Source organism: Platichthys flesus, chromosome 13 (genome assembly GCF_949316205.1).
Source record: "Platichthys flesus chromosome 13, fPlaFle2.1, whole genome shotgun sequence".
NCBI lineage: Eukaryota > Metazoa > Chordata > Actinopteri > Pleuronectiformes > Pleuronectidae > Platichthys > Platichthys flesus.
The window spans coordinates 13,395,548-13,465,752 of NC_084957.1; the positions used below are offsets into that span (position 1 = coordinate 13,395,548).

At 42.7% G+C, this 70,205-nt stretch overlaps 5 protein-coding genes across 8 annotated transcripts; 1 reads left to right on the forward strand and 4 right to left on the reverse strand.

Moving 5' to 3' along the window:
* Positions 1-683: 683 nt before the first annotated feature.
* Positions 684-2,756, reverse strand: cldn10c (claudin 10c). Its single transcript, XM_062402749.1, has 5 exons — positions 2,428-2,756; positions 2,176-2,337; positions 2,005-2,086; positions 1,792-1,899; positions 684-1,688 (listed from the first exon to the last, which is right to left on the reverse strand). Exons 1-5 carry the CDS (start codon positions 2,657-2,659, stop codon positions 1,457-1,459), a joined length of 816 nt encoding a protein of 271 aa, XP_062258733.1. The 5' UTR covers positions 2,660-2,756; the 3' UTR covers positions 684-1,456.
* A 900-nt stretch (positions 2,757-3,656) lies between these two features.
* On the reverse strand, positions 3,657-5,537 carry LOC133967383 (claudin-10-like). Its single transcript, XM_062402801.1, has 5 exons — positions 5,188-5,537; positions 4,760-4,921; positions 4,586-4,667; positions 4,396-4,500; positions 3,657-4,256 (listed from the first exon to the last, which is right to left on the reverse strand). Exons 1-5 carry the CDS (start codon positions 5,405-5,407, stop codon positions 4,217-4,219), a joined length of 609 nt encoding a protein of 202 aa, XP_062258785.1. The 5' UTR covers positions 5,408-5,537; the 3' UTR covers positions 3,657-4,216.
* Positions 5,538-6,960: 1,423 nt separating this feature from the next.
* cldn10l2 (claudin 10-like 2) lies at positions 6,961-9,094 on the reverse strand. The gene is made up of 5 exons (XM_062402750.1): positions 8,729-9,094; positions 7,931-8,092; positions 7,747-7,834; positions 7,564-7,671; positions 6,961-7,481 (listed from the first exon to the last, which is right to left on the reverse strand). The coding sequence occupies exons 1-5, from the start codon at positions 8,958-8,960 to the stop codon at positions 7,286-7,288; spliced, it is 786 nt and encodes a 261-aa protein (XP_062258734.1). The 5' UTR covers positions 8,961-9,094; the 3' UTR covers positions 6,961-7,285.
* A 377-nt stretch (positions 9,095-9,471) lies between these two features.
* Positions 9,472-14,894, reverse strand: cldn10b (claudin 10b). Of its 3 annotated transcripts, XM_062402748.1 has the most exons (6): positions 14,729-14,894; positions 13,827-14,047; positions 10,824-10,985; positions 10,660-10,741; positions 10,468-10,572; positions 9,472-10,347 (listed from the first exon to the last, which is right to left on the reverse strand). In XM_062402748.1, exons 2-6 carry the CDS (start codon positions 14,038-14,040, stop codon positions 10,191-10,193), a joined length of 720 nt encoding a protein of 239 aa, XP_062258732.1. In that variant the 5' UTR covers positions 14,041-14,047; positions 14,729-14,894; the 3' UTR covers positions 9,472-10,190. The 3 variants fall into 3 exon arrangements, with proteins under 3 accessions (XP_062258732.1, XP_062258730.1, XP_062258731.1); XM_062402746.1 differs by lacking the exon at positions 14,729-14,894 and having other exon boundaries at positions 13,827-14,669; XM_062402747.1 differs by lacking the exons at positions 13,827-14,047; positions 14,729-14,894 and adding an exon at positions 11,622-12,645.
* Positions 14,895-17,158: 2,264 nt separating this feature from the next.
* On the forward strand, positions 17,159-55,960 carry LOC133967338 (ATP-binding cassette sub-family C member 4-like). 2 transcript variants are annotated; one of them, XM_062402742.1, is made up of 31 exons: positions 17,165-17,845; positions 18,617-18,727; positions 20,849-20,969; positions 21,058-21,282; positions 21,351-21,440; positions 21,532-21,695; positions 21,953-22,078; positions 22,244-22,493; positions 22,588-22,695; positions 22,887-22,976; positions 24,325-24,516; positions 24,676-24,770; positions 24,858-24,944; positions 25,029-25,125; positions 25,979-26,212; positions 26,443-26,574; positions 26,704-26,741; positions 27,050-27,144; positions 27,552-27,698; positions 33,158-33,237; positions 40,418-40,568; positions 41,167-41,286; positions 41,386-41,496; positions 41,595-41,695; positions 42,202-42,393; positions 45,937-46,092; positions 50,146-50,235; positions 50,694-50,866; positions 51,581-51,686; positions 53,389-53,523; positions 54,988-55,960. In XM_062402742.1, the coding sequence occupies exons 1-31, from the start codon at positions 17,772-17,774 to the stop codon at positions 55,063-55,065; spliced, it is 3,969 nt and encodes a 1,322-aa protein (XP_062258726.1). In that variant the 5' UTR covers positions 17,165-17,771; the 3' UTR covers positions 55,066-55,960. The 2 variants fall into 2 exon arrangements, with proteins under 2 accessions (XP_062258727.1, XP_062258726.1); XM_062402743.1 differs by lacking the exon at positions 54,988-55,960 and having other exon boundaries at positions 17,159-17,845; positions 53,002-53,519.
* The last annotated feature ends 14,245 nt before the right edge of the window (positions 55,961-70,205 follow it).

Below are 70,205 nucleotides of genomic sequence, written 5' to 3' on the forward strand. Positions count from 1 at the left end.
AAGCACACAAACAGTAACACACACCAATCAAATGACTCCTAAACAAGACTCTAATGCTTTGCCACAAAGTACAGATGTATTGAGCTTTCTGCACAACAGCGCTATCTGGATGTGGTGGGGCAGTGCCCCAGCTGCCCCTTATGTAGAAACGCCACTGATCCTATCTCTGTGTGCTCCACATTGTTGCTATGCTTCGGGTGATTATGTGTATGAGTCCACAGATAAGTCAAGTCTTATCTCCGTCATAACGTCAGATCGGTGAAGATATTAACTACATCATGTTCGTACATTTTCAGTCCATGCTCCTCCTCGCTCATACAGACCTGAGCACATTATGGCATTGTGAGTATCAACGTGCATGAATGCACTCTTGTATTTTAAATACCCCGAGATTACAAAAGTGCAAACTGTTTCCAGGCATCCAGTGAATATTCTGAACTCTTACAGGAACACTTCTTGAAGTGGGGGAAGAACTGTCCCTAGAGTGTCACTGTACTTCATAAATATTTGATTTCTTCAAAACAGGAACAGTTCCAACATAAATTCAGCATTTTTTAATTGTAAGTAGAAATGCAATACATTTTGCAAATTTTATTGCAGATTCCAACTTTTCAGGAAGTTTTGCAACATAAGAAAGAAAAATTCAGCAGGAACTCTAATCCTGCAAATGCTTACTTGCCCCAAACACACACATACATCCTGGTAGTCTTTTTCTTTGTAGGGACTGGTTCAAAAGGGGGCATAATGGGAAAGTGGGGACCTTTTGGATGGTCCTCACAATGTAAGCGGACTGTATGAGAATTAAGACTCGGTTAGGTTTAGGTTACAATTAGGTTTATTTTAATTTTAAATGCGGGTTAGGGTTAGACAATATGTCAGTGCTTAGATTTGAAAGACTCCAATAAATCTTTTTTTTAAGTCACTGGATTCAGTCATTCAGCTGCATTTCCACTTATCGCCATGAATATTCCATGCTCACAACAAGCAAGTTTTATTTATGAATCAATATCAAAGTTTTGTTTTATTTTACATTTTAAAATATCTTACAACATCTAACAATGTCTCATGACAGCATTCTTTGTTCAAGCATGATGTTGCAGAGTTTATTTCTACTCCTAAAATAAACAATGATTTTTAACATAACAATGATGAAACTATATTACATATTATGAATGTCATCACACTGAACCATTATTCTGAACATTTGCATAGCGCAGGGGAGAAAACAGATCTTCTACAAAGCACACATTTTTTGATACAGTTAAAAGTTGTGAATATTAAAATGTTTATTTAGAACAATTAGTTAGGTGTTTTTTTCTTGTTATTGTGCTTCTTCTCCAATGAAAAGTCCAAATGTCAGTTATGAACAGGCCAACATTTGGAAAGCTACCATTAAAGCTCAAGGGTGGACTTACTAATGTTGATTTATTTTTAAAAATAAATTCACCCGCTGTTTTTACACGTACACGTTGCTTGCTGTCGTCTTGGTGGTACTGCTGACCCCGGATGCATTACTCAATGTCCTCTTGGTGAAATTGGAGCCGCGAGAGATACTGCTGACTCCACTTACACTGGTTTTCCTGGATTTCCTGGTGTCGCTCATCTCTGTGCGGGCCAATGACGCTGTGGCCCTTTTCGGGACGACTGCGTAGGCCTCAGGGAACTGTAATGGTGGGTAGCGTTCGGAGCTGTGGAGAGGAAATCCAAGAGATGTATGGTTATATATGTTTGTTTTTCCTCTGGTTGAAAGGTGCATGGAACCACACATTGGATCTTGCTGGAACATTTTACCTTGATTGACATCCTTCCCTCCCGGCAAAGATACTGTAAATAAGGCCTCCAACAACAAGTAAGGTGGAGCCTCCCCAGCCGATATAGACACCAACACCTATTTCAAACCTGCATTAAATAAAATAAGAAATCGTTAAGGTTCAGTTTGTCCCCTCATAGATTATTGTAATGATTGTTGATTAATTTTTCGATTTTATTTTCAATTGTACTTACTTCTGAGCTTTGTAATTTGGGTTTTGAAATTCAGAAATAATTTTTTTTCCATAATAAGAGAAAGCGACCATAGAACACATCCCTGAAACAACACAAGTTCTTATTAATGATTAATCGCACAGTGATTCATCATTTTTTTTTTTATTATTATCCTCAGGGGTAACACTTTACCTCCGATGAAGTAGTTCATCCCCCCAGCAAAGGTTACTCTTGCATTAGCAATCTCCGATCCCCCAATCTTAGTGCACTTCATCCCCACTAAGACCAGGACTGATCCAAAGAAAGACAGAATGATGGAGATGATGATGAGAGCTCTGCACATGTGAATGTCCCCTGTCAAGAAGCAGCACACACAATGTTTAGTAAGCATACTATAAAATGCTATTTAGAATGCTGCATTAAATCAATCATTGTTTTACTCACAGTTGAGTGCCAGCATTGATGGAATTCCCTTGCAGTCCGATACTCCAGTCGAATCAGATACACAATCCTTCCACAGGTTGGAGAAATAGTTGGAAGTGGTCAGGACGATGCTGTCCACCTCAGACCACGTCCAGATTTCTGTTGGCATCGTTGAACACACCAGGATCCAGCCGGTCACACAGGCGACAAAGCAGCCGATCTCCATGTACATCAGCACGGTCCTGTAACCCATTTTTGTATCGACGTTTAATTTAACCAGAGAAAAGACAATTCACAGCCTCGACACCAGCTCCTGAGCACAAACTGTGGGACACGTGTCGTCACCATCGCCCACACAGGGCAAACGAGTTCTGTATACATCATCACATGTTTTGCCTTGGACTTCTTCCCAGTCTTTTTGTGAAGGTCACTTTGAGGATGTGTTTGTTGTCGGTACCCAGGAGCCTGCCAGCATGGCTTCAGCTGTGGTCAACACTGATGCATGTCACATAAATATGAATGGTATAAAATTTGAACATCTCCCTTATACAATATATATGGTAGATACTAGATCCTACCTGAATATTTAAATAATACATATATAACAAATTTGTCTTGTGCTATTATGAAATTAAAGGTGGCTGTTTTTACATTTAAAGCTAAACGATATGCAGTGGCCTACTATGGATAAAAACAAATTCCACTTCTCTGGCAAAAAAGGTTTACTGCTGAGATCCTGTTGATGTATAAGCAGGTGAAGGCAATATCCCAGATTGCATATTGTTTATTCCTAGAAATAATGAGGGCCAAAAAGTTCTCTTTGTATGTTCTCAAAATGAAACACTGAAAACTGTTAATGAGAATGTTGTCCTTTGTTATAGCATCACACATCCTCCAATTAGATAATAAATCTAAATATCAGGTCAGGTCTACCCTCCCTCCCTCCACGACTCCTGAACAGTGGTGAGCAATAGAGCTGTGGACATTTCTTGATTCTGCATCGATGCAGTGACAGAATGTAATCGATCATGTTGTTTTTAGTGATGACCCACCACTGAATAATCATAACCATCGCTGCTCCAGGATCAGGACAGACGGTCATTAAAGGTCCGTTCTGTGTCAGAGTCTCTATCGGAGTCTGTTTCCTCCTCGCTCCTCCTCTGGCTTGTGCTCACTTTGAACTTTAACAATAAACACCATCACTCGTCACGGGTTAATAGGACACATACAGGACTGACATTTATCTTGTGTTTATTTGATTCTCTAGAGTTTATGAGAAATGTTTAAACCTGCCACACACCACCAGACGTAATGTGACCAACATTAATATTCAGTTTGAAGCATTGTTTTTAGCCATAACAGATAAGAAAGTGAAGCTGCACATTATTTACTGCACACTTTTTTAAACACAAAGACAAGCTGCAGCTGTTTTTTTTATCTTTAACTTTACTTATTACAAAATGGTAGATGATGGTCGAATAATAACAAACAAGAAATCTGTGTCCGACACAGTTTACATATTTTTTACAGTTAAAGATACAACCAACAGAACAATTGTTGCAATTTACAGATGATACAATAGAATCAATTTAAATGTATTCAAGACCGAAACCACCAATATTAATTTATCTTTCTGTGTATTACGGAAGTAGTACATCTTTTAGCACCTGTCAGTGGCGTCAACTAAAAGTCTTTTTCGTCCACATTCCTCAGATGTAAAAGGCACATTCTTATCAAAGTGCTGAATCCAGCAGGTTTGCAGGTTTACATTGCTTGCCCGCTCTCTTGGGTTGGAGGAGATATGAAAACGTCAGGCTGCACCATTGTAGATAGAGTTTTCCTTACTGTGACTGTGAGGAGAAAAAAAAGACCGATTTACAGTTTCCTCACAAATCGGCCCACCACAGTATGCGACTCATCAAAATTGATAAACACAGCAGCACAGTCTTCTATAAAAATGTTAACATAGCATGTTTTACTCACACAAACCTTTTTGTGAAGGAATTTGTGATGGAGAAACAGAGCATGCTGCCTCCAATGATACAGAGGACTGAGCCTCCGAATCCAATATATAGAGCAGCTCCCAGTTCATACCTATACAGACAAAGGGCAAAGCAGCAATGTCACTGAATTATTTTTAATACTTTATGGATATACTATATTGTCACAATGTTCTTACTTTTGACCAAAAAACTTTGGGTCAAAAAACTCTGACGTGATCTGATTTGCGTAAATGGAGAACGCTGACAGTGAGCAGAGGCCTGAGATCAACAAGAAGAAGTCAAAGTAGAATAAATCAAATGAATATAAAATGCCATTACATAAATAATTCCACCAGCCCACTTGTACTCACCACTTAGAATGAAATCAACACCAGCAACGCAGGTGATCCTCGCGTTGGTTCTTTCACTTCCTCCGATTTTGGTGCATTTCATTCCAAACAGGGCAAATGCAGAACCAAAGAAACCCAAACAGACGGCAGTGATTATCAGTCCTCTGCATGTGTGGATGTAACCTGCGAACATAAAACAGAGCTCAGTGCACGAGCAGTTAAAAATAACTATGTCTTCTGTTTGTGTTTTGTGGTGTTGATTTCTATCCCACATATGCAATGAGTTCAAGGGATTTTGACTGATTTACACATCAGGCAGAGAAAAACAATTAACGCCAAATATTTCCACATGCTCCTTTGCTAAGAAACAAACACTGATGAAGTGCACAGTTAAAAAAGTCAAACCAAACGTTCACCCAAGCATTCAATCAACATGAAAAAGAGCCGACCGTCCAGTGCCAGCAAGGAGGGAAAGCCTTTGCAGTCGGAGACTCCTGTCAAATCGGTGACACATGTCTTCCACAGATTGGACCAGTAGGTAGCAGTGGCTAAAACTACTCCATCTAGTGAGTAGACCTTCCAGTAGTCCGTCGGCAAGGTGGAGCACACCAGCACCCACCCAGAAATGTTTAATATGAAGGCCACGATCTCCACATAAAGGTTGCTCATGCTGCACAGAGGAGTTCTCCACACAACAGACGCTGGCTCCTATGTTGATCGTTGGCCTCAAAATTGAGCAATGGTTCCCTGGCTGGTAAAGTTTGTAAAATTAGGCTCGGCACAGCACGAGCAAGTTCAATGAAAATCCTATTATTTATAGTTACTGGGCTGTGGACTGTCATATGAACTTGGGAGGAGTTTCTTGCATCGTCAACCTCAGCCAATGGTCTATTAAAGTGTCTTCCAACCCCTCACAAAGTTCAAACTACTGTGAAACACAAATAATAATAACAACAACAATACTACTACTACTACTACTACTACTACTAATAATAATAATAATAATAATAATACTTTGTTTGTCATTGTTATCATTTTTGTTAGCATTATTATGGTTATATATCTACTAATAATATACATTATTTTATGGTACCTTTCAATACCAGTTTCAAAGTAAAGAACCACATTAAAAAGTTCAATATAAGTTTTAGTAATATGTAATTTAAAAAAAAATACTTCAATGCACATATGAACAAATCTTTGAGAAGTTAAACCAACAAATGATCAAGGTGTATTTAATTGGTATATTTGTGGATTGGCCAATGGTAGATTGTATTATTTGTATTATTTTAATATTTAATATTCTGAGAATGGAACCTGCACCTTTTAGACAGTCAATGACGTACAGTGAATATGTGACAATCTCCCTGTCACCCTGCCCTGGTGTGTCTGGTTAATACACAACAGGAGAGCATTACTTTATTCGTTCTATAACAGAGCTTTGGTATTTTTTTTTGCAACTATGAGAAACATCCCCCCAGCAGATGTTACTGGTCCATTCGCAATCTCTGATCCCTCAACATCCCCACTTAGACCGAGCTGATTCCAAAGAAAGCCAAGCTGATGAGAGATGATGATACGAGTTTAGCACCATTGTCCTCTGTCCAAAAACAGCAAAACACACACAACCAAATGCAGGTACATTCATTTACTCATCATGCCTTGTGCTGAAATAGATTTACTTACTGCAAGCATTGATGGAAAGCCACCGGCGGTCACATACTCCAATTAACATGTGTCAGGCACTGTTGGCTTGAACGAGCCTCCTCAGGTGATTGATGCATATGGAAACACACACTTACACAGACATACAAGCATGTATGTACCCACAAACAGAGACACACACACACACACACACACACACACAGAAACACGCACACAGACAGGTAAAACAGGGTTTGTGTACATCATCACATGATAAGCTGTGTTTAGTGAAGGTCCCTGTGATGATGTGTTTGTTGTTGGTATTCAGGAGTCTGCCGGCATGGACTCAGTCTTATCTAACCTTTTAGTTTTTAATTGCAAGTGCCATGTTCCAATATAACAACGACGCTGATATCATTTTTATTTAATATACAATGCAGAGTGATGAGAGTTCTGTCTCTCATGAAATAACTTACTAAGAATTTCTTCAAAAACTGAGGGTCTACTGGTTTAACATAGGTTCTGCCATGAGCAATATCTTTACTTAATACAGTTCATTTTAATCAAAGGAATAATTGCAAAGGCTCATTGTTAGGTGCAAAGTTGATTTTTAATTACATATTAATGCATAGCGATCCCTGTAATGTTCCCAGTTGTACATGCTGTTGATTAAAGTTAATGAATGCAGAGTAAACACAGTTTATTTACCACAGAATGGGATCAGCTTTATGAAAACAAACATCACAAGTGAATAACAACAACACAAACTTAAAAAATGTACATATGCTGCTCTGAAGATAAGGCTGAAGGAAATGAATCCACAATATGCTCATTGTCAATCAGCACTGCTGCTTTGCGCTCGTCTCTTGGATAAAATATACACAACAAAATAGATTGGAGATATTAAACAAATGCATCTCTTTCTGAGATGTTGGAGGTCGGTGTTGTCTGAGAGAGCTTTGAGATCTTGGTGCTGCTGGACCGTCCTGAGCCAAGGTAAGATCCGTACTGCAACGAGGGTCTGTAGTATCCAGTGTACGTTTGTCCTCTGGAGCGAGGGACCATGTATGTGCCTCCTTGATAGGAATAAGCCCCTTTACTGTAAAACATCGACAAATGTAGTTAGGCACTATGACCTTTAAAGTTACAGAATAAAGGATAAAGGTGGATGGTGTAGATACCTTTTTGGCCATATTGCTCTGCAGACTGTCACAGCATAAAAGATTGCACCCAACAGGATTAAGAAACATCCCACCAATCCAAGAAATATGGGAGGTCCTAGGTCATACCTGGAGGGCACAACAAAGTCCTGTGAAGTTCAAAGTTAACAATAGAAAAAATATTGCGGAAGTGTAGAAAAGTACCGTAAGACTCCTGGTCCTATAGTGTCAGCAAAGGTTGTTCTGGCGACCCTGATGATGTACAGGCAGTAGGCAGCAAGACCCGCTAGACCTGTGCAGAGGTTTCGTGGAAATCAAGAAACAATGAGTGTAAAAAGTTTCCATCATTCACAAAGACAAACTCACACACGCAATGATCTGTGCTCACTTCCGACCGCGTGGAATACTGCACCGGCGAAAACCATTTTGTCCTTGGTTTTATCAGCTCCACCGATAAAAGTGCACTCCATCCCGAGAAAGCAAAGCAATACAGCAAAGAATCCAAACGTTAACCCGAACATCAGCAATCCTCGAACTCCCTGGACGAAGGCTGAGGGAAACAGGAAGAGTTTAGGCTGTGTCTTGCCAACCGATGGAGGAAAATCTGTGTATTTGCAATGTTGCTCTTTCTGTTACAATCCAGACCTCATGACCGGAGGTAAAGTTCGATCAACCGCCTTTCGGCTTACAGTAGATCCTACTCTCTTCAACAGTCTGGCACAGCACCTGAATGTTCTAAACCTCTCTTCACCCGTGTGTCCAATACATATGGCCGAGATCAGATGATACCACCACAAAGTCGTATGTTGTTAATACCGTGTCTGAACAGGGTCTGAGAGCATGTTTTTACCTAAAAACCTTAATAACAGGGCAAGTGATTGAAACTGAAGCCATTATTCTGAAGTTATGAAGTATAATATTTCCATAGATTAATTTACATAGACTCTCTCAAATTGGCATGTTAGATTATCATAGTTAAAATAGTATTTAAACCAATATCATTTTGAGAAAATGTGAATGTTTTCCTTGCCCATTGTGAATTTGTCAAAGGCTTAAACGATAACCACACGTATTACTCTGTCATGACATTTTATTTTGCCAGATATTGCAGATCAAAATCTTTGTCAAACTGAAACAGAATTGGAAGAACATGTTGTGAGGTATATCAAACACACGGAGCACTTACGGGTGACGGTCCAGAGCACAGGGAAGTCCCTGCAGTTGCTGACGGCGGTGGAATCAGTGAAACAATCCTTCCACAGGTTGGACCAGTACCAGGCCACTCTGATGATGAAGGAGCCCCCTTGTCCTCCCAACTGTGTGATCCTCCAGTAGTCCATGGCCATAGTGCACAACACAAAAAACCATCCCATGGAGGAAATCAGGAAGCCAAGTATTTGAACCAATCGTTTCTTCATGTCTGGAGTCGCTCAGTTACAGCAGGTAGCGTCCACTGAGCTGGGTGATTACGCTTTTTCACATAAGTGCAATGCAGAAAGTGCATTAAGGTTTAATCTCCTGCTGAGCGGTCAGAAGAGGCAGGAGGTAAGATGAGGCTGGAGTGAGGTGTGGAGGGTGAGGCGGTGTGCTGTTAGTGTTGATGAGGGCGCTGCGCCACTGTGTGAGATGTTTACTGTAAACTCCCTGGAGTGTGCCTCCTTCTTTGGATATTTCAAATCACTTTTCAGGTTTACATCCCTTTTACACTGTGGTACGAAGCAACAACAAATTTAATATCCATTTATAGTAAAAATAGGCATATAGGCTTGAACCCTCTTATCCATGTTTGATCATTCTTATTTACCACCTTTACACATTAAAGTAAAGAAACTCTGATTGAGCACCCATAAAGTGTAAACATTGACGAGCAGGTGAAACATCATCTGTTGACAAAACAAGTGAGACACAAAGTCAACTCCGCTGCATTACTCATTTTAATCAGTTTTATTCCTTTTTCTTTAAGACTGCTCATAATTCTCTACACACTTCTGAACTCAAAGAAACAATAACTTTACTTAATATAAAATCATACAAAAAACAATTTTGCATACACAGATCATTTACAGCTACAAGGTCCAACCACCAAAGGAAATGTCGTACAAAACTACCACAATAGAAAATGATGCAGGCGTTACAAGTGCTTTGGATTCTTTGCCGGCTAATTATAAGACACATTTTTATTTTTTATCTCTGCCAAGGAAGTTGTTTATCGGTTTGTTTGAATGTTACGAGGATTGCGCGAGAACTACTGAACGCATTTACTGTACAATTTTATGTTTTGAGGCGTATCCAGGGATTGCAAAAATAGGCATTTTTAATTAATGTGGCTTAACTAAAAATGTATTTAGTGTACAGCAATATGTAGAACTGGTAAAAACAGAAATGCAGAAACGTTATGGAAAATAGCAAATTCCCAGCAAAGTAAAATATCATATACCTTTAAACTAATATACACCTGGAAGAAACACAAATGTGTTTAACTTTATTCCTGCTGAGTCATAGATGAATATCAGTAAATGTTGCTGATGGTAGACAAACCATCAACTTTCGTTCATGTCTCAAGGACTTGGAATACACATATATATATATATATATTTATATTCGACTAACCAGTGGCTTCAACTAATAGTGTTTCATATTCACATTCTTCAAACATATGCATTCTTATCAAAGTGCTGACTCCCAGGGGGGCTGCTGTAGTCTGGAGGCAGCCTCTGGTTTACAGAGGTGGCATGCCCTCTTGGGTGAGATGAGATATGTGAGTGTGAGGGTGCATCTCTGTAGATATATTTCACCTGACTGCGGCTGTGGAGAGAGAGAGAGAGAGAGAGAGAGAACACAGATTCATCTTCATCAGACAGAATATATGAGACATATGAAAACATTCACTCAGGAGGTTACTTATAACATATGTCTCATACAAACCTTTTGCTGCAGGAATCTGCGATGGAGAAACAGAGAACGCTGCCTCCAAGGATACAGAGGATTGAACCTGCCCAGCCGATAAAGAGAGCAGCTCCCAGTTCATACCTGGACACAAAGAGAGATGCAGTCATGTCACTGAGTTGGTTGAGTTACATTTAAACATCATGGATACACAGATACACGATGGCTTACTTCTGTGCAATATACATTGGGTCGAAAAACTCTGATGTTATCCGATGTGCGTAAAGGGAACACGCCGACAACGAGCAGAGGCCTGAAACGAATATGAAAAAGTGAAATTAGATTGACAGAAAAATGCTATTACACAAATAATTCTACAGGACTGCTGTACTTACCACTAAGAATGAAAGTAACTCCAGCAAAGCAGGCGATCTTGGCTTTGACTTTGTCCGTTCCTCCAATTTTGGTGCACTTCATTCCAACGAGGGCAAATATGGAACCGAAGAAACCCAGACAGATTGCAGCGATCATCAGTCCCCTGCAGGCCTGGATGAAACCTGCAAGCACGAAACAGAACTCAGTATACGTGCTGAATTACTCTCTGTGCTTGTGCTCTCTGGTGTCCCTCACTTTCTCCCACAACAAGGTCATGAGTCATTGACCTTCTGACCGTTTTACACATTAAGCAAGAAACACAATTTGTCACGAGTGACCATAATTATCTTTAAGCACTCCTGCTGATGTGGTGACTGCCCTTGTCTGAAATGTCCCATTCAGATGTGATGTTGGGGTAAATATTACCTCGGCGGTTAACCTGCTAAAACCATTCAGCCGTGGAAGAAACTGCCTCAGATTCCCAGTAAATCTCCTTCATAGCTTTCAGGCTAAACATTGACGCATTTGGAGGTAAATGAGCCGTTCCTCTGGGACTTGAATTCAACTTTAGGATATATTATTGGCTTGCAATAAGCTCTAACCTGAATTTTTCTAGAACATTTTAGAGAACCAGGGATAAAACAGAAAAGAATGATAAATGAAAGATTACAATATCAGATATTACCATGTGCTCTTCAGCTGCAAATAAACAGAAGCTTAAGTCAACACGATCGATCGAAGCCATTCAAAACTTGAAGAAATGAGCTGAGTCACAGGCAGGAAAAAGAAGCATTCAACAAACATGAAAAAGAGCTGACCATCCAGAGCCAGCAAGGAGGGAAAGTCTTTGCAGTTGGAGACTCCTGTTGAATCTGTGACACAAGCCTTCCACAGATTGGACCAGTAGGTAGCAGTGGTAATGACTGTTCCATCAAGTGAAGACACCTTCCAGTAGTCCGTCGGCAGGGTGGAGGAAACCAGCACCCACCCTGAGGTGCTGACTATAAAGCCCACGATCTCCTGGAGCATGTTGCTCATACCGCAAAGAGGGTTTCTGCAGGCCAGTTGCTGTTGGACTTAGAATTGATCAGCGGTTCCCCTGGCTGGTACAGCTTGTTGAAAACGTGGCTCGGCTCCGCACAAGCAAATTCAATGGGGAGGCTGTGATTGATGGTTAATGTGTTGTGAAGAGTTGAATTCTGCAGGGAGGAGTTTGGTCCGAAACTTCAACAAGTAGCCAATAGCGTATCGCGACTTCCCCCCCCCCCCCTCAACCAGTACACGTGACACACAGGGAGATGATTGGGACTGAAGCCACACGGAAAAGTATTGTTGTGGTGACATCGTGTCCAGTACTATTACAATAATTTGATTAATATGTGACAATAATATAATAATGGGAAAGTACTTAAGTAATTTTAGCTTTTGTAATATTTTTAAATTGTCTATATCGTCTGAAAGCTAGTGCAACAGGCCAAAACTAATTAGCAAGGCATTCAGAATGAATACACAATGTATATTAGAGCTTCGCACTTACCTATAATGAGAATTAAATAACTAAACTATTCTACATTTCATTTTTCTATATATTAAATTATAATTCTACACTTATTTCTGCATAATTATGGACACCATTAAAATAGATTCTCAGCTCTATCTGATGGGGGCAGTCGTGTGATCATAGGAGCTACAGTGTGTACTGTGGAGGATTTAAACATTAACATATACATGCACCGAATAAGATAAATGTAGAGATGAATAAACAACTCAATAGAATGAATAAAATTAACCTTAAATTATATTTTACTCCTTATTCATTGATGCAGGTGTGTTTACAAATTAAGATGACAACAACAATAACCCTGAGGTTTAATGATTTTGATAAATTTCTAAAACTATTATCAGATTATTTTAACTTTTAGTTGAGATTTATCCTCTGTACCGAAAGATTCATACACAAAAACAAAACATTTTAAATGCAATGAAAACAAAATCGAAACTGAATGGACAACGTAATGTCGAACTGATCAACTGAATTGATAAACTGCTAAATAAGAAAGTAAATTAATACAATAACAATAGGAAAATCATGAACAAAAATGCCAATAGAAAAATTTAGTTTAGTACTGCAATGACAAAACAAAACAAAAAAAAACATTTGATAACACATGTCATTAAATACGCTCATCTGTCTTTGAGTTAGTACAACTTTGTCTCTTGCTGACCCAATACTGTGGTTTTCTTCCTGTTTACCTGACCTCTGCTGAACCTTCTGTGACTAAGACACTCTCAGTTGGACATTTCCGAGAAAAGATTACACATTTACACACAAACTCAATGAGGGCAATCATCTGGAACATAGGTTACATTAACAAATGCTTTGATGTTTTCTTTTTTCAGTTTACTTTTACAAAGTGAGTTATCAGAATATGGCTGGACCATTTACCCTTTTTAGGACAAAGACAATTTAAGTCTGTTGCTGACAATACACTATCAGACAGACTCCTATAATAGAGAAATTTATGGAAGAACAATAAGCTTTCTTTGCAAGACAGACATAACTCGGCCAATAATCTTCAAGAGTCATAATAAATTATGCATTAAATCCATATTCAAAGTGGTAATATGTATTGTAGAGAAAGATGTTTAAATGTCTTCTACATCAAAATATGCTGTGAATTAACCCTTCAAATTTTAAGTTTTGAAAGAATTGGCAGCAGTTTAATTACTTTACACATTATCAATTAGCTTTACGAAACCAGTTGATTCCTGTCTTTTTGTAGCGAATAGTTTTAAGCGCCTTATTCTGAAAACTATTCAAAACTATAAGGGATATTTCATAAAGCATCTCCCCTGAATGTACACAGTGTTACCGAAACTTTATATGTATGTTCACACACTAGACACGTAACATAATTTACTCATCAAGGTATTTAACGATGAATGTTTTCAGGAACGACTGAACAGATTGTGTGTGTGTGTGTGTGTGTGTGTGCGTAGCAGTCGAAACACTCTGAACTTACCCTCCAGCTGAAAGATGGTGTGATGTGGTCTGCAATGCAGAGCTCCAATTGCATTTCCAGCACAGTTGTTCCAAAGACCCTGAAGTATCCAGGTCGCCGTGATGACCGAGGACGCCCGGCTGGTGGCCCTCCATTCATTGGACACTGTGGCACCAATGGTGGCCCCCAGCCCGGCAAGGCCGCTGAGGAAAGCAACGATCTGCAAACCTGCCATGTGGCGGCTTAAAATGTGTATAACGGTCTTTTAGTAGATTCAAGTAAAAAAAGAGAGGAAATAAAATCACCCCAGGCAGGGAAATTACACAGTGGACATGTGTTTCACTGAGATGATTTACAGACATATATCAACATATCTTGTCTTCATCTCTAGTGGTGAGGGAGAGACACAGGTCTCTGAGAGTGATGAGGCATAGAACACATGAGCTTGCGGTTAGTCATTACGTTTTGGGCGAGAAGTGTTTGAAAGGCTTCCTTTGTGTGCCTGTGTGATAGAGTGAAAAAGAGACCAGGTATCACATTAACATAAAAAATAATAAAGGAGAAATGAGTAATCCTAAAAAAAAGAGGCAACGTGACAAAGTCCGGGTACTAGTTCATCTATTTGGGCGAATGACTAACGATTGCCAGATCATACGTGAACATATATGTTGTTTTTCATGACCACTATTCTTATCCATTGGGATTTTCAATCGAAAAGATAAACAGAGTCCCTTATAATGCTTGGATACTGAATCAGGCCACTGCGCAACTGACCATTACTCTTAAATGCTGAGTCAGGTATGCTTCAGATGAAACCACTTCCCAAAGGTCGTCACAGATGACTTGGGTGATAATCAATGGAGTTGAATTATATGGGACACCGTATCCAGACAGTCATATCCTATGACAGATTCTGATCCTACCATCTGCAGCCTCAGCAGAAATCCAGATCATCCGGCCGGGCTGCATTTAATTCAGTCTTCATCTGTCCAGGTTTTGTGAGCCTGTGTCCACGGCAGCCTCGGATTTCTGGTCTCGAACCTGAGGGCTAGTGTAGCTCGTTCACCTCAGGCTCCTATGTGTCATTCTTTCTTGCTCACCACAGTAAAGAAGTGGCTATCTGAGTTGGCCCTTCTGTCATCTCGAACAGGGTCCGGCCATTCCTCTCCTGACGTTCAGTTACTTGACAGACTCACTGTCCTGTGTGAAAATCTCAGGAGATCAGCAGTTTCAGAAATACTCAAACCATTCATGGTCAAAGTCACTGAGATCCCATCTTCCCCCCCATTCTCAGTGTTGATGTGAACATTAACTGCGGCTCCTGACCCGTATCTGTAAGGTTTCCTTCATTGCACATGATTAAAAACTGCAGATATAAGTAGGTGTACAGGTTTCTAATAGAGTGCTTGGTGAGTATATAACATGTAAACCACAGCAAGTACCCAACACATATATAACTGAAACAACAGGACTCACGATTGAGTAAACAAAGCCTCATGTTACTGTTGGACATAAATCCAGAAAACATTAAAGATCTAAAATAACTACTTAGGAATTTATAATTTTTTTCAGAATCAGTAAAGGTTGAAAAAAAATATTAAATTTACCATATATATATGAATCTTCTTGATTTCTTAAAATATTATTTCACTCTCATTCACTGAGTCTCACCTGAAAATGTCTGGAACCACTCTGAACAACCGGCCGATAATCATGGATGTGTTATTAGAACCTTCTGTCTGTATGTGTACTTATAGTAACCTTATATATTATACCTTATATTATTTTATACTTATAAAGCATGTTTTACCTTAGATTACATGTTATAAAACATAAGACATAAATCATTATTAAATATAATTGTTGGATATTATGTTTGAATATATGATACTTTTGTATTAAGATGAATGAAAATTAGTTTTCTCATTTACATTCCTGTTGTTTTAGTTTCCAGCTGCTTTTTTTTCCACACATAACCACACCTGTGACCACGCCTACTCATCGTTCTGCCAATGAGATTGTGCCCTGCTCTGGACTGGCCCCGCCTTTCTGACTGTAAATATGGAAGAGTCAAACTCGTGATAGCGCCTCCCTCTGGAGAGGAGTGTGTCTCGTTGATCATCTGTTCCAGTAGCAGTGACACCTGCAGGTTTGTTTCTGAACCAACACTGGAACTCAGGCTCCTCTCTCCTGAGAGTATGAAGACATGAGGTCAGACCTGCACACTCTCAGCTTCTCACTCTCCTCATGGGACATCTTCTGTGGATTTGTTCGGTTAACTAACGGAGGAAAAGCTGAACTGAAACATTCACAGATCCTTTATTGTTTGTTCATCCCATGTTTGGTTGTTGATCTCTGAAGTCTTGACTTGCACGAAAGGGACTTTTTCTTTACTCACTGCTTTATATAGCAATGCCCTGTTTCTGCAGAGAGAAAAAGTTGCTCTGTGGTTGAAGTTAATTCAAGATCAAATACACTTTCATGTTTATTTAAAGGTTTCTCCAACAGTCAAAATTTACATTTTTGAAATAAAAACCACTGAATCCTTATTGGTCATGTTTTGAAGGGTCTTTGATCCCTATTGTCTCAGTAGCCTACTTTCATCCTAAAGATTTTTAAATTCGACGGGCATATGTTACAACCACTGTTGGAGAGGGGACATGTGTGTTTTACATAAAGCACTATTTCAGTGTGATGCATTTAGCTTCTCTGGATTTAGATGAATAAAAAAAAAATTTGAAGAAAAGAGGAAGTGAATTTTGGAGGCAAACTGCAAAGGGGAGAAGAGTTCGGATTCGATAAGATAAGATGAGAATTTTCACATTCTGTCACAAACACAAAGTTCTGTTAAATACAACCACAGTAAATGTATTATGTACTGGACAGATGCTAATTTAAGGTGAATCAAATGTTGTAATTGAGCAAGCAAAGTAATGGTAGGATGGTATTCACTCACTGTTTAATATACAGTATTTCTCCTTTTATATGTTTGATATTTTAAGGCACATCTAAAGATCTTTTTAGTTGCTGTTTGTTAATCTTCGTCTTTCACCTTTCCAAATGAAAACAAGCTCTTTTTATACATTTATGGGATTAGGAAAAATGTAATATATTAATGTCAAAATCAACTAAAATGTCATCTGTGGACTCGTAGGGTAATGAATGAATCAGTGCAGATCCAGGGAGATTAAATTACTGATTGAATGAATGAAAATCTTGTGTTTATTCATTGAATAACATGATATCCTGTCTCCATGTGCTTATTCTGCAGGTGCGACGCAGATGTTGCCTGATCCAGACCTGACCCTAAATTGTGGTTTACATACGCTGATAAGAAGAAGAGTCACTCACTTCTTAGGTGTTTTGACTTCGAGTCTAGCAACTGTATGACATCAAATAAGACCTCAAGCCTCTTTTACTTTTACTTAGGTGTGCTGTCCATCTTATTGATTAAATACTCATTATTAAGTTATTGATACAGTTTCTGGATTTCCTTGCCCAACTTTCCTCTCGGGTGTGATAAAGGAAACATTTTCAAGTCTTTTAATTTGAATTGTAAAAGTATTTGCAGGGTGTGACTTGCTTTCCATTTAAGCATCCCTCTACTTTCACCACGGGTCCAAAGGTCTTCTAGTCTGTGTGCAAATCCAAAACAAATCCACCAGCGTTTCCCTAAAAGAAGAAAAACTAAATACGATTGGATAAAAACGGGATGAAGTCTACGTGGTGGGAAATGATGGACACTCGTGTCGGCCAATCCAGAGGCGGTGGGCGGGATTTACGCAGCACCGCGCTCACTAGTGGAATAATCCCTGAGTCCTGAGAGGTGAAGTACCGACAGACTGTTGGAGTTTACAGACGCTTCTCTATCACTGTTTTCTTCTCTCGAGCCTTGAGTCGGTATCCCTCCTGCCACACAGCCTGCAGACTGACTCCTCAGGCTGGGTTCTTGAGCTCCTGGTGCGCATGGAACCTCCGCGGAAGGAGGCGAAGGATAATCCGTCGGCCTCAGCTAATCTTCTCTCCAAGATTTTCTTCTGGTAAGAAAAGGTGTCAGCCGTGTTTGACACGAGTTGAATGGAGAGAGCTCTCCTGTGTGACGGGCTGTGGAGAGGCTGTCCCCCGGGTGTGAAGTGGCAGGAAGCCGCGGAGCATCCGTCCATGCGTGAAAAACATCATGACCCACACCGGAGAGGAGAGAGCTCAGGCTGCGCTGTGGCTTGAATTAAGTCCAGCAGTTTCATAGCAGAGCAGGAGAAACTGTGTGCACGTCGGTCACAAAGAGCTGGAAGAAGACGTGTCCTTCTCCAAGCATTTGTCTTTATTCATCACATGCACAATGAAACTCAACTGTGTCAATACAGTTCATGGTCTTTCAATGTGGCAGGCAGCGTGTTCAGGTGATTCGTTTAGAAAGTTTCTGATATTTTATATATCCTGTATATCTATTTGTGTAATGACGGTATATAATATGCAGAATTTAGTAATCAGGATTTACTTCTGAATTAGGGCTCGGGACACATGACACACAAATTCTGTTGATACATTTTTTGAATGACAAACACTTTGAAACATGTAACAGCTTTCCTAACTATGCCTCTTCACTGTGGTTGCAGATGAATAAGCACTATATCATTAAATGTCATATTGTCGATTGTTGTTGATTCAAATTTGAATGTGACAAGAATAGATATTGTTTTGCTGCCCATGCTGCAATAAAAAGTACTTCAATACTGAAAAATCTACTTACTACCCATGAATGTCTGTCATTTCAGTAATTATTTTCACTACTATATGTTCTTTTTTTCCAGTTGGCTGAATCCCTTGTTCAGAATCGGCTACAAGAGGACATTGGAGGAAGATGACATGTATAAAGTTCTCCCCGAGGATGCGTCCCATAGACTTGGGGAGGAACTACAGTGGTATGACATTATATACTTTAGTTTTTTTGCTATTTACATGTATTTCAGTGTCATCTAAATGTATTGAGATGCACATTTCCAGCTTTATTCTTTGACAGGATATAGACACCACGGTAATCTTCATTTTACAGAAAGTCGCCCTTAGATATCAAGCCGTATAATCTAGTGTTCAAACGCGGTCAGGAGCTAAAATGCTTGTCTTCTCTATTCAACTCCCACAATGAAAATATGGGCTTTGTGACTCCTGCACAAGCAGGTTTGCGGCCTGCCAGTACCAGCCAAGCCCTTAAGACCTGGTTACCATGACAGCAGCGCTCCCCCCCACTTCCCCGGTTTTCAGGAGGACATGCAAAAATACCGACTGACCTTTCTCAGTATCAACTTTCATGATGGAGGGTCTACCTCAGGACATTTTATGGTACCAGAAACTGAACCAATCACCTCCGTAGTAACACTTTCTTCAGTATTACCTGCACAATAGTGCTCGGGCAGAATTCTTCTGTCAGAACTCGCCTGAACCCGAGACAAAGATTCTTTGTTGGTTAAAGGTTGATCACATTAACTTAAGGTCACACTTTGCTTTTCCTTCAGTCGCACAGAATTAACCGACCCTGACTGGCCGGGCAGGTTTTCTGAGTAAGAACAGAGCCAGAGCCTGATGCAGTTGATATGAGCTCCACTGTGTAATCCTGTCCCTGACACATATGGTTACAAGTTTTCCTAGATTATCGAAATGTAAAAAAGCACGGTCAAAGTGTCTGATCCAAGCTCAAGTATAATTTCAAATGATTTGTCCAAACCCGTTGTGGCCTGTCGGGTCCCGACTGGCCCGGGTCGGGTAGCCACACATATTGTGGATGTCGACTAACAACACAGGACTCGGGTTAAGATGAGGGAGGCCTCTCTTGACATCCACCCATCAAGGTTTCTAGTCATCAACAATTACTTACAGTGCCACCGAAGGAAAATAGTAAGAAGAAAGCTCTGGCATTCGCACCCATATATAAACCACACAAATAATTTATAAATCTTAAAATGACCACTTCTCCTTAAGGAGACTATAGAATTGTAGCCAACCAGATACTCTAGTGACTTCACCACTTCCTGACTCTCCTCAGCCTGGACCCTCCCTAAATAGCAGAGTGACCACGACCTGTTACTCGGACTTGTTGGTCTGTGTGGGGAGGAACCTACTTACTGTTTATATAAATAGTACTTTCCCACCTGTCACATGAGAGGGGGCTCTTCCCCCACACTGACCTTGACTCGGGAGAAGCCATATGCTGCTTTAAATATGTGTGTGAACACAATGTGAGTCCAGCAGGAGCCCTACGAGTTGAGAGCTTAATTGTGGCTGTAAGTGCAGTTTGCTCGTAGCAGATACAGTTTTCTTACTGAAATATAAACATTATTAAACACTATACTAAACAGCTATATTTACAACTTGGTGTGTCTTCACCAAAATGTAGGAACAGAAACCTTATGATTGACCGCTAGATGGATGATAGCATTTGCCAAATATAAATATGCTGGCTCCACTAATATAAATCTTGTATTGTATAAAATTAACTAATTATTAATTAGTGAATGGAATGATTTTTTTTTTAAATGACATGATTTCGAATAACCAACTAATTTGATTAACTTTATCAATCAATTTCATTTTATTTGTATAGCTCATATTCACAAATTACCATGTCTCATAGGGCTTAACAAAGTGTGACTCCCTCTGTTCTTAAACCTCAACAAAGGACATTTTAACAAATTAATTACTTTAAAATTCAATAATAAAGTTTTGATAATATTTTTTCTTTATGTTGCTCTCAGAAATATTGAACTACATGAGTAAATACTTATTTGCGTAGCAGCATGAATGTAAAAAAACACATATTTAATATTAAATTGTTGTACTAGTACTGATCCTATGCCGGTAATATCCTCACCAGCTGTATATTGACGGTTATGCTACTTAAAATATGTACAAGCGATTCCTTATGAGAAGCTTTCAGTAGCATTGTTTTCAGGGGAATAACCTGCATTGTGTTAATTTGACTAAGTATGCTTTGTTAAAGACTCGTGACCAAATGTAACTGTGGCTTTTCTTGTCACTTCTTTTCATAGGTACTGGAATCACGAAGTTCAACAGGCGGCGAAAGAAATGCGCCCGCCGAAACTTTCCAAAGTTCTTGTTCGGTGCTACTGGAAATCCTACTCGCTAATAGGAATATTCATCTTCATAGAGGTCCAGTGTTGTCACCAAGTGAAACCAAACAACGATACGTGTTTTAATGCAGCACATTGATGTCTTTTTTCTTCCCACTCTCTATCAGGAAGTGATCAAGGTCATTCAGCCGATGCTCCTCGGGAAGCTGATCGAATACTTTGAGAGGAATGAGCCGATCGACACAGCAGCAGTCCACGAGGCCTACATGTGTGCTGCAGGCATCTCCCTGTCAGCCATGGTCCTGGCTGTGCTCCATCATCTCTACTTCTACCATGTCCAGCGAGCAGGCATGAAGATCCGTGTGGCCATGTGTCACATGATCTATCGGAAGGTCCGTCACTGTGTATAAATAATTCCCATTGTTTATACAACTTGATATAACTCTTTTGTTCTGCACAGGCTCTGCATCTTAACAACAAGGCATTTGCCAAAACTACAACCGGACAAATTGTCAACCTTGTTTCCAATGACGTCAACAAATTTGATGAGGTGATTATCGTAAATTTTACATTTGACTTAATAGTTCAATATTCCAGATCTTACATTAACATTTACATATATGATTTATTTTATTTTACAGGTAACCTTGTACTTGCATTTTTTGTGGGTTGCCCCCCTACAAGCAGCTACTGTGGTATGGCTGTTGATGTATACGATCGGCCCATCATGCCTTGCGGGAATGGCCGTCTTCATCTTCCTGATGCCGGTACAAACCATGTTCGGACGTCTGTTCTCTAGACTAAGGTCTGTAGTCATTCACCCGATTAATCCGACATTTTCCTGCTTTCTAAAGTTGTATTCATTTAATTGAGTAAATTCAAGTAAATGAACCAAATTGGATTGACAATGACATTTTATTGTGCTATTTAAATAAATAGATTTAATTGAAATAAATACCCCATTAAGTAGAAATAATTCACTTTTTTATTTATTTTTCCTGATATCGTAAGTTGCTGTTGCACTGGCGCCATCACCACTAATGTTCTCTGTTGCTGTTGCAGGGCTGAAACCGCAGTGTTAACAGACGAGAGAATACGCACGATGAATGAAGTCGTCACTGGGGTCCGTGTGATAAAGATGTACGGTTGGGAGAAGCCTTTCGTTGCATTGGTGGATGAGATCAGAAGGTAATCAATGATATATTCTGTCGTTTATTCAGGGAAATTACTAAAGACAAAAGTAGCAAATCTCTCTTATAACCAAACAAACTAGTCGCATATAATGCGAAAAATAAACAATACCAATATACATAAAAGAGCACTTTCTGATGGACGTGTCTTGTCATTGCACAGAATGGAAATATCCAAGATTATGAAAAGCTCCTACCTGCGTGGCCTGAACATGGCGTCTTTCTTCGTCGCCAGCAAGATCATCATCTTCAACACCGTGTGCGTTTACGTACTCACAGGGAACACGCTGTCCTCCAGCAGAGTTTTCATGGCTGTTTCCCTCTACGGGGCCGTGCGGCTCACCATCACACTCTTCTTCCCCTTCGCCATAGAGAAGGTCTCGGAGTCTCTCATCAGCATCCGAAGGATTCAGGTAAATGCACCACGTCAGGAGACAGAGTTACGTAAAGTGCGTGTTAGTTGTCGTCTGTGAAAACTGAAGCTCAGATTGTGACTCTTCCTCAAAGACTTTTCTGCTGCTGGATGAAGTAGCTCCTCAACATCTGGGACTTCCTGGGGTGGAGAAGAAGGACTGTGTGGTGAAGATTCAGGATTTAATATGCTACTGGGATAAAGTAAGGAGCAATATTGAAAAATGGGTCTCACTGTTTTAGCTTACATATGTATCACATGAAATATGATGATCTAAGCTTAGATGGTGTCACATGCTACACAGATTGTTAAATCCATGGGAAAACCAGACTACACCGTATTGCATAGTCAGGACATGGCCGTGTCTAAGTTCATTTGCTTTTTCTTTTTACAGATGATAGAGAATCCAACTTTACAGAATGTGTCTTTCACTGTGAGGCCCGAGCAGCTCTTGGCAGTAATAGGACCTGTCGGTGCTGGAAAGGTCAGGTCTGTTCCCTAGTCACAGGTTTATTCTCATCCACACACGTGTTTTTAAACCTGAGAAGGATTGTCTGAACTGTTCATATTGTAAAATCAACCTTATTTACCATGAATGACATGAGCGTTCTTGGCTTAAATGCCATATAAAATGCAGATAAGACAAAGTTGACTAATACAAAGAGACATTCAACATTTTTCATGAATTCAAATTACATAACACAATGTTTACCTGACTCTTTTATTCAAAGGGACTTACAATAAGTGCATTAAAAAGTGTATTAACTGAATAAGAAATTATACTAATTCTACTGGGAGACGATGCTTAGTGAGCAGTTATTGGTTTTCTGTGATGTATGTGTTTGATGGGAGAAGTTTCAGGAAACCCCAGTTGACCTAATATCTGGAGGGCTTTTGTCTCCCCCTTCTGGCCGTGAGAGTAATAACAGTCATCATGACCTCACCTCGTACTTCTATTTTAGTCTGTAATCTTGACTCTTCGAGTTTATTCGATCTTTTAGCATCAGAAACTTTTCTTGGACCTTTTCACAGCTTTTATTCCATCACCGCCACCACCACGCTGTCGGTCGCTATGGTTACTTCCTACTACTCTACCACCAGTGTGTTGACACAGACATGTCGCCACGGAAACCAAATTTCAAACATCTGTGTATAACTAAATAAAAAGAGGATAAGGGGTGGTGGTTGGCCTCACCAGAGTTGCCTGAACCAGATGTCCACATGAGGTTATTCTTCATGGGACCACATGACACCCATACCCGTGAAGCAATATTTAACCTTATTCGTACTGTATATTCTCAAATCCTCTCCTGTTCGGAGCAGCACTGTGTCACTCATTGACCCTGAGCCAGTTTGTTAAGTCTGTTTACCTCCTCCACTGGACACTCTTGGAACTGTGGCTGTTATGGCAACTGCCAGCAGATATAGGACAGCTGAAGGTGAGCATAGCTTCAGTCCAGGCCGGTCAATCGTAGCCCCGATCAGCTGACGGCAGCAGATCCTTGTGCCTGCTCACATCAGCTGACGGATCAGCTGATCTCCTCCTATTTCATTACATTGGTAAAGCTCACACTGCGCCTTGTAGTTAAGCTGCTTTAGCTTCCTTCTCTTCCTGGAAGTGTGTTCACCCTAACTTGGGATTTTCATGGAAGAGCAGAGGGATCCCAGAACTTGTTGCGATTCTTTAAATCCAATACATTGGTACATTAAAAACTGGTTCTGACTGAAGGGCAGTTTTTATAAAGTGATATAGGCGTCAACCTGTTCTGAAACGTTGCTTCAATACCGTCAAAGACACTAATGATGTGCCTTTGTTTGTTGGTACATGTCAGTCCTCACTTCTCAGTGCCATCCTGGGAGAACTGAGTCAGGAGAGCGGTGTGGTCAAAGTCAAAGGAGAGCTCAGCTACACTTCTCAGCAGCCCTGGATTTTACCCGGAACGATTCGAAGCAACATCCTTTTTGGGAAAAAATTCAACCCCAAGAAGTATGATCGAGTTCTGAGAGCCTGCGCCCTCAAGAGAGTGAGAATCACTTTGAGTCATGTTCCCAAATAATCCCATTTCCCGTTGTACTTTCACGCTATGCCGGCCACTTATCTGCACAGTTTTAGCACGTGTAACCTGCAGTGACCTCGGTGTGAATGTGAATAACTGGTAAAGTTGCACTTGGACCCTGCTCAGGACATAGACCTGTTGCCAGGTGGTGACCTGGCGATGGTCGGGGACAGAGGGGCCAACCTCAGCGGAGGACAGAAGGCCAGGATTAGTTTAGCCAGGTGTGTTGAATAACTTTACAGTCATTTTTATCTGTGGTGTGTCTGACCAAGCTAACCTTCGTGTGTGTGTGTGTGCGTGTGTTCCAGAGCAGTGTATCAGGATGCAGATATCTACCTGCTGGACGACCCACTCAGTGCTGTGGATGCTGAGGTGGGCCGGCACCTCTTTGAAGAGTAAGTCTGGTTCAACGAGTTTCCCCCATTGTTTTCATCCACGGTATCCTTTCCTTTCTTCTCAAAAGGACTTGTTTTACTCAGGTGCATCTGTGGAATGCTGAGGAAGAAGCCTCGCATCTTGGTGACGCACCAACTGCAGTATCTGAAGGCTGCAGATCACATAGTGGTCTTAAAGGAGGTATGTTCCTAATTGTGTTTGTATCAAGTAAACATTTCATGTCCAAGGGAATTGTTCACAAGGACACTAGGAATGAAAAAATTACTAAGACACAGGCGCAATAAGCAATGTGCAGTTGTAGTACAAAACACAGTGGAAGGAGTGACGGGCAGTGTCAGAAATAAAGATTTATTTAAATCGACTAAGGGGACAATGTCTGAACTTTTCTCTAATTTGCTGTCTATAGTTAGATACAAACTATTCCTCCTTTTAATGTTGCACATTTTATATGGTCCTTCATGTTATTTTATTTCTAAGGCATTTTTGTTTTGACAATGTAACACAGTTTAAAAATATCTTGACAATACTGATGCGACGCTTTAAGTACTCAAAGTATTTTCTATTAAAAATATTGTAAACACAGCACACTTTAGTATTGTTTGATTCCACTGTATAGTCTGTGCCTCATATCATGACAATCACACATTCTCTCTCGGAGACTTGAAGTTTTTTCTAAAAGGTTGATAGTTACCTGAGTTCTGCAGCTGCAGTCAGAATAGTAAATAATAGCTATATCAGATTTTACAGATCTGATCAATGCGCCTCCACATCACCCTGATTATCAGTAAATAATAAAAGGAAAAAAAACTAATTGCCGCTACAATTCCGTGATGGATTTTAGCCTCGTACTTAATTAATATATATAAATTATCTATAAAGATTATATAAATTTGTTATTTTAATTACTAATAGAAGACCCTCTATGAGGACATCAGGTTATGAGATGAGTGTAAATCGATAGCATCAGTACTGGCAGCGACACATGTTCTTCAGTTTGGATATCACGTCAGGTTCTCTTCTCTGTCGTTGACAGGGCCAGATGGTGGCACAAGGAACCTACAGGGAGCTGCAGAGCTTTGGAATGGACTTCACCTCCCTGCTTAAGGAGGAGGAGGAGAACCAGGAGGAGGAAAGACGAGGAACAACTCCCATCCCGGGGACTGCCTCCCGCTTCCCCCACACACTGTCTGACAACTCCATGTCCTCCATGTCCTCCCTCTCCTCCTCTCGTCACTCCCTGATCGAAGGAGGAGAGCCACCTTCAGCGGTTAGTACATTCCAGACCTTTGAGTAATTCATTTAATGGCATGGTTTTGAGTTTGAGCAGCTCAAATCAGTTGTCATCTGTATTTTTAAGCATCCCGTGGTGGAGGGGAAAAGGCCAGTTGTGCTTCAGTTCGACCACTAGAGAGCATAAGATACTCACATTTCCCTGTCGGTTGTAGCTTGATGTTGTGCGGTGCTGAGTGACTGGTTGACACGAGCATCTATCTGCAGGTCGTGTGCCCGACAGAGGAGGAGACGCGCTCAGAGGGAAACGTCGGCCTGCGTCTGTATGTGCAATATTTCCTGGCAGGTGCTAACATCCTGGTCCTCTTTGTGCTCCTGTTACTCAATGCCTTAGCACATGTGAGTTTTTCCTCATTTGATTTCCATCACTAGTTGATATAATACGGAATAATCGCCAAGATAAGACGTTTAATGTGATTTTATTTGTGTTTTTCTCTGTTGTGGACATTTTTTGTCATTTTCGTGTAGATCACATTCGTGCTGCAGGACTGGTGGCTTGCTTGCTGGTGAGATTTTGTTTCTTTTACACCCTGGACCAAAATAAATGAAAAAAAAAAAGATGGATAACAGGTCCTGTGAGCCAAACTGACATTTTCCCACAGACTGAAAGTGGTTGATATTTTGATTGAAGACAACTGAACAAAAACGGTTTTTCTTGGCATTATCTGTCACTTGTTGAAACTGACCTTGTACTTTAGGATGGGAGAAATGTGCTTTGTCTCCTTCGCCTTCATGTTGCAGCTTTATTTTGTTCCTTGTGTTTACTTGTCCTTGTGGATTTTTTGTTGTTGTTTCTTTTGTGGCCGACTCGCAGGGCCTCTGAACAGAAGCACATCAATGTGACGGAGCACCTCAATGGCAGCTTCCCTCGGCAGCTGGACCTTGACCTGTACCTAGGTGTTTACGCAGGTGAAGCCCACGAAGCGCACATACCTTTTTATGTACTGTGAGGCTCTCAATTCACCGTCATTCAATGAACAGACCCACAGTTCTTTGGCTGTGGCCCAAGGCCTTCAAGGCCCAGTGTATGTGTACATGGGCCTCAGCTGTACGGGGAGATAGCGGCGCCTTTCTTGTTTGCTGCTGTTGGATTGCTCCGATTATCTTCCTTGTGTGACTCCCACCCTTTACCCTCGTTCAGCCTTTGTATCCACAGTGATGGATCAGCATTCAAGTCAAAAATCCTGATTGAGAGACCCCCGAAGTGGAATACATATGTTTTTGCTTAATAATGTCATCTTAATAGCTAATATTGGAACAGGCGCATGTGTAGCATTGTGGTGCGCTGATGCATTATCTCCCTTTGCTTTCCTCAGGGTTAACAGCCTCTTCAGTTGTTTTCGGCTTCCTCCGCAGCTTGGTTTTCTTTAATGTCCTGGTGAGCTCGTCCCAAACGCTGCACAACAGCATGTTCACCGCCATCTTGCGGACCCCGGTGCACTTCTTCGACATCAATCCAATCGGTAAGCCGCCCTCCGCCTCATCAGCTATTCATCTGAATAACTGATAACCGTTTTCCCGGCATTTGTCAGGGTTGTATGAGCGATGAGCCGATTGTGACGCCTAGTTTGCACTTGTTGTGGAAGTTATTGTTTTGACGTCTCACCACTAGAGAGCAGACTGTTCCTTGATTTTGTGGCGTCGTGATCCACTTAACAAACATCCGTGTGGCTGCCCTTAAACTCCAGTGTTTGTCATTTCTATCAAGTTGTGTATCCTACAACAAGAAATGACACATTAAAATGTAAAATTCACGTACATTGCTAGATATTTTTTTAGATTATGCACTTTTGAAAATTGTATAAATATAATAAAATGTTGATTTTAATTTAATTATCTAATATATAATGATATTAATTTTTTTTTATTTTGGCTTAATGCTTATCTCAGGTTTTAAATCTAATTGTTAATGAAATAGCATCATATAAGTTGCATTTGGGAAGTAAAGCATTGTTTGTCGAAAACAAAAACACTTGTTACGTGACTTTATACTACCCATAATGATCTCTAAATTGAGCAGAGGGAGTGTTATCGTCCTTGTTAAGAGCCCATACAAATAAAGCAAACAGTCATGCAGAATAAATACTGTTTGCAGTAGATCTTGGACAGTGTTGTGTTTGGATAAGAGAGCCGTGCAAATACCGACGTATTTGTCTTGTGCACTGTATCAGAAATCTTTGATTATTTCATTAGCTTTGCAGGCCGTAGCCGCCCGCTCAATGGAGTGGACAGATGGACACGATATTAAAAGCAAACACTCCAAATATGTCGGTCTTTACTCAGGGAGGACTGCTGTTTATTTATTTTTTTTGTTCTGCAGGTGTGTTTTCACGTCACCTTCAATAACAAGCGATTAAAACTGCGAGAATAATTCAAGTTAAGTTTGAATCCTTTGTGAAGCCTTCTGCTCCTCTTGATTTAACACGATTTTCTCGGTATTAATTAAAAAAAACGCTCTTTTAATCAGGTGAAATCATGTCAGCGCTGTCTGTCGCTCGTATCCACAGTCAACTGTCGAGTGGCCCACTTTGATAACTTGAATTTTTCTGCAGCATTGTTCACCTGTCAACAGACAATTACTCAGCCTAATCTTTTCATAGTGGAGGTGCATGTACGACACAATCAGCTCGGGTGGGAATTCTCAGCAGGTAGGGAACCTGAGTCTGTATAATGACTCATAATAAGCTGGTAACACAAGTCTAAATATGATTTGTGGGTGTTGAGGAGCTTGCGGTTTCCACTGGCATTAGCAGTGGGTGTAGCAACAAAGCTTTCCTTTGCGAAGCAGTGTTTGGTGCAAACACCACAGGTCTTAATCTTTGGGCTTTTGTTTTTACTGCCGCCGTTGTGTTGCGTATTTGACTACCTGGCAGCTTATCTGGGTGTGCCCCGGCCCGGTAATCTACACACAGGAGGAGAACAAACACTTTGAATAATGTAATAATCTGTTTAATAGTGCAGCAAAGGAGAGGCTTAACAGACACTGCTATCTGATTGCTGTTGTGCCACTATCAGTAACTATTGTATGACCAGTCCAGTCATTACAGCTCGGCCTCTAGGCTGGCAACAGCACGGTGTGTCTGACTGGATTTATAGACAACTGCCCCGCACACCGTTTCTTTTATCCTGTCAACAGTAGATTAAGAATGAACCTGACCTCTTTCTTTTAAGGACTTTCACTGAATTGTGTTCCTTTATTCTCTCACTCTGTATTTTTGGGTGATTCATTTACTTTATCAAACCTCCAGATAGAGACAGCTGTTGTCAACTCTTCCGTTTTCTCTTCTTTCCTCCTCGTATTATTTTCTCCCTTCTGTCTAAAGTACTTTTATTCTCCCTTTAAAAAAAAAAAAAAACCTGTCACCACCTTGTCACTGCTGCTTCCACGTCCACTCCATTCCTACTGTGTGCCGATGTGCTGTTAAGTATTTGACAAATGTTTACATGTGTCAGTCATGTGTGTGCTGCCGCTGAATGGGCCCCAGTGTGTGTGTGTGTGTGTATGTGTGTGTGTGTGTGTGTGAAAGCTGTCCTCAGAGTTAAAGGTTACCATTTCAGGCCTCGCTGCACAAAGGTCTTATTTGTTATTCTGTGAATGTGGTTTGTAACAATAGAGTACAGCAGCGGTGAATTATGATTGACGGAGAGCCACTGTAGCTCCTCTGTATCAGCCGCTGAATGCCTCTGTGCCGTTTGAATCCTGTTTCTGTGTTATCTTTTGTGCTGTGTGGAGATAGTTGATTTCCAAGTTGGGCCTTTTTGGTGATTAAAACCTTTTATATGTTGCAACAATACTATTCGATAAGTTGTATGATAGTAGGAAGCCTGTCGATCCCAATGCGAGACTGAAATTGCCTCGATTATGTGGATTTGCCCAACTTAATATATTCGCGTTGCTCAATTTTGCTAATAAGTACAGTCTTATTACAGCTGTTCATCCAAATTTGATCCAGTTAGAGCAGCACAGACAGCGGCGGATGTGTTGAGCTGATGTTGATCCCTGTAATTTAGTGTCATTGAGTGGGCTAATCCCCTCAGAGACTGCAGGCCAGGGCTTCAGCTCATCAGCACAGTGAAGGAGTGGAGTTTCAGACAACACACACACACACACACACGCCTCTACCATCCCTCCGTTCACGTCGGCATAGTGGGACCATCTCAGCGCCTGGTGTCACTCAGCTGCCGTCGACACAGGGAACTTTAGATTTTCTGTCGCCGCTGATGTGAGATTCTAATTGTGTTTACGGAGGCAGTGTTTTTAATGTCTGTATTTCAGCTCCGGCTGGTGTCGAGAGTAAAGTGGAGGGAGTAGTGCAGAGAGGATGATGATATCGAAGTGTGTAAATTGAATGTGGAGATGGAGCCGTGTGTGTGTGTGCAGTGTGGCTGATAGGGCTCCCCCTCGCTCGGCACTTCCACTATTTAATTGCATGAAAGGGAAGGAGAGGAGATTGCAGCAGCCTGGCGGTGTGAGCGGAGAGAATGGATTTAGGATGTATTAGTATTGGCAGCAAGGCGCCGGCGGTGGGAGGCTGCCCCGGGCTGCGGGCCCTTCATGGAAGTGCAGGTGAGCTGTGCCACCTCCAGCCTTGGCAGCCCCCTCCCCTGTCTTCCTTCATTATCGTGCTCGCTTCACTGAAAGGCCCCTCCAACTGCACCGGGGCCCACACATGGAGCGGCTCTGAGTTGTCCCCTTATCTTGATGTTTACAGGGAACAGCGATTTGCCACACGCCCCGCTCTAGCCGGACCCCACTGTTCCACTTCTTTAGGTGTGATTGGGGGCCCCTGCTCGACTAATATCTCCAACTGAAGGGGCCACCTTAGTTGGGAGGGCTTGATATTTCCCAATCTGAAAAAAGTGGTGCAAATCACCCCTGGAGTCTTAAACCATGAGAAATTGTTTGATACTAATGCTGCTGATATCCTGAAACGTCTATACCCCTCTCTGCACAATAGGTGATATTGTTGACAACCACCCATGGTGATTGAAGCCATTGTCCCACACCGATCTTACCTCATAGGCATTGCCATGCAGTGAATGTCTTTGTGTAACTGCATCACTGTAATGTATCCCCTCTATAGTCCTTGCAGGATGGAGAAAGGCCTTTACTTCATCCCCTCTGATACTCTCTGTTAACTGAGCCGCTTGTCAAACAGCTGATAGCTGAGTGATGTGCTCTGCTCCAACACCCTCCAACCATGGTATGATGTAACCCGCAGAAACCTAGCCTCTTCTTATTGGCATTGTTTGCCAAATATGCATGGATTTGGGTCATCTATGGCTTAGACAGTGAAATTACATAAAATATTATTGGATCTTGCACAAAGACAGTTTGACAAGCACTCCCCCCATTCCCCAGACTAAAGAAGAGATATTCTTCTCTCGTACAGCAGCAGCTCTGCCCCCTTGCTTGAACCTTCCCCTCAGGATGTCTGTATGCTAAAGGGGCACTCACACTGTGAATAAGATTAGTCTGCCTCCAAGTGTACAACATGCTTATGCCACTTGACTTTGAATCAGCGCTGATTTGGAGCATTGCTAGGTTGTTGTTGGGAATAATGCTCTGGCTGGGTTTATGCAATGGATGTTATGGGGAGCCCGGCCTCGTCTGCATGCATGTTTTTAGGCGGGTGCAACATTTTGGATAAAGCTGTAAGCTGCTTACGGCCGTGGAGAGAGGTGATTACAGGGCCCACCTCCGTAGGACTGAGCAGGAGGCTGGGAGGCAACTTTTAGGTCAGTGATGCTATGGCTGCACAACGCCTCGAGTGTGAAATACCGTCACGTTGTGCCAACGTGCCTCTCCGCCATCCCGCCCTGTTTCATGGCCTTTTCTGTGAGCCTGGATAAACTCTTCGACATGCTTGTTTGGTTTCACTTAATCGAGGCTATACCCTAAATATGCTGCTTTATCTACACTATCTTCTGACAGATATTATTGTCTGCTTGGCAATATGTCACTGTGAGAAACAATTGGTTTATTTAGTACATTATGAAACGGGACGCCATTTTGTAGTAACGTTGACACAGATAAACACCTAACACAAGCAGCTTCTTGTCTTTTAACTGAAGATGTATCACTGCTGCAACGGTTCTGGTACTTTTGTGACTCCGAGAGTCTGGAGGCTTCCTTCCCAGACCGAGATAGAAAAATCCTTTCTCTCTTGCCTCTCCCTTGCTCGTTGTCTTGTAAGTGGATTGGCTATCACTGACCCTGCAGTAAATAGTGTGTGAACCCAGCCAGGATGTAATCTTATGTGCTGTGGGATCCAAAATAGAGGGAGGGGGGGCAAAGTTACCAAAGGAGTGACAATAGAGAGCCGCCACAGCACCTGCCGAGCCACTATCCAAAATAATGAACACCTGAGCAGATTGGAGGCAACTCAATTAACGTCACTGACACTGGCAGTCGGAAAATAAAGGCAGGTACGCGGCTTCTGTTGCCCTTTTGTTCCCGCACAAAAGGTTCCCTTACGTATTCAGCCGAGCAGGGCAGTCTCTATGAAACGCTAGATAAATAATGATTCATTGTTTAATCTAGATTGGCATGTGTTTTTCTTCTGTTATCACAATCTGTGTATAAGCTCCGTTCTAATAAGGCAAAAGGTACTCTGGTAACACTTGCTCAATTGTTAATTAAAGCAAATACACTTGTTTTTATAGGTTGTGGAGAAGCTAAAGAATATAAAGCTTTCTAAATCTTTATTTGATTTCGATTTTTATCATATAATAAATACCCCATGTGTTCTCTCACACTGAACAATTATACGTCACCTTTTTCATCTGTTTTTCCTGCATCAATTCTAATAGTGCACTTGGTATCCAATAGAAAATCTGCTGTGTAATATTTGCTTCTATCATGCACAGATCCACTCTGATCTCATCTGATCTGCTCATTTGTGTCTGTGTTGTTTCCCAGGAAGAATCCTCAACAGGTTTTCAAAGGACATCGGTTACCTGGACTCTCTGCTCCCGTGGACGTTTGTGGACTTTATCCAGGTGAGTCTCACCTCGGCAGGTTTGGTCGCTGGCGCTGCGGCATGGGGAGGCCATTTCATGCCTGGCTAAACCTGCTTTGTGGTCTGGGCCCCCTAATCTGGAAACAATTACTGTAGGATTACCCGGCAGCGCGGCCCAGCGCCTGCACAGATTTAATAAAAGTGTGCACATGGGCTGAGGGCGTGGCTCCCTCAATGTGACACAACAGAAACGGCATCTTCTGAGAACACGTATGGAGACTACGGAGCAAGTGATTGGGAAGAAAGAAAAAGGAGCCAAGGAGGAAAATGAAGGCCACGGGATGATGGGTCAGATGTGGAGGAAAACAGTGGGGAGGAGGAGCAGCGGGCGGGGGGTGACAAGGATGATGTGTTGAGTGTCAAAGAGAAAAAGTGTGATCAGCTGGCGTACAGCAGTGGAGCTCAGTGCGTGGTGGTGGTGGAGGGGGAAGGGGACGGGTCAGGTGGATCACATCCAGAGTGGGACCTGCCTACTCCTGGCGCAATTCACCTCTAAGGTTCTACGGTCTTACAGGCCCAGTAGCCAAGGGCCACCCTGGTGCGTAACCAGGTTAGGTTACCAAATGCCACCCTGCCACTGTGACAGCCATCTCCCACGAAAGCCTGCGGAGATGAGCCAGCTCATGCACCTATAGCGCCACAAAGAAGGGAATGTTCACTGCACAATTCGAGGTAGAGGAGCAGGCGTGGCTCCTTGGTTCGGGCCAAAGAATAGAACAAAGGCGCGCTGAAAAAGAATCCCCCCCTCACAATGCCTGAGTGATGTTTGTGGCAGATACCCATCTCACGCTAGACAAAAGCCATCTTAAATGCTGAAAGCACAAAAGATCATTCGCACAAAAGCTTTTTGTCTGCTATAGTTCCCCTCATTTTGATAATAAGGGGAATAATGGCTGGAGTAAAATAATAACTTTGTAGACGGCCCATAAGGTCCAACAAAACACAGGGAAAGTAAAATAGGTCATGACTGGAAACAGACTTGTGTGTCACATACTGTACTTCATACATGACGTATAATCCAACATATTAATACATACTGGGTCTTCTATTTACTGATTACAAAGCTTATGATAAAGTCCATATTATGGGCACTCAGTGTTAAAATAAGACTAAATGTTTCCTGTGGATGTTGTTTCTGGGTGTTTCGCTGCACTAGAAAGTGGGAGGTGATTGTGATGGTGGACAAAGGTGGCATCTTTTTGGACAAAACACTTTTGTTTGCGCTCTTTTCTTGCTCTTGTTTGCAGGTGTCTTTCACAGGGCAGCCCTTTAATGCTTTCAGGAAGGAAGATTTTCCCCCTTTTTATTCTATCCAAGTATCATAAAGGCAGAAAAGCCACTGATCCCGACCATTGTTGCTCACTCGCGGAGGGACATTTTCCTATAGTCATTGTTTAAATGGTTGTCAGTGGGGGAATAAAGTGAAACTTCATAAACAATTGCCCTAACTGGTTTATCTCTCCCTATGGGGAGAGGCTGCCTCTGTGTGGGGATTTGCACCGGAGCTTCCTCCTTTATGGTGGAGTAAGCACTTCACAGCCTCTCAGCACTGGCCCCATACCCGCCTAACAAGGGGATTCCCTCAAGCTGGGTGAACCTGGTTAAACCCCAGAGCCTGATTTCTTCCACAGGTCTCATTTAGTAGTAATTTAGTATATTGGGAAAAAAGGGCTCTTTCTCTCTGCTCTTTATGGATAGGGGACAAAGACAGAAATGTCAATTAAAAACACCTCAGGCTTTCGGGACCGTCAGCTTTTGTGCGGACTTGACCTTTAAATCCCGGGTTGCCTCTATTTTCACAGAGGGCGTGGAGGAGGAGGGCAAGACAATGAGGGGTGAGCACGGGGGTCTGTCAGCGGAGGATTCTGTGTGAAGGCTCTTGACCAAGTCACACCACTAACTGTGGGGTCCCTGGCCACATTCACAGGTCTTCTTAACCACCCATGCAAATTCAGATTGTCAGGATGTTTATGCTTAGACTCCACCTGCTCTCAGCCGTGTTAATGTCATTTAAACACACATAAACATTTGCTCGTCAATCATCACAGCAGTAAAACCCACACAAACATCTGGAGGGGCTAAATATTTCCGTGTGTGGGTGTGCAGGTCTATGCAGACACCCACCCAGCAAAGGAGCGCACACACACACACTTAGCAATGATGGCTATTATCTCAGAACAGTGGCGGGTGGATTGTGTGAGTCTGTGTATTGTAGCACATTGTGTGTCCGGCCTCTTCAGTGGCTTTGTGGGATATGAGAAATGCTGACGTAACTGTGCGCGCAGTGGGATGGGATTTCACCGGCTTTCTCTGCTCCTTTACCACGCTGGTGACAGAGGAGGTGAAGAATGCACTGGCTCCAGGCGTTACACAGGTTCACCTGAGAAACACAGGGGATGGTCCTCTGTGGAACTATATGGGCTGTGCCATAAGTTCCCCTCTGACCATTGTTTTATGACAGTGCCATTGTGTGCTCCAACAAGGTGGAAAAACACAAGTGACACACAAAGGTGAGAAGCCAAAAGACGAATTTATACGAATACTTATCGACAGTTGTTCAGCGAATCAGTGAAAACCAGAACGAAAAAAAGATGGATTTGTGCTTTTGTTCGGTCGGTCCGTCCGGGTATTACTCATGTTGCGGGGACCTAAATCCGGGGGACAAAAAGCTAGTCTCCTATAATGTAAATCGTCAAATTCTAAAGTTTGGCGAATAGTAACCCTGGTTTAAAGATTCAATGTGTACGATATAGGTAAAAGGGGATCTATTCACAGAAATTGAAAATATAATAATACTAGTGATGTTTTCACCAGTGAATAATTATCTAAATTGTACAAATTGTTGTGCTCTTCACCCTAGAATAGGCCCTCTTCTATTTAAACACTTTATATTTACATCAGGAGCAGGTCCTCTCTACGGAGGCCGCCATGTTTTTTACAGTAGCCCAGACTGGACAAACTAAACACCTTTTGAGTTTTTATGACAACTGAAGTCTACCACACATCATGTTTGGAAAGGGAGGATGAGGTGAGGGGTATTCAGCTGCAATTTGAAAAATTCACCTCTAGATGTCACTAAATTCTACACATTGAACCTTTAAGTTAAAGCTGCTCTACAAATGGATGTAAGACAATGTAATGTCCTCAGAAGTTATGGAGACACGTGTTTGTGTGTGTATGTGTGTGGTTGTCTTAACTGGCCACTCAGCAATACCAGTCATGGTCATATGATGGCGAGCACTGGCCAGCAAAAGCTTCCTCTGTGTGGGTTTGTGTGTGTGGTCTTCCTTGATGCTGATGCGGTCCAGCACCTCAGCTGCCGCCCTGACTCAGACTACAGGCCTGGGGTCGTTTTTAGGGAACTTACGTAACAAAGTCGCAATCTCATCACCAATCTCCCCTCACGTCAGTATGATGAGGATAATGAGTTCTGTGCTTTCTGTGAGTGACTTTGTTTGTGTTGAATGGCTGTTTTTTTGTGTATTTGAAAAGTTTTTGTTGTTATCACAACGAAGAGAAAGGAGCAATGATTGAATGAATGAATTTGCCGGACACTAGTGATTTATAGTGAGGGAGGGAGAGGGTTTGTGAGAGCGAGACTGCATTTCAAAGCCTTTCTCTTATTTCCAAAATGGGGTTGGAAATCAGCAGCTTGACTGAGCCCAAATAAGTGACTTCTTTTACCTTTTCACTCCACACAAAGGCCTAATCCTAGGACTACTTGAGCCACCAATGTAGACAGCGACTGAGACCACCGCAGTATGTGTCAGACCCTCCTCACCGCACACAAAACACATTGACTGCAGCTTTATGAAGTGAAAATGGCCAAGAAAGGGGAAAATGTGAAGGAGGTGTCCACAGTCATTTCTCACAAAGAAAAGCCACAGCATCTTGGCATTTAATGTTAAAATAAAGCGGAGAATGGTTTTGGTCACTCCCATTGTTCCAGGGCCCGAGTGGAACGGCCCTGTTTTTGTTTCAATACCACTGACCCTTGCGACTTATTGTGTGGCTCTGTCACGGAAAGTGTGGAATAAGAGGAAAAAAAGAAAATTTCAGCAGTGACAGAGGACTTCTTTTGAGGAATATCCTTTACCATACATTTTCCTCATTTCCTGTTTTGTTTGCCCGTCTTTCCCTGTGGCAAAATACTGCACGGTGACAGCAAATAAAGGGAGGATGAAAAAGGAGCTTGTTAAAAACAACAAAAAAGCTCTTACTGCTTCCTCATGTCCAGAGGGATGTTTAATTAAAGGGAAGTGTTTATGTTCTGCTGCGGAACAACAGTCGCTATCACTGCCGAACACAAATATGGCAATTAACTTCAATTTTCTACGTTTATTTGGACATCAAAGAGATGATAGGATCATTGAGAAAATGAAACAATTAGGGTCAGCAGAGATCTGAATGGTCTTAGGACACAGCAGTGCGCCCAGTTTGCTTGAGCGATTGAATCACATGCGTGCGGTAGCTTTCTTTTCTTGCTAAAGAGCAATTAGCTGTAATTCTTTATTTAAACTGTTTGTATACGGAACCTTTCATCCTTTTCTCCACTTTTATGTGCAGTGGGATGTGGCTGTGGGAGTTTTCGGTTCCTGTGTGGTTTCAGAGGAGATATGGATGTGGTCCGGGCAGGGCGAAGAGTAAGCTTGTAGGACGGGTTTATCGGAGTCATCTTGTGTGTAGTGTGGGTGGGGGGCCACGGTGTTCCCGATGCTGACATGATAAGCGCCAAATGGATCACATCAAACGGGGGCCATGGCGACAGAGGCCCTTGGGAGCAGGAGGAGGCAAGACTCCTATCTAATGGTTCCTGCTCCTCCTCCGTCCCCTCAGACGACCCCGCCGTCAGATAAGCTGGCCTCGGCCTGGACTTGCGCGGCCCCCGCTGAAATGGGCCCAATTACAATTCAAATGAATCAACCAGCAAACATGAATGGGCAGTGTCACTGTGTCACCAACCAGCAGCGGCAGAGTGAAAGAAAAACAGCACGATAAGACATTTGTTCAGTTAATATTTGCTCCCCTCAAGGGAAGGCTGGATAACATGCTGTAATGGACCATGTGCCGCCATCTCACTTTGCAGTCTGGTAGCCTTCCATCAAGACTAAGATTGAAACTTATGTACTGTGAAATTCTCGGGATCAGTTGTGCTCAGCAGCTCCCACTTACTGTTTGATTGTGGTGGCTCCTCTATGGCAATGGTTAGACTCGTAATACCCTCTTATCTGAACGGCAAATGGGATTGAGTGGCTTTTCATCGTAAAACTACGACTGAAAGTGATCAAGCTTAAATGTGTGCTTAAGTGGCAGATAGCATCTGTAATTAAGGTGCTAAATTAAATGTTCATCTCTCTGGGCTAGTGTGAGACCACTGAAGGTAACCTCACGATCCTAATCTCCACGTCTCATGCGATTCGTCTCTTAGGATGTGTCTAATTTCAGGGTGCGAGGCTTCAATTTTATCATGTGCCAATCGAACATGAAATGTGTAACACAGTTAAGCTTTCAGTTTCGAACGATTGGCCTCAAGCGTAGTACTTAATAGAATTTATTTGGTTACTTTAATTTCAGCTATTGGTCAGAGCAAGGTAGTTTGTATATTCAGGCATGGCTGCAGACACACCTTGTCATTTTTTATCTGTGTTTGTTTGTCTCTTAGTTAGCAGCATTGCCACAACATAACTTGGACAGATTAACACAGATTGGTGGAAGGATGCATTATGGGTCAGGGAAGAAGCCGATATATTTGGATTTGGATGAGTGGGTGGATCCAGGATATCCTTCCTCCAATTTCTTTTATATTTTGAGTGAAAGTTTCTGGTCACTTTTGTGAATTTCTCAAGTAATAATGCAGATTTCTTTATGAGAAAAATCAGGCATGAGCAAAATGCTAATATCTGTAAACAAGTGGAAGTTGGTGCAGTTCTGGATCATGATCCAGATTTTGTGAATCAAAATGAGTATTTTTAGGGGAATGGTCTTTACTCAATTACCGCACAGAAACCAATATTAATTTTGACTCTAACAGAGAATGGATAAATTTGCCTGCGCTTATAAGTTTGCAGAAAAACCTTTGTACAATATGGTATATATCTGATCTCAATACATGTATGCGATATGAATATGTGATGAAGTGGCCAATCAACCTTGGCAGAGATGTCCCCTTTCTTGTTGTTGAATTAACAGATATGGCTATCAAGTATAAATGTACTCTTCTACCTGTTAAAGTCCTGCGTTCAAAGTGTTCCTTGAATCAAACAACCAAATGAAATAATGTTAGAAAAATATAAAGTGCAGAAGTTTTAATATTGTGATTATTAAATCATCATTACATTAATCTTTAACATTGCAGTTTAGTCTAATGGGAGTCATCATAACTTTTATCGTATATTTTGAAAATAGAAATCTTAATCTGCAAAGTCACTTGATTTTTGTGCTGGAGTAAAAATTGTGTTTCCCTCTTCAATGTATTAAAGTGGAAGTAAACATTGCGTCAAACTTGTCGGTCATTACACTCTTTACTATCACATAGGCTTTGTGTAAAATCATTCAATCTTAAATATTAATGGCCATGACGATCCTTTATCGGATGCTCATTGTTCTAAACACGGTGCATGTGTGGGTGCTTCGCTGTCGTCACACTCGCTGCCTCCAATCCTGTTTAGGCAGCTCTGGTATCCTGGTCTGTTGGTGTGTGTGTGTGTGTGTCACATAGCCACTAAGACAGGTGATGAGTCACCATGTTGTTGAGGGCTGTGCGGTTTCAGTGTGATGTATCAGACACCCACAGTGTGGTTCCCAGCGCTCTCTGCCAGTCACTGTGGCCATGCCCGTTGGCTGACTGCTCTGCCAGGGAGGCTTACCGGGCCAGAAGTGTTGAAGGGAAAGCCCAGGGGAGCCGGGGCTATGAGCTGCAATGGCCAAGTGGTAAATTCTCACCTGTTACTAAGTGAGAATTAGGGCCATGATCGTTTCCCTTTCACACTGTGAGTCACATAAGCTCAGTCCCACAACCTGCTGTTACCTTTCTCTCTGTCCATTTTGGTCTCGCACAAATAGAGCTGAAAGAGCTTCTCTTGTTCCCACACAGCAGCAGCGGAGCTTTCGATTCTGCTTTTTAATTAATATTGTGCTCACATCCTCTCCCTCCGTCCCAGGTTTTCCTCCAAGTCATCGGAGTGATCGTGGTGGCCGCAGTCGTCCTCCCCTGGATCCTCATTCCTATCGTGCCTCTTCTCACCGTTTTCCTGTTTCTGAGATGCTACTTCCTGCGAACCTCCAGGGACATCAAGCGCCTCGAGTCTACCAGTAAATGTTTCTTTTCCGTGTGGGTTGGGGGGGGGGGGGGGGCGTGGACATGTCCATTTGAGCCAAAAGACAAAAAGGGACCACAGGAATGCTAATAGACCATTGAAGAAAGCCGTGGTCATTAGCATAGAGGCCAAAGGTGGCGGCGGCCTATGGCTCGGCCACACGCAGTTTCCTCCAGAGACGGGAGTTCATGACATCACATACAATGGGTGGAAAAATGCCAAGTGTGTATGACTAGGCCAGTGCAGGCTTTAGTTTATCTTTTTAATTCTGGGCCGAGCGCTGAAATGCACTTTGATAGAAGTGTCGTTCTTCATCACGATGGAACCAGTCGGCCAAAGAGCTCAGAGGAAACATTTAAGTTTTTATTTGCTTTTAGTAAAATTAACAAATCGAATTGTAAGACCAGTTAAACAGAAACTTAAAGCTAAAGTGCATGCAGTGTTGATTACCAAATGACCCATTTCAGGCAGAACACCTCAAAACATTAGTCTTGAATAGTTTATAGTGATTTCTGGCTCACTTAAATAGACAGCTGATTTTACAGTTGTATGTGATCAGATGGTTGACGCTGGTCTGAATCCGTGTCTTCCAGCTCGGAGTCCCGTCTTCTCCCACCTCTCCTCCTCTCTCCAAGGCCTGAGCACTATCCGAGCCTTCAAGGTTCAGCAGAGGTTTCAGCAATTGTTTGATGAATATCAAGATCTTCACTCAGGTGAAAGAAACATTTAAACTTTAACATACACTAATGATTACACTTTTTAATTTATGTAATCAATATTATGTGTACTATCTAAACTCTGTTTGTTTACAGGGGCCTGGTTCCTGTTCCTGACGACTTCTCGTTGGTTAGCTGTGCGCCTCGATGGAATCTGCTCCATTTTTGTCACCATCACAGCTTTTGGCTGCATTTACCTCAGGGATGGTACTGTATGTTTGTTTTTTTTGTAATTTGGGGGGAAAACCATATGACACTTTATTGACATGTGACTGTATGTTGTACATGTGTTTCTGATATTACAGGGTTGGAGCCAGGTGCAGTGGGCCTGACTCTGTCTTATGCTATTACGCTCACTGGCATGTTTCAGTGGGGGGTCAGACAGAGCGCAGAGATCGAGAACATGGTGGGGATATCCACGTTCGAACACTTAACTCATGTTGACCAAACCTATAATTTGTGTAAATCATTTCACGATTTTCCTCTCTGAAATGTTTCAATAAATATTCAATACATTTCAGTCTCAACAAAATGCACCACAGGAAATCATTCCCTCCTGTCTGCATCAGACTTATCAATTCCTCTCTGGGAGTGTTAGACACTCTGAGTCAATAGACCAGGCTGGACTGATTTCACCCTGTCATCACATGACAACCAATTTATAATATGTTATCTTCTGTTATGTATAGACTTTATTATTGTATATAGTGCATCTTTTCTTGTTATGTCTGCTGTTTATATGTTGTAATATAACGCACACATGTTTTCATAATCTCTTAAATTTATACTACCTATATTGTGTATTTCTATTTATTGTTATTGTATTGGTCTCTATATATTTCTATTCCGACCCCCCCGGGGATGTAGTATTTGTTGTTCTAGTTTTTCAGTAAATTGTTGTATTTTCCGTAGATGACGTCGGTGGAGAGAGTGGTTGAGTATGCAGAGCTGGAGAGTGAAGCACCATGGGAGACGGACAAACAGCTTCCACATGACTGGCCGAGGAGAGGCTCCATCACCTTCGACAGAGTCGCCTTCTCTTACAGTGCCACTGAGCCTTTGGTCCTGAAGAACCTGACTGTTGTCTTCACATCCAGAGAAAAGGTTCTTGTCTTTATTCCCACCTGTGCATGTTCACTGGTGTGCACAGCCCATGACCCGGGTTGATATGCAGCCGGTGTAGAAGGTGTGGTGCGATTCTTTTTTTTTTTTATGTGGCATTATTTTTCAAATCAATTATTAAAGGGACAGGATATTGTGCTGCTGAATCTTGAGGACTATACCATTTGTGATTCATGGAATACATATCATGTAATTAAGACTGTTCAAGTGGATCCATTTGTTCCCTATTTGCATTTTGAGCTACCTGATGGTGACAACAGTTTATTCACTCCAGAGGGAGAAGAGGCCAAGGTAGAGGGGCGAGGAAAGAGAGAGTGGAAGGCAGAGGGAGATGGTTGAGGATGATTGAAATTGTGTTTAATGCTGGGGGTGTATTTTGCATGGCTATGGTTGGCCAGGGCGGCTGATTTCACAATGGATGGGTTGATAAGTGTAGAGCTCCTGGCTCTGACAGCCCCTGGGAGGGATCTCTGGCGGATGCCATGGGGGTGAAAGGCTTTGTGCATCCTGACAGTTCCCCTGACACCCTCTCACAAGGAAAACTGCACCTACCACCTACAGTACATGACACATTCACTGTGTCCCTCACTCTACAGTCATATGCTTCACCTAATCTTATAAAGGCACTCGACTGTCCACAACATCTCAGCTGACCGTCTGTCGTTTGGAGAGAGATATCTCGCTAAAGGATTAATATTTATCTCCAAGATCAACAGTTATCATGCTACAGATGAACTGTGTGTTTTTTATTGTTCATTGTTTGTCAGAAATAATAGGAAATGGTAGCATATTTCATCTTTGAATAAAGATCACCAATGAAAGGGAGACTCATCCACACTGACAACTGTTTAAAAGGTTTGTTCTCTTTTTATGGCTGAGAGTGACCTTGTTCGCATTCACTGCCAATCGGGAAATATAGCGGCATTGAGGTGAATAGACTTTATCTATACAAAGGCTCTGGGCTCACATCATTTATCCTGCTCACAGTCCGTGCTCAGTCCTTTTCCTGTGAAGATGAGATCAGAAATCACTAAAAGGGATAGTTCACCCAAAAATGAAGATTCACTCATTATCTACTCACCACTATGCCGATGGAGGGTTGGGTGAAGTGTATGAGTCCACAAAACATTGTTGGAGTTTCAGCATAGCAGATAAATCCATTACGATCAAAGTAAGTGGTGACCACGTCTTTTAACATAGAAAAATAAAATAAAAATGAAACCCCTCAAAGATGGTTTCTGTCATTTTAGACGGATGAATGACCAAGTGGTCATTTTACCGATAGGTTTGTTAGTTCTTTCACGCTTTATGAACAGGGGTGAAATTTAATGAGTGACAGCAGGGACTGGCCTGTGATTGGTCAAGTGGATGTATCGGTTGGACCTCGCTCTGTGCAGACTCTGGCTCCAAACGCAGAAGACAGTGGCGTTGATATCCAGAATATTTTGGCTTCATTCCTGGGGGTGGGGCCTATGTTTGTCACTTTGGTGTGTGTTTGTAAACTTGTGTGTGTTGCTGGTCTAGGCTTATGTATTCTCGTATACACTCCTATAGCCTTTGCCCTTAGGTCTCACATGAGAGGTTGATGTGTTGTGGGTTAGAAACTGTATTTTGACCACAGGTAGTCAACCTTTTAGCCATTCCTCCTTTCTGAATTGGTTTGCCAGAGCTTTCATTGTGGCCAGGCTAGGACAGGTTGGACCTAACTCAAGCCTCGTTTATGGTGTGATTTAAAGGACCCCACGTTTTCTGCCCTTGGGCTTTAGATGGTTGAGAGCAAGGTCTAGTGGCAGAAACTTGGACTATGGGCAGAGAAGGTCTCTGGTTCGTCTCTGGTTCGACTCCACGGAGAGACAACAAAAGACGAACCTGGATTGATCTGTCCAAAAATCCACAGTCTCCCTACCCTGTCTAGTGCCCCTGAGCAAGGCACCTTACTCCCCCAACATCTGCTCCCCGAGCACCGTACATGGACGCTCACTGCTCTGTGTGTCCTGCACCAGATGGGTCAAAAGCAGAAGTAAAATTTCCCTACCTGCATGAGTGTGCCTTTGCATGTCTGTGCATGTGTTTGGGACTAATAAATGCATCTTAATCTTAATCTTGCAACTGAGAACATTTTATTCTAAAGCACTTTTCGAAACAAAGATGCTTTCCAGTCAGAAAGCATACAAGACTGAACACTGTACATATTCTGAATAGGGAAAGTGTAGACAATTGAACCACTTGTTGACTAGCATTGGTCTCAGTGATGTTTACTGGAGAGGGATGACCTTTTGTCTGTTGTCTATAGATCAGTCCTGAGCGGAGCAGCTTTAGTCATATCTGTGCACTCACACAGCAGGTTATGCAGAAAGAGATTAGTCACATTTCATTGTTGGTATTTCTCGTCTTGGCTTTGGGACAACATTGTTTTTTACTAGAACTAGATGGAGATACCCAGTGGTTTGTCATTGTTGCCTTTTTTTTTAGAGGAAATGATTTGATCCCATTCTATAAGTTTACCATCATTTCGAATAACTCACTCAGAAACAAACCCAGTCCTAAACATCTTGATCCTTTCCACTTTAAAGGTTAGTGGGCACAAGGGGACAAAACTGTGTGCGAGAGGTGTGTTGCACCTTCTGTTTGTGTTGGCATGTTATCAGCACAACGGTTCTTTGTTCTGCAAGCAATGTGGTTGGTGATCCACTGTCTAAACAAAGGTTTTCCCATTGGCTGTGTCGCGGCATATAACAGGCCTATATCTTGGGACGCAGCAGTGTGTGGCATCAGCAAGTCAATCTAACAAGTTACAATTATCAAGATGTTTCCTATTCATTGGGTCCGACCAACCGAGTTTTGCTTATTGTCAGGTCTCTGGACTGGTCATAGTTTCTATATCATGAAATTAAATATAAATTGCCATCTTTCAAATAGCCTGACTTTCAAGTTTTCCCATTTAGCCACATGAAACAGTCCATTAGTGTCAGGACCATTGACTGTATATAAAGATGAATGGTGCGTCTCCACCTCGTCCCACTATCCAGACATGAAGAAAGAATGTCCAGTATATATACGCTGCCATCTTGTGCCGATGACATCATTTGTAGCCCAAATCTGCGCAGAAGCCAACAGGGGTTGGAGGTCCTGTGTCAAAGACTTGAACATACATCAGTGTGATTAAAAACAACTTAAAATGACAGAAACTATCATTAAAAAAATATACTGCAGCCAGCCACCAGGGGGGAAAACGAGACGCTTTGGCTTCACTTTTAGGGAGCTGTTGTGTCATCTGTCTTTATATACAGGCTGTGATCATGACTAAGATGGCAGCGTTCATTTGCGAGATATGTTTGGCTTCATTTCTGGATAGTGGGAGGAAGCATAGACAATGCAACCATCTTTATTGACACACTATGTTCATGACACTTAATAAGCACTAGAGTAATTATTAATCTGAATTAGCTCAATGATAATATTTCCTATTTTTGTTACCTGATTTTTTTTTTAGAGATTTAAAAATAACTCATCTCCTCACTGCAGGTTGGCATTGTCGGACGCACTGGTGCCGGTAAGAGCTCCCTGATCTCTGCCTTGTTCCGGCTGGCAGAACCTGAGGGAAGAATAAGAATCGACGGCGTTCTGACCTCCACCATCGGTCTGCACACTCTGCGCCAGAAAATGTCCATAATACCACAGGTGACTCTTTTAAAATAACACTGTCTCAGCTGATAGATATCCTCATTTATTCAGAAATGAAGCTCTGCAATCATTCTTTTGTACCTTTTTTCTGAAAGACTGGACTTTTCCCTTGACATCTGTGCGATTCTGTTATGTCTCACGCTTGAGAAATGTCGGCGATGTCAGATGAACACTGGTGACAGAAACCTTCATGCTCCGGCTCTCTTTTTATACGCCTGGCTTTTAAAAAGCTAAAACAAGTGAGGAGAATTACAGTCATCACTCAGGGGATTTCGGAAAGTGAGACAAACGGATGCCTTGAGACAGTTTAACTTTATTTCCGCTTGTTGAAACTGATACGGCATTAAGAAAATGCCAGCCTCCGGGTGAGTGTCAGCCGAGTGGAGGGAAGGGAGAAGACTCCCACGGCCTGTAATGTGAAGAGAGCAGTTCCCCCATCCCTGACAGAGGATTAGCCCTCTACCCCCCAAACATGGGAAAGCTGCTTAGACGAAGTCTCCCCCATCCTCACAGTCAGAGTCCCCTTGTACGCCGTCACTTAGTCCAAGTCTCAAACATTTCTAGGGTGACGCCAAGATGCCCAAAAACGGTTCCATTAAGGCTGCGGCTGTGGATTTGATGGGTTTCTGGCATTGCTACTACTTTAGATAAACTTTAACTTCCTGGTCCAAACTAGTTCGAGATGGATGTGATGTGTGTTTGATGTGATTTTGTTTACTCCTACTGTGTCTCCTTGAGGGGGAGACTCGCACAAAGTGGCAGGTTACAAGTCAGATTTCCAGCTGCGTGCCAATCTCTATCACAGACTGGATTTCCTTGACACAGTCTCACAGCATTCGGAAGAGTCAAGTTTCTCTGCACTGTGTGCTTAGTTTTTAAAAACTTATATAGAGAGAGTAGTCTCCTGCGTTTATACACATTCATCTGAAAGCCTTTTATTCTTCTGCCAGACGTCAGAGATAAAGCGATATTCATTCAGCCTTTCACTCTGAGAAAAAAAAATCTGTATAAATTGCCAGTTGCTTTACTATTTCATGAGGAGTGTGATATGAATGCTATACATCGCCAGTGAGGAGTTCCATTATGTGCCACCCACAGATTTGATTATGATAAGCTTTTATTAACATATGGCATTAAAAAAGGATCCATTTCATTTTCTATTGAATCCTCAGGAATGACTTACTAAAAAATGAATTCTGCGGCAAACAGAGGGCTTAGAATTGCTGGAGCACATAATCGGTCTATGGAAAGCTGTGCTTGAAAGCAGTTTTTTTCCCCCAACCTAACATTGAATCCTCAATTAAAGTGTGTCACAGAACTAGTTTGAATTGGGACTTCAGCTGGCTTAATGACAAGGCGGTATTTCGGTGACAGAGGGAAAAGCTCATTGGAAGTAAGGAGGCGGAACATTTTCACAGACACAGGTAGCAGGGATGAAGTCCTGAAAGCTGAAAAAAAAAAATTCTAGGTGGAAACAGAGCAGATAGTCCTGAGTCCTCTGACCTACATGATGTTTTGTATTCGAGGTGTATATTATATATTTGTGTGCTCCACACTTCCGGTGAATTGCCGTCACAGCCTTGGCTTTTGATAGCTGAGCTGTACACCTGCTTTCAGAAATGGGCTTAACTCTCTGGATTTTTTCCTGGACATTCTCCAGATAGGCCGTATATGAGCCAGCTGACTTTTTCCAGAGTCTCTAAGGCTAGCTACCCCAGAAAACACAAAAGACGATGTCTGAATCAGAAAATGTGAGAACATAGAAGGGGATGCGCTCCCCTTCCATGAAGCGAGTGAGTGTGCTTCTAACACGCGTCTGACAACATTCCCCATTCTGCGGACATTCTCCGAAGTTCATGTCTGAAACCAACTCAAGAGAGCAGAGATGAAGGCGTCCCTGATCGGCACCCAGAGGCTTGGTGCAGTATAGATCATAAATCCTGCCTCCTCCATGTTAGCGGGTGGGACCAAACTGGACTTAAGTCAATTGGACAAAAGTAAAAGTACACATCAAATAAACTGAGGAAGCTGTTATCATACAGATGTTTGTCCTTTTTCCTGGCAATTTTTTTTTATTTGATGCTATAAAAACGTGGTTAATTTATGTATTTGAGGTATTTGTATTATAAATGTGTGTCTGTATTTATAAAACAATTTTGTAGTGTTTATGACCACTCAGTGTTTTACAGTACAGTTTTGCCATTCACCCATACATACACACATTCACACAGTGCACCTCTGAGCAGCACTTTCTCCATCACATATTACTCAGACACGGACGACACATTTGAGAGGGGTTTCAGTGTCTTTCCCAAAGACACTTTGGCAGGTTGACCGAGGGGAAAGGGGGGCATCCAACCACCGACCTTATGGTTAGTGGACGACCCACTCCAACTCTTGAGTCAAGTCATAGCGTAAATGCAGTCTTCCACTGTAGCGCTGGCACAACCCTGGCTTCGAGTTGACCCGTACGAGAGCAGAGATGAAGGTGCGGATAGTGAGTCACACTCAGACTAGTAGCTCCGTAATCTTAATGCAGGACGCTGAACCTTTTAGAGCCATTGTACACTTTACTCTTTTACTGCTGGTCTAATCTCACAGGTGCCAGGTGAACATTTACTATCGTGATTTTGAGGTCAGATTCATATCTTGGGTAAGCTGGAGTTATCACATTGCCTTGGCTGTGATGAGGATACAATAGAAGCCTATCGCTTTTTGTTGAGGCAGAGCTGCTTGCTGCTTTGAGTCACCTCCATGGCTTTGATATACGCTGTCACACATCATAAAAGTTTTTATTCAAGTGGTCATTACAACCATTTAGCAGTTGTAAATGATTCAAAGGTAGGTCCACCTGTATTTGGTCGCAGATAAAATGTGAAAATGATGCCGTGTGAGAACCTTATCTGCCGCAGCTCTGTACAATAAGACAGCACAAGATTCTTTAGAATGATCTGCAGTAAATGTTCAGTAAATCAACCTCGGAACAGGATTAACAAATAAATATCCCGACATGTTAATCATGTGTACCACAAACAAGAGCGGGGTGTTGGAACGGCTCGTTCCTCTGCACTGTAATAAAGAGCTTTACGCGCTCGCTTAAAGACGGCTGTGCGGCTGAAACCTGATGCCGGTGTGTGGCTCACCGTAAATACATATCTGTAAAAGTCCAAGCTGTCTCGGAACCCAGGCTGGCCTTTCATGAGGCTAAATCGAATGGTGTGGTTATTAGAGTTGAAATGGTGTGAACATTTGGTGTCAAGATCGTAGTGACCAAAATGTAAAGTATTGTTAGTATTGTATTGTTGTGGGGTTGTTAAACCGATACACAAACTGGCGCTGCACACAACGTATAGAACACAGATGATAAAAAAGGTGACAGTACATGTTAGCATTGGACTCACTAATAAATATTTTCTGATGTAGTCCAAGGAAACAGCTCATTCCAAACAGAAATGTTTGAAACGGATACGGCACTAGTATGCGAATAAATCCGATGTTAGGTGTTGATGACATATTGTATAACAACAGAGCACACACGATTTGGTGCAGTGGATGCTAGCAGTTGCTTACTATGGCCAGAGCCCTGGCAGCTCTTGCCGGTACAGCGCCAATCAAATCACCACAATAATCACTGTAGTTAAAGATAAAGAAACAACTAACTGTCAGGAACCATTTCATCACCAGTGGTGACCCCTGTTGACTTATCTCAGCACACATTTTGAGATGATCCTTTTCTAATACAGCCACTGTAGGATATCAGATGCCACGTTTTTCGGGCATATATTTGGACGAACCTCGATCGGCTATTTACCGCCAACACCGGTGCACAAGCTTTTGATTTTCCAAGTAAAAAGATCAACTTATTCAAGAAAAGTTGCGCCGAGCACTGAATAGATCTCCAGAGTGTAGCAAGCCCTTTGTGAACATCTTCCCCTCACACATTGCCCAACGGCGCTCTATGAAGCCTGTCTTAACCCTTTCATACATCTTCCCCCTTGTCATTATCTTAACTGGCTACGGCCATCTCTTTCGATATCCATTTATCCACAGGACCCAGTTCTCTTCACGGGGACCATGAGGAAGAATCTGGACCCTTTCAGGCAGCACACAGATGAGGACCTGTGGAATGCACTCCAAGAGGTACTCCAGCGTGGCTCTGAATGATTCCCCCTCGCCAGCCCAGGGGGGATCCCTCTGTCCCCCTGTACAATGCTGCCATTCAGCCTTCCTGCTCGCCACAAGTCATGGGGGGAAATCCCATTAGGGCCATGGGGCCCAGCTCAATGTGCGGCTTGTAACTGGGAACCATTGAAAGTGCTGGGGGAGATGTGTTTGGGCAGTCAGGCCAACCAGGATGAAGGCTCCCCCCACAGTGAAGGGCTTCAGCTCCTGGTCCTGCCTCTGAATGGGTTTGGTGGCCTGGATTAAAGCTAGAGGCTGGCCACAAGAGAGCACTGGCCAAGGTCATCAGTGGACCTGGCCCTGCATTGTGCCAGGCGGTTAATGGGTGTGTTTGGATGGCTCTTTAAAGACATCCCCACAGGAAGCCTTTATTCAGGAGTAATGAAGGGTTGGGGCTCTGCTCTCCCTCTCCACAGGTGCAGATGAAGGCTGTGGTAGAGGAGCTGCCCAATAAGCTGGAGACGCTGCTGATGGAGTCGGGCTCGAACTTCAGTGTGGGCCAGAGGCAGCTGGTGTGTTTGGCCCGGGCCATCCTCCGCAAAAACCGCATCCTCATCATTGATGAGGCCACAGCCAACGTGGACCCAAGGTCAGGGGACCCTGGAGTGTATTAGAGAAACATTTTACGTCGTTGTTACAAGTCCAGTCCTTGTGTTGATCGTTTACTGTAAAGTAGTGCCTTTATCTGGATTTAATGAAACAGCCCCATTACCACTACTTCCCTGTAGAGTCATTCAAACCAACTAGTCGTAAAACTAGACAGAGCGTTTGCGTAAATAAATCGGTGAAATAAAAAACTTCATGAAAGGTTGAAAACACACATTAAGTGTAATGTACTTTGCTTGGTGTAAACTGAGGTATATAAAATAATTATTTCCACTTAATGTTAATGCGTGATTGAATTATAAAAGGAGAACGATCACTTGTCAGAGCTCACATCTTACCAGTGCTCTTCAGTGAGTGATTGATGAACACCCATGAGTTACATTCTGTTGTAACATGGACATTAAACAATAAAACCATTATTACGACTTCCCAAAAATGGAAATATGGTCATGTACATGGGAGATAATCGGACCTAGTTATAATACATATGTAAAGCACAAGTCAAAACAAACCCAAGCCATCTTTGTAAATTTGTGGACCTGTCACATCCTTTATTTGTGTGCTTACTGCTGCACATACCTCAGCGCTGATGAGCCATTGTTCTGTGCAGAGTAAAATCCCTGCCCAAGGCTCTATAGGAAGAGAGTTTGTTCTTTTTGTTTAGTGCTGAGGTGTTGTGTTCCCTTCTCCCTTTTAGAACTGACAGCCTCATCCAGCAGACGATCCGGGACAAGTTTCAGGAGTGTACGGTGCTCACCATTGCTCACAGGCTCAACACGATCATTGACTGTGACAGAATACTGGTAAGTGAGGAAATTTCCACCGCGCGACATGAAATGAGACCACTCACCTTTGGTGGTGTGGAAAGTTTTCACCGATGACAGACTGAGAACAGGAACCACGTCCTCCTAGCTACTCCCTAATTGTTTGAGAAGACCTGCATTGAACTCCGGATAATCATTCTTTGAAGGGGCTGTATGTGAAAACGGAAACATTAGAGTCAGTTGCCCTCTGAATATCTCCTGCCTGGCCCCAAGTAAAAACTCTTGATAATGTCCAAATAAGCCCATGTGAGAATACAGCAGGATATTCTTTGGAAGATTCTCTGAAATTCCAACAAAATTTTCTCAATGTCAATTTAGAAAGACGATGAAATCAGGCGCCGGTGTTGATGTGCTGTGAGCAAAAGCTCTAACCAGGCCCCATCTCTCGCCGGAATGTTTTCCGGAGATTGCTCTGTTCCTGTGAACGTGTCTGAGCGGAGAATCTCCTGCTGCGTCGCTCGTATGTGAAAGGAAAACACACATTCTCTGACCATACATGTCTGACAACGTCCTTGCAAAACCCTCTCATGGCAAGCTGAGCCTTTACTTATTGAATTTGCGGAGTAATGTGAAGTAGCTTGCAAAAATGTGCCCCTTGTATTCACTTACACCAACGCACATTCAACACACCTGAGCTTCAGAGCGTATAAACACCTCTTGTTATCACCGTCGGCGCTCACAGGATTTTAATTCACTCGCCCATTTTAGCAACAGCTGGGCTGAGTTCTCCCTCACAGCGTTTGCCCCTCGTTGAGCCCGCGCCAGTGCCACTTGATCTTTGGCCCTTTCCTGCCGCTGCCTGCAGAGGTGCCAATTAGTGCCATTTGTGGCGGCGTTTGTTAAGCGTCTGCGGCGGGCAGGGGCGCGACCTGGCGGCTTTCCCGTCACCGGGAGGGTTGCTGAGGAAAGTCAAATATCAACTCAGCGGGGCCTGTTTCACACCTCCACTCATGTTGAACGCACCCGGATTGACTCTGGGCGGACAAACTGGAACACTGCTGAGTCGCCCTCTCCAAATTTCAAGCTGTGCCACATTCGGAAGGTTTTCCAAGATGCAAACTTTTATCTGCTCGTATCCTGCTCCTCAACAGCTGCAGAAGTTCACACTGAACACGCCCTCAGACCGTGCGTTAATGATAACAAACCGCTCATCACCGCTGCTAAAGGGATCGAGTTTGTTAAAATTTGTCTGTGATATAATTGCAGTCTTTTTCCAAACTGCTTGAACCGGCACTATTCTTTGTGTGGCTTGCACAGCGCGCGTTGACACTGAAATGATGGTTATTTTCTCCAGTGTCTTAAAGGTGTGATTGTTGGATTTGACTGAGGACCACCCTGAGCCGCTGAAATGCCAGGATAAGTACACGGCTAAATCACGGCTGATCTTCAGTCTGTCGGAGTCAGCGCAGTCGACTTTCACGCTGCTCACATTTTACGCTCCTTGTCCGCGAGCAGAGAAAAGGCACAGGTGTTTGCCGTTGGATGAGTCACGTTGAAATGGATGGTTCAGGGGTGCACAGAGCTGCTGTTTGCCCCCATTCATCTTGCACCGTCTGCATGCATCACTCAGCAGAGAAACAGCTGAAATGTCTGTTTTCTCAGAAGTAAAGTATACAGGTGGTTTGCATCACACAGGCACACGCACACACGCACACACCCAGCATTGTCGCTATGATTGCAGGTTCTGGACGCCGGCCGGATCCGGGAGTATGACGAGCCATATGTGCTGCTGCAGAACCAGGATGGGCTCTTTTACCAGATGGTCCAACAGACAGGCCGAGCCGAGGCCGCCTCGCTGCTGCACACAGCCAAACAGGTAACCACACCCACCTTTTGTCCCCGGGACGAGCTGCTGTGGCTAAATAAGAGCCCAGTGGAGGCACACTAATCCCAGACTCTCCCTCTAACCCCAGACTTCATTGCTCACCTCCAAAATAACACAGTGCGGCAACAGAAGATGTGCATAACCCTGACAATGCAAAGACACTTGATTACCATTTTAATTTAAAGTGCCTACTCGGAGGAATGCGATCGACATAACATTAATTTCACGAGGGAGATTGTCCCCTTTGTAGATTCCCATCCGTCGATGTTATCGCCAAAACTCTCGGTATAATCTTCCTTCCTCATAATGTAATTTCGAGATCATTTTGGAGATGATTCTAGAAAAGCAGCTTTCTTTGCGCAATATCTATTTCGAAATATTGGGTTTAACTTCATCGCGATTCGGGATAAACTTTCTATGGGGATTACTGTAATGGAGAATGTCCATATTTCTACCCTGCGAAATTCATTTGTGATGTATTTCCCCTTCAGACACTGCACAGATAAGGGGCGGCTATTCATTGTTCAATTCCATTTTGTGTGCATCTGTCTGGGACTCCAGATACCACATTGCAACTTCAAACAGGTCTTTGTGAAATAAGAAAAAAGTGGGCATCATTTCATTTTCTCTCTGTCCCTCGCACAAATTTATCAGCGGAACTGTATCTGCTCAGCCAGAGGAGTGAAATGAGTAAAATACTGATTTCAAAGACTCAGCACACTGTGGTATTATTTGGTATCGTCTTACCCTGCACACTGGCGGATTGGTAGTGACATTGTTCGAGCCCTTACGTTTCTCCTTTCTTTATTGTACGCTGCTCGCCTTGGATCAGATTACCGCCGCATCCATAACTGTCTAGCACCACTTATTAAATACCAAGACGGTCCACATGTTGTGTGTCAAGTTTCTATAGTTGCCAGTCAAGGTTTAAATACATTCAATAATCTGATATCAACCTCTGGCTCCTTTGTCCACGTTGAAAGAGAATCCCGGGGAAGACAGTATAGCCGTGGCCAACCTGTTTTCTTTCTTTCTTTTTTTTTTTACATGTTTCGCCCCCGTTTTTCCTCCAACTTTCCCTCATTGAAATCTTTGGTTTGTCTGAGCTGCTTTGTGTGAATAAATCAAGACACTTGGAGCAAACACTGATATCTCTGAGGACCGTTTTTTTCTCCCAAATATGATCACGCGGCTCGGCTCAGAAGCCACTGTTGGGGAAAATTAACTCCAATAAAACAAATCATTTTTCGGTGATTATCTCTGATATTTTCTCCCCGGAATTTCACAGTTGTTTATGAGGCTAAATAAGCCACTTTTGCACGCCTCGACGAGTGACAAATCCCTTCGCCCGCCTCCGACTGGATCTGTCATAAAACACAGCGTAACAGATCGTAGCTCAAGATTGGACCGTGTGCTTGTATTCTGTGACACTTGCTTCCCCTGATACACTTCCAGGTTTACGCGAACAAAAAGCGGCTGACAGATGGGTGCCGTGCCAAGGACATCCGTGTCATCTTCGAGACGTCTCTTTGACGGTTTGGAGAGGCGCTGTGGCCGTCACTGACCAGAAATCCTTTAACCAGACACACTCAAGTTCCTTTCACTGTGCAGCCAGTCACACATTCAAATGGGTGACTTCCAACAGACGTAGCGCGGTGTGTGCCGCGTTCGATTGTCATAGTGTGGAGCCGAGAAGAGGCGAGTATCCAAGGCAGGCTGTGCCTTTTTATTGACAGCATATCACCGCGAGGCTGTTTATCGATCCCACTCTCCACAATGTTTATTTATGTGCGCTCTGGCCTCTTGGGTAACTTCACTCCTGCACTGGCGCAGACTAGAGTGCAGATGTCGGGTGTGTTTACCCTGGTGCAATAAATTATTAGTGGCTTAAATTATTCTTGCAAAGAACTAGGGTCTATTTTGTATCATTTGGGCAAAACAGCTTGACACGACAAGGAGAGACTGAGCGGAGACAGCCGTGTTTTCAGTCATCATCATTGTGCCTTAATCAGACTATTGATTCTCTGTAATTGCACTGTCTTCCTGCACTTTGACCACAGTGGTTTTCTGTCTACCTCAGGAAAGAGCAGTGAAGTCAAAATGTCTTTTATTGGCACACAAGGAGACGTGGGGTCAGAAGTTTTAATTTGTGGCAGATTTTGTTGCTTTGTTTCAGTGTAAATTCAACTTTCCCACATAAGCTTTCAATAAATTAGCTGTGAAAATGTAGCACTTCCTACTTTGGCAATAATGTGAAGTTCAATGTGACTATTTATAGTTGTGTATTTAATTAATGACATATTTGTGTATGTTTTTTAAACACGCTAAAGGTTATTGCCTTTGTTTAGTGATAAATATGTGGTTACAGAAGATGAAAATTGAAATGACTTCTAATAAACGAGTATTTCCCATGTTTCTGTGCCGTCTTCATTTTTTTACTTTTACAAAATTGTTGTCTCTTTTTTCCGCTGAGTCACTGACCATTTCCTCCCGCTGTTGCTCACCCTGTGTTCGGTTGTCTCAATGGTGTGTGTGCTCGCCTCAGGTCAGTGATTACAACTGGACCACTCGACCACGATGCTACAAATTGGTGAGTGGTTGAGAAAAACAACCCGATGATTATTGTGTTGAGTCAAGTGATTTATTTATATATTTTTCTAATTTAGTTTGACGGTGGAGAGACCGTGCTGCCATTTACTCCATTATTCGAACAGGCTGGTGTCGTGCGACATGACTATTAAATCCTAATTACAATGTAATTTTTTTATTCATCGCCAGCTCAAACAGACAAGAGCTGTTTAATTGGCGCTCATACAGACGAGAGCAGAGCAGGTGATTACACACTCGGAGATGGCTGTCAGCGAAACACTTAGCCGGGTGTGAAAGGCAGCGTTTAACCAGGCCTGGATTTGGGTTGTGAACTGCAGGACACCAGTCCCTTTAAAAGCTGAGTGATTTACACAATTCATTAAAGCCAGTGAATCTTCAGCCAGCGTCATATTAAATGGTTACTTACTCTCAAATAGCCCCTCGGGAGTTGAATTGTTGGCTTGCGAATAGATTAAAGTTTACATTGAAAAGAGAAATTGAATTCAGGGGTAATCAATAGCATAATGGGCCAGTGAGAGGAGCCGGCTGCCTGAAATGAAATTACCATATTTTTAATCTTAATTTTCCACTCTGTTTATCTGACAGTGTGGATGTGCAATCCAAACAGATAATGAGAGAGTGGGATATTGACAGTGGGGTCCTCTGGAGTGCTTGTTTCAGTGATTAAACGCTGTGATCTGTGATTACTTTGTGTCGGGTGTCAGGCTGGCGGCCAGGGCCCATGGAGGCGCAGGCACAGAGCAGCTGGAGCATCATGGGTCTCCGAGGTGCTAATGCACCTGACACAGCATTGACAGCACACGGAGCCCTATCAGGGACCGCACCGCACGGCAGCTGCCACAATAGGAATACTCGTGGCACTATCTACATCAGAGTCAGCATATATCCTCTCAGCTCTCCCCTCGATAACAGCCCACGCAAGAATGGCCACAACAAAGTTTACACAATAAGTATTATTAACCGGATACCTTCCTACGTTGCCCAATAATGCTGCCATTTTAAGACATATCTGAATAGGTGTGTAAATAGCAGTGCAGCGGAGTGCTGATATGGCTTTAATAAATATTGTGTCTGAGGAAACCTGGCAGCCCACACAATGAAGTTTCATCCCAAAGAAATAAAACACAAAATAGGAGTCAGCACAATGCGGCGGCGGTGAATGAAATGATGAATTCAAGCCGTAGCATCCACACTTTAAGGGAAAAGTGATACGTCGGTGCTGATTTGAGGACACGATACAAGCTCCATTCAGTTGTCCCGTCAGTTTAGAGAAGAACAATGCGGAAAGTATTCATAACAACTGAAAGTGGTGTAAATTGTTTAGGGGTGGTTTTGTCACGGGCCGATAAATAAGTAGTCTCAGGGCCTTTTTTATTTTGTATTTTTTTTTCCGCTAGAGGAGACAAATGTTTTTTTTTTCACAAAGTTTCTGCCGTGCCAGCGATTTTTCCTTTTGTGATGGATATACTGCTGTCTGACAAATGGAAACAAATTGCATGGTGCGGGCGTCTGAATGGCAGGGAGTTGGGGAGTGTCACACCCGGCGCTGAAAGACGATGAAGCGAGAGCCTCGGGTTTTTTTGTGGGGCGACTCAGACCTGACTGATCCCGGCATAAAGTACTTGTTGAAGAGCAGGAGAAAAGGAGAACGGGATTTCGACAGGCTGCAGTGAAATTAGGAGAATTGACTATGGCGGCTTTGTTCGCGGCTGGTGACACGGGGTGGGGGTTAGACGGGGGGGGGGGGGGGGGGGGACTGCAGCGATTCCCCAGAGACCCTGCGCTCAGCCTTTCTACGAGGGAACTACAAACTGAATATCTGACAAGTTCCCAAGACCTGACACGACTGTGTGTAGAGCTGAGAAAAACAAACATGGGTACATTCTTCGCGACACATGTGCCGACAGAGGATGCAGTGTATTAGAAAATGACTTTTTTCATCTCGTTAAAAATAGGCTCTCAATTTGGAATATGTTGTCGCTCTATTTTTCTTTTTTTCAAGCGACAACCTAGTTAGACCAAGTTCCTCCTGTGACTTTATGAAAGTGTCAAATTGTTGAAGCACCAACTTCTCACTTGTTCGTCTTCGGCGCGGCATCACAGCCCAACCACAGACGGGGACAGAAAGTTGTTCCTCCCAGTGAGCAAGTTTTAATAAGCCGCGCTGTCTCATGGTGCCTCAGCAGTTTGGTGACCACCCCGGCCTGGCAGACTAACACTGCTGCAAACAGTAATTATGGTCATGTAATGGATGATGCTTCATAAACTCTCCTGGTTGTGGTGTTTCCTTCTAACTCCGTTGAGTGTGATTTGTGTGTTAAAATCCAGCGGGTGAGTAAGTCCGCTTTAACAGGATCTGTTGAAATGGAGGAAAAAAAACAAAAAAGAAGAGGCCGTACTCTTTGGTCTCAATGGGAGCTTGGGTTTTCGTAATTGTACCTGACCCTTGCTACTTTGAACTAAACTGGCTAATGTGGCCCTTTTGAAAAGCCACCACATAGGAAACCCTCTTTGCATGCTTCAGCCTTAAATCCCGGGCATGCTCCGTCACCTTCCAAAAGTGCCGTTTGATTCTTCAACTGCGAGAAGAAGAAGCAAAGTGGAGGGCGAGACAATGGCACAGGGCTTATCTCATCAGTAAATAAGGCTTATTGCTTAAAGCCATAAAAGGCTATGCTTATTGGTGATGTCATGCCTTTGTGGAAGATTGATGAACCTTGTGGCAGGGGGCATAATGTGAGGGGGAATGTGTGTGTGTGTGTGTGTGTGTGTGTGTGTGTGTGTGTGTGTGTGTGTGTGTGTGTGTGTGTGTGTGTGTGTGTGTGTGTGTGTGTGTGTGTGTGTGTGTGTGTGTGTGTGTGTGTGTGTGGCAGAAGAGGCCTGGTGCACCAAACTCAAGAGTTCCTAACTTTACCCCGCGGAGTTTGATATAATTTAAAATGTATGACATATACTTTAAGTTCTGCTGCACTCAAATTGCCGTCTTTGGTGGTAAACGAACCCAAATGTACTTCAAAGTTCCATCTGGCCAGGGGGCTTTTATCCTTGGCCATGAGAGCGGTTGATGTTCTGTGCATGTAAACGTGCAGCTTTGGGTAAAGGTGGGGACAGCTTGTGTCCCCCCCCATTATTGTCTGGTTGCATTTACGTGGGTCCAAGGGCCCACTGTGTCTTTTCGGGTTACTTTCTCATCATTTCTCCTAATGTAGAGACCCACAGGGTTGGTGGCAAGTGCACAATGCGGCTGTTGTATGGTTACTGTCAGCCCTCTCAAATAAGGCTTCCTGTTCATTAGACTTCTTTTCACCTCCGCACAATGCGCCGGCTTTGCAGCAATAGTGAGTCGACGCCCATCTCTTCAATGCCATGTGAATAGTTCTAAATAGTGTTTATGCAAGCCATTGTTGTCCTTTGTGTGTTCGGTCTTAATGCACAGTGATTTGCCTGCTTTTGTAGCCTGGGATACATTATCTCGCTTATGTGGCTTCAGATGCATGCCTGGCCTTTGAGCCAGTAAACAGTCTAAAAGTTAACTCCCTATTGACAATGCTGGAGAGGCCTGATAAATTGGAATAGAACTGGCCTACTTCATTTCCCTACAACTACTCAAATGGCGTCTTCCTATCTTTTATAAACCTTGCCGTTCCATCAATTTATAATTTCTTTCCACGGGAAAAGAGGTCACTCACCTCTCACATTTCATCGACTTTGTTTTTTTGTCTCCCTATGAAATGAAGCAATTAACAGAAAGTTTCGAAAAGAGAGTTAAAGTTTTCTATGAACACCATTCAATCTTTTAAATAAAAACCCAGTGAAGTTGACGCTGGTGCTTTCAAAGATTAGACAGACATTATCTGTGGCACATCTGGTGAAGAATGTCTATTCAGGGCGGGAGATGTATTTAAACCCTGTGTCTTTATTCTCCAAACCATCAGTGTGAAAATGAAAGGGTAACACAGACAGACAGCCGGCTGGTTTAATCTGACATACGTCACAGTCACAGAATAAAAACTTTTATATCTCACAGATAATGTCACCCTGATGTGTCTCGTAATGGAAATTTTATGTCTCATGACAGTTCGTTACTTTCATATGGGTTTTCTGTTGCCATAGAGGTTATGTTTTCATCCTTTTCTGTTTGTTTGTTTGTTTGGTTAGTGTGTTTGTTTGTTACCAAGATTACACAAAAACAACTGAATGGATCGACACGGAAATTGGTGTGAGCATGTGGTATGGATCAGGGAAGAACCCATTAAATTCTGGTGGGGATCCGGATTCTTTACCATTGTGAGATGTGGGTGTTTTTTCAACATTTTGATTGTTTTATCAAGGAATAATTCTTGGATTTAGTTGGAAAACATCACACATTTAGGAGAACTGATATCTATGAGTGTGTGGAGTTTGGTGTAGCTTGGGTAGGGGGTGTGTGTGGGGGGGGGGGGGGGGGGGGCTGTCTAGCCTCAGCCGAGCTATGTGCTATAAAGACTGCCTAGTTAAATCTGTGTATACCCTACAGGTTTATTTGTATGTACAAATTGTGCATTTTATTCCAGTTTACGCTGTTTTGGCTTTTGAAATATATTTCCTGTTTGTGTTACTATAAACAAATAAAATGGTTCCTGTTCTGTTTTTCTGACTAATAATTGTATATGTAGCTGCCAGCCAACTTTAAACAATGTCATTTCTTAAGTTTGATTCAAACATGAGCGTTTACCTCTTTCTCTATATGACGAAATAATAGTTGGTGGAAACCTAAAGTGTTTTTCCCAAACAAAATAACCCTGAAAAACGAGAGTGGCAATGAGAAGCATATTATAGCCTTCATCTGTTTGTGCCATTGTTCTAGAGAGAGTATACATCACCTCCAGAGAGTAACTGATAGGCCCGGCCATTCACTGCTTGGATAGATGCACAAAAGCAGAAGATATCTGCGGCACATATTACATTATACTCATTTCAAAAGCATTCACAGTCGAGTATGCAGAGCAGGAAAAAAAAGATGCTTTTAATGCCGGCCAACGATTACAGGTGAGAGATGTAACTGATAGTTGGCCCATTATTGTTCGCAGATTCGGTGTGCTTGACCCCCTAAAGCATTCTGCTGCCAAGGGAATTTCAAACAAGCCCGGGACTCGGAGGGAAAGGAATGTTATGATTGCTTTTCAGTGACACTGATACAACACTGTCACGACTCCAGATGACGGAGAAGACGCCCTTCGCTGTGACGGTGCCGCGTCTCACCACACCAGCACTTAGCAGCAGGCATTTCATTAACCTGTCAGAGAGAGCCTATGGTGCTGGCTTTGTCTCCCATCGCCACATCGCCTTACACTCACGCATGTTCGACCTCCGTTAGCCCACCAGGTGTGCTTCACATTTGATTTAATGAACTCCAGTCGTGAGGTAATTCCCGCGCCGCAACAATACTCCTCCGAGCGAGTTTCTTTTTTGTTTCTTTTCGCACCGAAGTGGAGATGTTGACTCGCGTCGCTCCTGGGCGGAAATTTTCATTAAAAGGCATTCTTATCAAATAATGAAATGAAGAAATCTGTTGCTAGCCCACTGCCATTACCTCCCACAACTCAAAAGGTTCCCGGTGTAACGTCTTGCTTCCAATGCTAGGTAATTAGGTAGCTTTGTCCTACATACTAATGCTACTTTCATGAGAATAATCTGAGACAATAAACCTGTCTCTTTTGTGTCCGTTTGCAAGCCCTCTTAATTAAAACCAGCAAACACAAACCAAAGTTAATTGAAATTTGAACATCCCATCTTTACAGTTTACAATAACACAATCGCTACAGCTGGTATCATATCACTATTTAGTATTGCATCGATCGCACTTGGGGGATGCAGCGGAAATACATAAAAGAAAGAAATGTCTTAACTATGAGTAAACACAGGAGGCAATGTATGCAACCCCCGGCATTGATTTAGAGCGACACATTAATATTCACACTCTTCCAGATAATCACAAGCGAGGTCGGACATGATTTGTTTTCATTGATTAAGTGACATTACCGCAGCTTCTCCCGCCGCGGTTATTAATATAGTTTGCATTGATATTATTCCGGCATTAACAACAATTTCAACCAAGTGGAGGAGATTACAGGTCTGATGCAAAAGAGTAGCGTCTCGGCGGCCGGACGGCTTTAATCAGTGCCCCTTCTGATGCAAAATCTTTACAACTTTAATCAATCTTTATGGACGAGCTTTTCAGACTGTATATGCAAGTTTGAATAGCGCTGTTTTAAAGAGGCCTGTGCCCTCCTGTCAGATATCTGATGCGTTTTGCAAATTACAAATCCTTCAAGGAATATGAATTAGGCTCGCGCGACCTGAGTGCTCCTCTCCATTCAGCGTGAGACACTCAAGATTTCACTTGGTTTTTGCGTGAACTCTCGGCAGCAGCGAATGTAATGAGGCCAACAATCCCCATCCAGCGTGGGACTGTAGTGTACACAACCCTCAACAAAGCGTGATCTGGCACGCTACTATTTCAGTAGGATATATATTTTTTTCTTCTTGTGAGCACACTTCTTTTGTCGTATTGGCCCGTGCACAGAAATAGCTAAACAAAATAAATAAATAGATAAACAGTGGGTTGCCTTTATAGTCTTTATGCATTGGTATGTCTGAGCCAAGGACATTTCTGAAGTTAACAGTATTTATGTTCCGGTAGTGTTGGTCACAGTCTGTCACACATTATTTGCATCTGCATGTCCGATTAACAAATATGACATATTCCTAAGATCAGGCTCCTAGCACTCTAACCACCCACCATGGCAATTAACTGTCTACTAAGCTAACAGGCGTAACACACATGCCTGACGCAAGCCACTCTCCGCACCAAACGTAGCCCCGGTTTACCCTGTCGATCCACTGTGAACACATGTGCAGGCTAATTCGTTTCAAATGCTAATTAACTCGGGGCCATGGACGGAGGAGCTTGGCTCTTACTGGTATCAATACGGGGTTTACGCCGGAGTGCGACTGGCATCTGACATTCACTGCACCGATTGAGAGAGCTGTCACCCACACAAGGGACTGGGGAGGAGAAGAACTCGCAGATGAATTCTCTGAGTCTTGAGGACTGTTAGCTGAAAACACTGTGAATATCTGGCTGATTTGTGCCCCGCGCAGGCTTATCGCTGCTGATGCAAACGGTAGAAAAGAAAAGCTCACAGTAATGAAGAAAGAATACTGTTCATTAAACAGTTCTGTATTCATATTGCGCTTTTCTACTCTTGATGACCACTCAAAGAGCTTCAGTTTAGCTATTCACAGAGTGCATCTACAGTATGTGCAACACATTCTCTATCCCAGATCACTCATTCGCTGCTGGCACAGTCATCCGGGGCAATTGAGGGTTTAGCATCTTGCTCAAAGGAAACTTCATCATGCAGAACGGGATATCGAACCCCCAACCTTCTTGTAAGTGGACTTCCTGCTCTCCCCTCTTGAGCCACAGCCACCAACTCCCAGGCCTTGTTATTGGGAGCCAAGTTAAAGCGGCTGGATTTACAAGAGGCCACTGTCACCAGTACATGCTGTTCGTCACTGCACATAGAGAAAATTAAGTTCAAACCCACATTATGTTTGTTCCACATAATGTTCCACTCCATTCCACATTTACATCGCTGCAGAATTAGATCCCAGATGTCATTTCACCACGGCTTCAATGCTTTTATCGAACGTAGCATCTGAATCTGAAGGTAGACAGGTTTTGTGGTAAATACAGATCGTTTTCATCGCCACCAAACTAAACTATCTGTTCTACTTATTTCTAAAAAAGCATTGACCGTTGGGGCATAGCCAATATGGAGGTTAATCCATTCTAGTGTCTATACTATGGGATGCTTATGGAAGCATATTCGCTTAGGGCAGCCATGCAAATTATTACTTACTGCCCTGTAAGCTGATAACACAAATTAGATACCCATTAAAGTTGAACAATGTATATAGAATGTGGAGAGATTGCAAGTGATACCTGAAGGGGCGCTTAAGTCGTATGGCACTAAAATATGCCTCATGCTTGCAAACTTCAAAAGTGGGGAGATGTTTATCCTCGGGATTGGAAGATGCATAATAGTAATCTCATATGCACAGAGGCAGCTGCCAGGTGGAGGATGGCACACTGCATGTTTATGAATAGAAAATCATTACAGGGACTGGGGAGCATGCCGCCATGAACCAGTGACACAGAACTTTTTTATCGTCTACCCAACGCACACGGCAGCTCCTAAAAAGTTCCTGTGATGAAAGGTTTAGTGTGGCATTCTTTTTCTTTTAGCCGTGGTCATTTTGGGCTTTGTCTCTCTAAACTTTGGAGTCCTGACCTTAACGCTGTTTGCACCTGGGAACAACCAAGCTGTCGATTTGATCCTGTCCCCTGAGGGACCTGGGGCCACATCCATACTACTGCACTTCTGTTTGCTACGGACACGCCTAGCCGCCACCATGAACAGAGTTATATTCAAGCTAAACAGGGGGGCAGTGGAGTTTTTTTCAAAATCCAGGGATATGTTTTTTTTGTCTGGACCGACAGAACCCGAGATGTCTAGAAACGATGACGCAGACACTCAGCAGCCGCTTGCTGATTGGGTCTTTTCGGTCATGATGAAGCTTTTGTTTGATTTGTCAGGCTCCTGTCACATGACCCCCTCTGGAGGAAAACAACCGGCCTTGACTAACAGTGTAGAACACAACATGGATAATTAATTACAAGGGTTGCTGACCCTGTTGTCTTTGCTAACAGCTGCCGTGCAGTTATATTTAGCATCTTACTATGATACAACCGCTTACACACGTAGTAGTCAAGCTTTTATTTGAGCTATCTTCGAAAATGCCTGTGTGGAGTGGGACACGCATGCCTGGAGTGATATAAGCTTTTTCAGGCATGTTAGTATGGACAGAAATTAAAATTGATAAGGAGCCAAAGCACTGGTATGGACAATGCATTGAAAACTGCAGTTTTCAAAAGGAAAATGTAGTATTATGGATATAACCGGAGAAATTTACCAACATTCCATTTTTAACTCCAGCGGGTCTTTATCCTCTGCTCTTATCAGATGAGCCCCTTTAATTCAGTGCAATCCCAAATGTTCAGCAGCTTTTAAGAGGTGGAAGCACCGTATTTTTTTTGTTGTTGTGAAGAGAGAGGAAGTGCTCCAGGCCGGTTTGGGAACCCGGGCTAATTCTACCTTTGACTTGCCCGTTGTTGTCTTTGAGCCCCATTCCCTTTCTGCTCCTCTGGCCGGCTGATAGTTAGGGATTCATCTTAAACCCCCCTCCCTTTGTCTGACGGACCGCGGAGTCAGCAGTTATTCTTCAACTGACAACTTTCAATGCTCTGGCGTTGAAAGAGATGAAGCTGAAACACAAAGGCAAATTAAGGGTACAAAAACACTCGCCATTGTCCCTTTGTCGAGGGTCACAAATCGTCAAGTAAAAGCAACACAGCGTGGTTGAAATGTATTCGCCTCTATCCCTCTCCCCCCCTCCCTCCCCCTCCTCTCTTTATATTCATTAGATTCATTATAGGCCACAAAGGATTGCCAACAAAACAGCTTGTGATTTTAGTTGAATTCATCCCCCTCTGAGGCCTGCAGGGAAATTAAAGTAGGTGACTATCACTGGAGGGGGAGCGGGCTTGACACATCTGAAGCTTTCAGTGATGCTAATAGCCAAGCGTATCCAAAATACACAGGAGCTGACCTCAAACAGATTGTGGAGGTTTAAAATCATTAGTTTGCAAATGAAGCGAAAGTACATTGCTTCTGTGGCGGAATCGTCCCACTCGGAACCTTTGATTAGTGTTTGTCAACTCCCCTTTCTCTTCATAGTCCCCCGCCCACTCGCAATCCAGAAATTAATAAAGGAGACATAGCGACACTTTGGAGGGGAAGCGCTTGCATCTGCAGCACCTGTTAAACAAATGCACTTTAGGCAGGAAACAAATTGCAGGCAGGTTTAAATTGGTGTAAAATCTTCATTTAGATGATGTCCCCGGGGCCCACTTATTACTTGAGATTTATATAGCATTAGTTCTGCCTCGCAAATGTGGTGCACCATTCCACCTCAGTGAAATATGAAGAGGTTTGATAAAAAAGCTACAACAGATTCTCTCATTAAAAAAAAAAAAGAAGCTAAACCCTTTAAAAGATTCATTAATTTAACTTGTGGCACGCAGCTCTGACATGCACACAGATCTGTGCCCGTGCCCCTGAGCGCTGTGTGTTACACGGTGTGCAAGATGTTGTCGTGTCTCGTCTGCACGCGTCTCGGAGAAGAAGTGCGCTGACAAATTAGGCTACCTGCAACGCCGCGTACGTCTCATCGCATTGCCGATGTTTTTAAAGCATGAAATAACGCTCGGATGGGTTACACGTGAGGAAATTTGTCGGAGGCTTTGCACCTGTTCCGTTTTTGGGCCGAAATGTGACATCGCTATTGCATGTCACGTTTGTGAGTGACACACATCATAGTGAAAGATGGTAGGAAATGACCACAAAGCCATTTCATTTGTAGCAGTGCCCCCATTGAGTATGTCTGTTTCCCTCACCAATCTGTTTTGTTCTCCGTCCCTTTCAATTTGTTTACATTTGGCCCCTACTGGAGAGGGACAGTCTATTGATTTATTGTCCCCGCTTCCTGAGAGTGGCGTTAAGAGTGCACAAGGCCCCCCCGTCTTCAGGCCCTGCTCTCACATTGTGTCGCCCGGTTGCTGGCTTCTGTTACAGAGACGGGCCGGGGAAAGGCCCTCCCAGAGCATCACAAGGACCCCACAAGGAAGGGAAAAAAGCCTCAGCCGCACAAGGCCTGGGAGACAGCACCACAACACAATGTGCTTCAGAGTGAATAGCAGACGCTGTGGGACATTTGCCTCCCACAGAGTTTTCTTCGTCTGCTATTTTCCGGCAAAACTGTTCAGGTTTAGGTAGTACGTCAACCTTATAATAATATTATAATTCTAATAGATAATAATGTAATATATACATTTCATGTATATGATACATACATAAACATTTAATATGTAATATATGTATAATATATGTATATACATACACATGCACATTTAAATAGATAAATATTTATATTCACATATGTATTTATCTTAGATGATATATATGTGTGTGTGTGTGTGTGTGTGTGTGTGTGTGTGTGTGTGTGTGTGTGTGTGTGTGTGTGTGTGTGTGTGTGTGTGTGTGTGTGTGTGTGTGTGTGTGTGTGTGTGTGTGTGTGTGTGTGTGTGTGTGTGTGTGTGTGTGTGTGTGTGTGTGTGTGTATACATACATATACACACACATGAGGTTTATAAGTATATGTGCTTGTGTGTGTATAAATAGGCTATACATATTTTTTTTCCGACCGGGTGGCTTCTATTCATGTGACAACTCTTTTCTGCAGATTGAAATTTTTCATGAAAGCATCTGTCTGAAATTCTACAGAACAATTTATATGAGTGAAAAGAATCATTTCAGATGAAAGTAGAAATGCTATTGTAGAATGGCCTTTCTCTCCTTTCGCTTGAAGATAAACAATTTCCCATGAATATATGGCCGGGGCTCCCTATCTATCACCAAAATCAGAATGTGTCCCATACTGAGCCTATTGTAGTCTATTAAAAGAAATCCTTCCCTGTGGCAACCATTTTGCAGGTTTCAAGTAGATAAATGCCTTCCAAGAGGGATAAGAATGCATTTCTACAAAACTGCATTAAAGAGTAATGTTTGTCAACTACTCCGATAAAAACTTCACAGTCACAATTCTGTTTGGAGGCGGCAAATGCATTGGCAATGTGTAAAGCTGATTGGTCTGGGGAGGCTGCCTACAGGTTAGCAGGCCTCATTTCCAATCTCTGACAGCAATATGTGTCGCCGCGCGCTTCATCCCGATTGCTCATGTTGAACACAAACCATGGTCACTCTATATATGGAAATCTCTGTCTTCGGGGCGAAAAAAAATTAAAAAGTTGAGATTGGCACTTTAACCTCCGTGCCCCCCTCAAAATATGTTTTAGTCTGATACATTATACTACTGCGAATTATTTATCAAGAAGATACAAGCTTGATATTCCGGAAAAATAATGAGATGTTGAGGTGGCAGCTGGAATGTTCCGGTCCAGTGAGCAGCATCTATGAATCGGGGAAAATGAAGTAAATATGGCGGGCAGCCGGGACACACCATGTGCTGAATGTGAAAGAGCGGAGCATTGTGTTCAGGTGGCACTGACCAAAAAAAAAAAAAAAATTCTTCAAATCTTTTCTCTCTCGCTCAGTGAAACAAAATGTTTGCTGCACCGGTTAATAGAGCAATTGCATCTATCCGAATTCAAGTTTTAAAAAGGAATGTAGATATTATTATTTTTTTGCCTAACTGATTAAAATGTCTATCTGTTCCACGAATGACGCCGCCTGCTCGTGGTTATCGGACGGCTCAGAAGACGCGAAGCACGGAGTCTGTCAGGCAAACGCGAAAACAATAGTTGTGCTCGGCTGAGTTGAAAGAGCCCACCTGTCGACACGCTGCGCTCGCAGAACAAGTCATCCAGTTGTTGCAGGTCATACAAAGCGAGTGGAGGGAGGAAAACCATTCACACACTCTGAATACAGTTGGAGTGTGTGAGTGGCTCTCCTCTCACTGTTATTTGAAAGGACAGGGGAAAAAAAGAGAAAGGATGTGTATTAATTCGCCATTTGAAGATCATGCGGTAATCGAGGTGAACCGGCTAGGTGACATTTTGCTTTAGAGCTTTAGGGAGATGATTGTTCTCTAAAGTCATATTTGAGATCATTCGCTTTTTTTGTTCCGTTTGTAGAGGACTCAAATGTGACTGCGTTGACATTATATTTATTGTTAATGTGTACAAAACGTTAACATTAGGCCTATGTTGAGACTGAATTAGGCAATTCGTATAACAAGAAAATAAATTGGTTAGTGTCGGAGCTTCCCCTCTCTCCACCCCAAACTCTCGCCTTTGTTTCGATTTATTTCATCCTCTCGGAGCATCCCGTCGCTTTTCAGGGCCCCTTTTGTTCTTGGTGAAGGGATCTTTTATTTGGGAGAAATCTCCCATCTCAGACCAGCGCTTTGCCTTGATGCAGATCTTCATTAATCTCCAGGGCTGCGGTGGGCTCTGCAGCAGCCTGCATGCCCCGGTTTGATGGGAATTGAATTTGATACCGTATTGTGGCTCGCACCGAGGCGGACAATGGCCTGTGTTCCTTCCTGTGTCTGTGCACAATCGGAGAGACCCAATTAAATAATTTGGTAGAATAAAGGGGAACAAAGGATACCCGGGCATAAAGTGAGGGGCTCCAACATTTGCATTCTACCTATTTCTGTATCGTGTTAATTAATTCGCTCTGAAACCACAGGGGGAGGCACAATGAGGAACAGTGCAGCTCATTTCAAAGTATGACAGAGGATGCTTTATATTCAGGTGATGCGCTAAATCAACATTGGGAAATTAATTTTTCTGTGGAGCAGCAGACAGCCGAAAAAGTGACTTTTCTTTATTTCAATAAAGCTCCTTTACATGGGTTTTAACTTTATTCTAGACAGAAATAATTTCAGATTAACACTGTTCCTATTTGTCCATGTTTTTTCTTGTAAATTATAAAATGATGTCTGTGGCTCAGATGAATACTCCCACCTCTGTTTGAAAGGTTTCAAGATAACATTCTCTCGGTGAACAATGTGTGAATTGTGTAATGTATAACAGCCTTTGTTGTTGGTAATATATCATATTCAATTAAAGGGGTAAATGAATTATCCACAAGTGGGCCGGTGATAAGCGGTGATGGGACCCATATGGATCTGTCAGTGGACTGCTGGTGGGCTCTCTCCGTCCAGCCGCTGTAATTGAAAGAAATGAGCCATGGAGCTGACACATTAGCAGTCTCCCCAGAGATGAACCACCACACACACACACAAACACACACACACACACTTTTCCCTCACCCCCCCACTTTTTCTTTTTTTTTACACATCATCTGCACAAACTCTGTCACTGAAAGCAGAACCCAGACAATGTGAGGCTGCCTTGCGCGGGCCAGCGC

What these genes read in the sequence shown, in the direction of transcription:
- cldn10c (XM_062402749.1), bottom strand. Translation starts at nt 2,659, where the DNA reads ATGGGTTACAGGACCGTGCTGATGTACATGGAGATCGGCTGCTTTGTC. An exon ending in ATCAATGCTGGCACTCAACT is followed by an intron (nt 2,338 to 2,427) that starts GTGAGTAAAACA and finishes GCTTCTTGACAG; the next exon opens with GGGACATTCACATGTGCAGA. An exon ending in AGGGAAGGATGTCAATCAAG is followed by an intron (nt 1,689 to 1,791) that starts GTAAAATGTTCC and finishes TCCTCTCCACAG; the next exon opens with CTCCGAACGCTACCCACCAT.
- LOC133967383 (XM_062402801.1), bottom strand. Translation starts at nt 5,407, where the DNA reads ATGAGCAACCTTTATGTGGAGATCGTGGCCTTCATATTAAACATTTCT. An exon ending in CCAAAGTTTTTTGGTCAAAA is followed by an intron (nt 4,501 to 4,585) that starts GTAAGAACATTG and finishes TTGTCTGTATAG; the next exon opens with GTATGAACTGGGAGCTGCTC. An exon ending in ACAAATTCCTTCACAAAAAG is followed by an intron (nt 4,257 to 4,395) that starts GTTTGTGTGAGT and finishes TTCTCCTCACAG; the next exon opens with TCACAGTAAGGAAAACTCTA.
- cldn10l2 (XM_062402750.1), bottom strand. Translation starts at nt 8,960, where the DNA reads ATGAAGAAACGATTGGTTCAAATACTTGGCTTCCTGATTTCCTCCATG. An exon ending in AGTATTCCACGCGGTCGGAA is followed by an intron (nt 7,835 to 7,930) that starts GTGAGCACAGAT and finishes ACCTCTGCACAG; the next exon opens with GTCTAGCGGGTCTTGCTGCC. An exon ending in AGAGCAATATGGCCAAAAAG is followed by an intron (nt 7,482 to 7,563) that starts GTATCTACACCA and finishes GATGTTTTACAG; the next exon opens with TAAAGGGGCTTATTCCTATC.
- cldn10b (XM_062402747.1), bottom strand. Translation starts at nt 11,841, where the DNA reads ATGAGCAACATGCTCCAGGAGATCGTGGGCTTTATAGTCAGCACCTCA. An exon ending in CCAATGTATATTGCACAGAA is followed by an intron (nt 10,573 to 10,659) that starts GTAAGCCATCGT and finishes CTTTGTGTCCAG; the next exon opens with GTATGAACTGGGAGCTGCTC. An exon ending in GCAGATTCCTGCAGCAAAAG is followed by an intron (nt 10,348 to 10,467) that starts GTTTGTATGAGA and finishes CTCTCTCCACAG; the next exon opens with CCGCAGTCAGGTGAAATATA.
- LOC133967338 (XM_062402742.1), top strand. Translation starts at nt 17,772, where the DNA reads ATGGAACCTCCGCGGAAGGAGGCGAAGGATAATCCGTCGGCCTCAGCT. An exon ending in TCAGCATCCGAAGGATTCAG is followed by an intron (nt 22,494 to 22,587) that starts GTAAATGCACCA and finishes TCTTCCTCAAAG; the next exon opens with ACTTTTCTGCTGCTGGATGA. An exon ending in AAATGTCCATAATACCACAG is followed by an intron (nt 46,093 to 50,145) that starts GTGACTCTTTTA and finishes ATTTATCCACAG; the next exon opens with GACCCAGTTCTCTTCACGGG.